This window comes from Temnothorax nylanderi, unplaced genomic scaffold, assembly GCF_030848795.1.
Source record: "Temnothorax nylanderi isolate EJ_2023f unplaced genomic scaffold, tnyl_v1.0 TNYL_tig0156_pilon, whole genome shotgun sequence".
NCBI classification, from domain to species: domain Eukaryota; kingdom Metazoa; phylum Arthropoda; class Insecta; order Hymenoptera; family Formicidae; genus Temnothorax; species Temnothorax nylanderi.
The window spans coordinates 2,545-74,633 of record NW_027249218.1 but is presented as its reverse complement, the minus strand read 5'-3'; the positions used below and the strand labels follow the sequence as shown (position 1 = coordinate 74,633).

Below are 72,089 nucleotides of genomic sequence, written 5' to 3'. Positions count from 1 at the left end.
CAACACATATTACTAAAACAATCTGAAACAATAAATCAAAATATAAGACATAAAAGAATTGTTCTCCTTTCTAAATCGGATATTATTAGGCTTTACCACTTTTTACAAGAAAAACGTCAAATAGCTTATAACGTTTTGAGAGAAGAATTTTCTTACGAAGTATGGCTTACACTCGCAAAAGTAACATTGACATCAGTACAAGTATTCAACCGTCGTAGAGCTGGAGAGATACAAAGAACACTCATCGAAGATTACAAGGCTTATGAAGAAATTAATTATGAAACAAATGAAACGTATAAAGCACTTTCAACATGTGCCGAAGAGATAGCTAATAAATATGTACGTTTTACATTAAGAGGTAAACTTGGACAAACAGTACCAGTTCTATTGACGGGAGAATTGAGAGATTACTTTGATATGATGTTAAAGCATAGAATCGCTGCAAAAGTTTTAATAAAAAATCCGTATTTGTTTGGTCTTCCTTCAAATAACAATGACGCTAATAATAGTGATAACGTATCTGAAACGCATAATGACAATACTAATAATGAAGGCAATCAAATAATTCAGGATTTACAACAAAACACTTCAAGAGGTTGTATATCTGTTATATATTCATATACCCTGCATAAAACGTCTTATTCAAAAATATTGTTTCGCATTCACGAGATTTTGTCATGAATTCTGCTTTGCAACAATTTCGGATTGGATTACGGGTCAATACTTTTCAGTGCGATACTGGGAATAGAACGTAAAAATCTTGTATGTTTCTGAATCCAAAAACAAGTAGCAGAAGAAGTGAATCTTTTTCAATGCGAGGGTTCGCATTCGTTTAAATGTTATCTATTGCGATTGAATGCGAGGGGTGTTTTGAGCCAAGTGAATTCTTTTTAATGAGAGAGTTAGCATTCGATAGAATTCTATTGAATGCGATTGAATGAGAGGAATATTTGAAATGAATTGAATCCTTTTTAATGAGAGAATTCGCATTCGTTTGAAGGTTATCAATTGCGATTGAATGCGAGGAATATTTTAAGCTAAGTGAATTCTTTTTAATGCGTAAGCTCGTATTTGTTAAAATATTGCCACTCCGAAAGGAGATTCGAATACTTTTCAATGCGTAAGAGAGAGAGGGCGAAATAAAATATATACTTGACTGTTTGACAATAAAATTTTGTAGACAAATGTTTTTTAGTTTAATTAATAGATAATTAGAAAGAAGAAATAATTTCTTGTAATAAGGTGAAAATTTATTAGCATTTTCAATTCTTCTCATTTTTTCAATTTGTAGAACAAAATATTGTTTTGTCGTCAAAACGTTGTTAGAAAAGATATATACATATATATATTCAATATTTATTGGTTTTCAAAAAGTTAAAGACGTTTTTATAAACTTTATAGATTGGAGTATGGTAAAAGATTGAGATATATTTTTATTATAATTAATCAGTTAACAGTAAACTTTGAGGAAATTTGGAAAACATTTTTGTGTATTAATGTGCTCATTTGAAGTGGAATGTTAATTAACGTTCAATAAATCCTTCAAATGTATAATATTCTGAGGAGATTGTTAAAAGAAAAAGAATTCAAGTTTGAAAGGCAGACATATATCTTTACTTATTAGACAACTGTTTAGTAGTTTCGAAAAAGTGAAGAAGGAAATTAATAATTAATAAAAAAGAACAGTAGTTTTAGAAATTGATAATGAACCTTTATTAATAATATGAAGAGATTTACATGCAGACGGTATAACATTTTTTACTGTAATTCAATAAGGTTTGGTATATTACAAACGTATATTTTCCCTGATAAATCCAACTTTACCATTTTTGATCGAACATCAGAAATAGGAACCATAGCACTCTCTGATGTCCTTAATTTTATTTCCCAAATATGAGAAATCTTCTCGGTACCAATAGTAATTTGTTCAGTAATAAATTTTTCAATTTCAAACCAACAAATACTGTCATTCAGCAGACATATATCTTTTATTTGGGCAATTTCTCCTGTTTTTAATTCAACCATTGTATCATCAAGTTTTTTCGAGCGAGTATATTTGACGCTACTGTAAATTTGATTGCGGTGAGAGCATCTGTAGAAAAATTTGTTTTCTAACGCTTTATCAGCAGCAACTTTCCGCTCACCAAAAAAAGTAACATTATTAATGATTTTTGCATTAGCAGTAAAGCGCTTTGTATAAAATATACTCTCGCAGAATTCATTAACTATATTAGGAACAGAAAAAGGACGAGGCTCATGCTTGTATGACAATCGTTGCAGAGTTTTTTTAGTCATTTGTTGCGCAGCACCCTTTGGACCATTCAATGCGCGTTTTAGAAGAAAAATATTTCTCTCAAAAGCAACAGCGGAAGTTGCCCAGAGAGGCCCTGAACATCGTACACTTTCAACTAAATGCAATAAATTATGGACGTTAAAAGTCATAGCTTCCATACCATAAAGTTGTTCAAATTTGGCAACGAATACCATTAGGTCTTCTTCGCATTTATCAAGTTCAGCCTCAGTTATAAATTCCTTTGATAACGCATACATGGAATTTACAAATAACGCATAATGTTCCATTATCTCATTTGATAATATATCGCGAAGAATAGGAATGCTGTAATAAAACAACCACGCTTTCCATTGCGCAGCTTTCCAATTACTTCTATTGGATAATTTTCCCGGTAATCGATAAAGATCTCGAGGAGGTTTCACGAGGAGCAAAAGGTGATCAATTTGCCTTCGTAGTGATGGTGTCAATAACTTCAACCATAAATCCCACAATTGTACAGTCACTCCTAAAATTCCATTATGCATTGAATCGAGGACAAAACTCCAGACCATGTCTAAAGTAGTCAGTTTACAAAACGCTGATCGACCCTTTACTCCTCTTACAAAACTTATTTTTTCTTCCGCAAGTAACACATCCTTCATGTGTGACACGTGAGTTCTTAATTCAGGATCCCTTTCTAAGAATGGATACTTAACAGAATTACAATGAGTTCCATATTGATAACAGTAGCTGCAGCCGTAATAGCCGTTATACTGCACTCGGTTTTGCAAGACAGGCCGAGCTACAGAATCTGCAGTAACAATTAAAGGTGTTAATGTAAAGTGATATTCTTTATGAACTTCGTTTTCTAATACGGCAAAAGTAATACCTTCTGTGTGAAGGAGTAGAGCTTGCTCATTCAATGCCTCGATAAAAAGATTCATTAAATCTGGTTTCGGCTCGTGATCAATTATCATAATACCTACTAATAATACGATTTTATATCGGATTTTACCGTCAAGATCTATTAGAACAATTTGAAGAGGCCAGAAACCTTTTTTCAAACCAGAAGGAAGAGGAGCACCGTCTGTACTGATAATATACATAATTGTTTTGGGATGCAATTTGTCTACTGCTTTATATAATTGGCCGTCGTGGATATCTCTTATTGAACTGTCACATTCCGTTACGGTTTCAGATTCTAATTTGTTTATTATACAATCACGTACTTTTTTATCATGCAATAATATTTCCATCTGATACTTAAAATCAACAGATAAAAAAAATGTTTTGCTGCTAAGACTAACAGTGGTTTCCTCTTCATAATTACTGCATTTTTTTTTTCATTTCTAATGCCTTGTTTAGTTGACGAGTGGACGACTTTTTTTTCACATTTTCCGCAATAAAAATAGTATTTTATTTTATCCGAAGGCGGATCAAAATGTTTATTAAGTACATAATCTGATAGCTGCAAATATTGGAATTCGGGTCCTGCACAAATTTTAAGCATCTCAATAAGATAACTTTGTCCTTCCAAGGTGAGCCCAAAAGCAATACTAAATGCCATTACCATCTCAATAACGTCATTTAAAAGTAAGCCCGATTGAGGAAACATGATTTTATTGTTAAATTCCATAAAGGAAGAAAAAGAAAAGTCATCTTTTTTTTGGGACTTAACATTATCGGGATTTACGTTGTCTTCGTTCATGGTATTGTTTTGACGTAAATCTTTGTTGTGTGAGAACAGTGATTCATCGGCAGATAAATCATAGCTTCGTCTATTCGTAGCACTTGAAAAAATCAATTTCTTGGTCAAGTCTGGAGTTTTTACTTCTTCGGGATTCTGTTGTATTTCAGTCTCGATTTCAGTCAAGAATGGTTTAGGCTCGTGCTCTTCTGCAGGTGCTGGTGGTTCTGGTGTTAGGTCACTTGATGACGCTCCGTAATCTAGTCTACCTGCAATGGCATTGAATTATTATTAGTAAAATACTATAAGATTCTCTCAATTCTGGTACTACGGGAATTGTATGAATTTAGTGGATGTAGGATGGGGTGTGAATGTGTTTTAGTAGATGTACGTTGGTGGTTTTGTGTGCCTGTGTGTTACTGACATGTCAGTAAAAAAAAATACTTTTAAGTAATAAATTTAAAAGAACTGTATAAGTAAAGTACTGATGAGTATCACTTACGCAATTTCATTTTTTTAGTAGTTTGTTCCATTCTTCTCTTCCAAAGATTACGAGTCCTTTCTGACAAGTTGAGTGGATCATAATTGGGATCCAAAACTTGTTTTTTAAATTTTTTCTTTGCTCTTTCACTCATTATACCTGATGAAGACACAAATAAATAATAAATAATGAATATAAAATTAAATGTTGTTTCTTATTAATTATTTACTCATGTAATTTTTTTAAATTATTCACAATAATTTTAGTTTCAGAAAAAAACATTTTCTTTAAATGCTTTCTAAAAAATAATTTATCAAAATTATCATTGGAGAGTAAAATATGCCTTTTTTATTTCAGGGTAAAAATCATATAAAACAATAAAACCGTTAAATAAGAGACATTACATATGGCCACATGCATGAAATACTTTCAGGAATATAACTTACAAATTTACTGAAAAATAAAACAGGCATTATTATCATTACTTTCTTATATTAATTATGTATGAATGAAGTAAATAATAATTAAAAGAACGTATTCATATGCAAGTTTTATAAAGTAATAAATAAACAAAGCGCAAAACATAGTTTTCAACTGAAATATGGCCAGTCTACAATGAGTCGTAAAGCTCATTCTACAATAGCCGTAAAAGTATGCGTTAAGACGTAAGCAGTAAAAATTGACCAACTATAATACAGTCGATCATTCTTGGATTGTAAAAATCCCATTAGTCAATAGCTTACTGCTTACGTCTTAACGCATACTTTTACGGCTATTGTAGAATGGGCTTTAGTCGTTAGTCAGATGTCGGAAGAGAGTCGGAAAAAGTCATAAACGTGTCATAAGGCGATCGAAAGTCTGTAATCGGCAATCATAAGCGATTGGCCAAATGCCATCTCTTACGATCACGGTCGTATGTAAGACCGTGCTTACGATCACCGATTACAGGCCTCCGATTGCCTTACGATACGCTTATAACTATTTCTTTCGACATCTGACTAACGACTAAGGACTCATTGTAGACTGGCCATTACGGGTATTACGTTATCGCTGTAAAAATTTGAGGTTATACACGTTTAGGGAATGCAATCAACTTACCTGCAGTATTAGTTATACGTTGCTTGCAATAACACAAATATAAAATTTTGTAGCTTCACAAGTAATTAAGACAAAGGGAAAAGCTGCATGCTTTCCATCTTTGGACAGCCGACAACGATGTGCACTGCGCGTGCGAGTGCGAGCGAGTGACGTAGCGACGACGAGTTCAAGCCGGTCGAGCCCGCCGCTCATGCGCGGCGATTATTTGTCAGCTATTGGTCTGTTGGTCACGTGACAGCGCTGATAGCACTGCGAAGCTTTAGTACCGACTATTCGCGCAACCTGATTGGTTGAGAGCGGCGCGAGCGTCAGCGTCAAGCACGGTCGTCGGGTGGCGGTCGTTGTTCGCCAGATTCCGTCGAGAAGTTTTAGAGACTGGACGTGTTATAAGTGTTATAACCGACCGTCCAAGTTCAAACAGCTTACAGTGTATTATTTCCTCGTGAATATGTTTCTATACATATTTATTCGTTCCACTAAGGAATTTGTAACAGTGCCAGCTTCCAAAGTCCCACTTTTCAAGCAGGACAAGTACGATATGAAAAACAAGTATTTCGTTCAGAAGGGAAACAATGGTGCCGGTGAAGTTTGCAATGTCCTACTTTTTGCAAGTACGTATAAATCTCCGTTAAATTCTTGATCAAATTATTCTTATTCTTATACTTTTTAGACTCATGATAGAAATATTTCGTCAGCGAATATGGCCGGTATTCATAGACGTTGCTCAAGATCAGTCGAAATCTTAAGATCATGGCACGTATTTCGTACACGCTTACCGACACTTTCGGTATCGTTGCGCAGCTTTTTTGCCATTATAAAATACCTGCGCAACGATACCGAAAGTGTCGGTAAGCGTGTATGGAATACGCGTCTGTTTTTGGGTACTTTCCGATTCACGCATCATGCGCATGATGCGTGAATCGGAAAGTACCCTTCGTCTCGTGTATGGCAAAACATAGTAGGCGAGACAAAAACAGACTGATCTTGAGCAACGTCTATGAATACCGACCTTAGGCCGGTATATCCACAAAATTAATCGTGTACCCATTTCTTATTTAAAAATAAAAATATATACCAGTGCAAGAAGTACATGGAACACATTAATGAATTATCAATTTTAATAAATTGCCAATAAATTAATTTTCATTCCACTTTTAAGGCCGGTATTCATAGTCGGATCTTATATTTAAGACCGTCGATGTTATGAACCAATCACAGAACCGTACTAGCATCTTAAGACATTACTTAAGACAGTCTTGAAATAAGATCCGACTATGAATACGGGCCTTAGAAGTGAAATGAAAATACATTTTATTGGCAATTTATTAAAATTGATAATTCATTAATGTGTTCCATGTACTTCTTGCACTGGTATATATTTTTATTTTTAAATAAGAAATGGGTACACGATTAATTTTGTGGATATACTGCTTTTTATATTGTTGTACTACTTACAGTATAATATTTTTCAGAGACCAAGAAAGAATTGAACAATAAAGTGCATAACAGGAGGCCAAGAATCCCTGCGGAAAAGACTTTGCACTCAGTTACTGAGAATTCTACGGACGATGATAATTCTACAGACGATGAGAATTCTACGAACGAACAACTTCAAACAGTTGTACCCGCATCATCGAAGGTTAACATTTAGAACATATTTTTTTTATCATTACGTATTATTTATTTGTAATATATTCTTTATTTGCAATCTTTCAAAGTAAAGAACGTGCAATAAAAAGGTTGGTACAAGCATTAAGATTCACCCGATATATCTTTTGTAGGCATCAAATTCTGAAAAGATCCAGCTAAATCTCCAGAAAAGACTTGAAAGTATAAAACAAGAAAGACATCAGAAACGTAGTACTCAACAAACTTCAAGTCATTTCAACGTTGATGAAGATAACTGTCAGGTATTGTTGAATTTTAAACCAAATCTGATGTTATAAAATTCTAATGGACGAAAAGTGTAAATACGGTGAAAAAAACAAACTTTTTTCGCTAGTTTTAAAGTGAAAAAAATGTAACCAAATAACATTTCTGATAATGCTATTTCCCTTAATTCTCCTAAAAACCGCTCAGAGTATAATTAAGAAATTGAGTTCACCCTCTTCGTAATTGAAAATAAAGTACTTTAATAACATTTCTGATAATGCTACACCCTCTTTGTAATTGAAAATGAATAAAATCGCTCAGCATATAATTAAGAAATTGAGTTTACCTTCTTCGTAATTAAAAATGAATATTCATTTTCTAATTATCAATTTCTAATTATCAATTTTTTATTATAATATATAACTTATTTTCTAAATATTTCATTATTATAAACTTACTAATTTTTACTATATTATCTTTAAGATTTTTTTATTTAATCATAATTTGATTCTTTATAGAAATTACTAATGTTTTATTTATTTGTTTAATACACAAATTTAAAAAATAAAAAATAAATTTTTTTCTATTTTATTATTCTAATCTTAGCTTCTTTTTCCATCACTATGTGCATTCGGATATGCATTATTCTAAACAATATTTTCATATATAACAATTATATTAATGTTTTAATAACTCTTGCATTATTTATAAAATTAAGCATCCCTCCTTTTCACCTATGACTTCCTATTATTTCTAAATACTTATCTTAAAATATTTTATTTATTTTATTAACTCTTCAAAAAATTATACCTTTTTACATAATTTTTCTCATAAAAATCCATAACCTATTAATTTATTTAATTTTAATTTTATGTTCAATCATCTCCACATATATAATATTTAATTTATATAATTTTAAAATACTTTTAAGATATGCATCAATTAATTAAACTAGATGAATAATTATATTAATTTATATAAAATCTTTAATTTGATTAAAATATTTTTTTATTTTACTCAATCATTCTATTTATTCTATTTATTTTTATCTCCTTTTATAAAATCTTATTTAATTTTAAATATTCATTATTAAATCTTAATAAATGTTACAACTTAATAATAGTTATTATTATATTAAATATAGCCGGTATACCCCCGCTTTTCATTCTCTTATATAAAATGATATAAGAATTTTTATCTTTTTACAAAATTCCAATTTATTCTTTATTATTATTATTATATTAAGTTTACTAATTATATTATTTCTTTATGTAAATATAGTACTTAATTCTATATTTTTTTATCAATTTAAATCTAAACTTCAAATCTTAAAATTTAATTTTAAAAATAATTTAAATTTTTTATTCCAAACTAGTTTATTAATATCCTTAATTATCCTGATAATTTAATGAAAGATTTTAAGTTCATAATCTAAACTTTAAATCTTTAAAGTTTAAAAAATAATTTCCTTATAAATCTTAATTCCTATAAATTTATATTTAATTTTCATCTCAATTTATTATTAAAATTATCTATATATAGCGCCAGACTCGTAATCTGAGGAACCAGGTTTGAGTCCACTAGAGCCATGAAGCATGGAATGTTTTAACTTACTTAATATTCATTATAATTTTAATCTTTGGATTATTTTTAGAATATACTCAACAATCCATTAATTGAAAAATTTAAAATTAAAAAAAATTAACCTAAGGATATTAGTTTAAAATAACAACATTTAAATTGCATTTAAAAATTATAAATTTTCATATATCTTACCTCTTAAAGTTAAAGTAAAGAATTACAATTTAATTTTGACTTAAATACTTGATTTTAATATAAATCTAAGAGAATCCTAAATCTTAACTAAAACCAAAATAGAGGTAAATTATTTATTGTTAATAATTCCAATAAAACTTTTTTAACTTTCTAGTTGAAGTAAATTAAAATGAACTTCTAATTCATTACCTATGATAAATCTTTAAATCATATTACTTTAATTTTCTATAATTATAAATAAAATTAATCATAATTAAATCAAATATTATTTTTTAAAACCTCTCCATCCTCTTACCTATCGCCCTTCTTTATTTCTTATCTTTAAAATAAATAACTAATAATTTAAATATAGTTTAAAAAAACATTATATTATTATTATAAAAATAATATTCCATATATATTTATTTAAAAATTCACTAATTTTCTTAATATCTTTAATATTATGCTTTACCTATTATAAGCTATTTAAATTTTTAAAATAAATAAACATCCTAAAATATTAATAAATAAATATACAAATATATATATTTTATATATGAATTTAACCTGAAAATATTGAATTATATGTATTAGTGAATTTTTTCCTAAATATTCAAATCAAGATATATCTACCTCTATCACTTTAACCTCCACAATATTAAAAGGATTATATAATCACAAATATAAATAATTTAAATACTAAAAATATTCCAATAATTAACCCACATATACATCTTTTTAATGTTAATAATTTTAATTATACTCATCTGAGTGGTTTTTCGAAAAATTAAGGGAATAACATTATCACAAATGTTATTGCAGTACTTTATTTTTAATTACGAAGAAGGTAAACTCAATTTCTTAATTATACTCTGAGCGATTTTTCGAAGAATTAAGGGAATAGCGTTATCAGAAATGTTATTCGGTTAGTTTTTTACTTTAAAACTAGCAAAAAAAAGTTTGCTTCATGATAAAAATAAGTTCTTAACTTTTACTTTAATTAGCAGAACATTTTTGCTAAATTTTCTCTTCATTTTAATTATTTTTGTTTTTACTTCTTTTTTTGAAACAGCTGGACACGTCGCCTAAGAAAGCAAATATTTCAGCATCAGAGGAAGCTAGTCAGAAGTGTGGCCGTGCTAAGGAAAATTTTGCAAACCCGGAAACCAAAGGGATTAATATAGAGTCTCGATCTTCTCGGCTACAAATTGTATCGCAGGAAATATTTAGGCCTGGTAACCTAAAAGAAGCTCAGAATGATGAGATTTACTCAAAAGTACCCGTGCGAGATATAACAAACAAATTTTCACGTGGTACACATGAAAACTTACGAGACAAACAAATTTATATCCCAAAAAAAATTCAAAATGAGAAGGTCAAACCGCTGGAGAAGGAAAACAATGAAAATTTAAAAATAGAGGATTTACAAAAGTACAGAAATCAACAAAGGAAACGTTCTGTTGTTGAGGAAAATGCAACACACGAAATACAAGAGAATACAATTGTACGGATTCCTGAATGTACCAATTTTGGTACTTCTATTCAGCAATTAAAGGATATCGTAAATGCAAGATCATTGAATAATTATTCAAAAAAGATCAAGACATTTGAGAAACAAATTATTAACATAAATGAAGACTTAACCAAAGAGTGTGAGCGTCTGCAGAAGATAGTGTCACAAAAGGACAAAGAAATACAGCGAATCAGAGAGCTGAACGAAAATTTGCAAAAGTACTGCATAAATTCAGCTGATGAAATGAAAGGTAAGAAAAAAAATTCCCAAAATGTACTACTATCTCTTTCTATCATTTTACAACACTTTTGTTTTACAGTCCTTTTAGAACAGAGTAATAAGTCACTAAACAGTGTGCAAAACGACGGGTATTTGCCATCAGGATACATTAAAGTGGACGAGTCGAAAGTAAGTTATATATATATATATATATATATTTTTTTTTTATTCTTCATAACATTATCTATACATTTTTGAATTATAATCCTTGTAGATACACTTGGGACGAGATGTTTGGATTTCTACAGATTGCTACTATCTAACTATGAGTAACATCAGATCGAACGCTGTATTCGTTAAAAACTTAGCGGTTGCTGTATTTGGTGAGAAACTGTTAACGAAATGTACTTTGAGCGGGCGCGGTAGCAACAGGAACAAGCAGACAAAAAAACCAGAAGGCGGAAAGCTTGATCAAAGAAAGGTGTTAGCTATCAAAGGTACGTATTGTTTGAATGAAGGGATGTACAAAGGTGACCACGTGGCCATTTATGTTCTGTGATCGAGGCACATCTGCCTTCTCTTTAAAATTAAGTAGAGTTATAAGTTTCAGGGAAAAATATGTACAATATAAAAGTGGTAACGTGGTCACTAAGACACGCCCTTCAGTAAATCATACAATATATTCCATGAGCAGAAAGTGTTGTAAAATCATGTACCATTTCAGACTTCTATCGGTATTGGTTAATGACAGAAAGAGGTATGGATAACATTCAAGCAGATATGGAAGCACTAAACACGTTTCACTACATCCGGAAAAAAATTTCTGATATGAAAACTGTCCCACGAGGCAAGTTACTGCTACATTATTTTCAATACAGTGACCCATATTTCTTTTATATTATTTTACATTATAATTGTGTTTGTAGGTGATAAAGAGACTCGAGGAGAAACACAGGAGGAGGAACGTGAATCCGATGACGAAAATGAAATGCCCGAAGAAGTGCAAAGATTTGCTCAATCCCTGAATGAAGATCAGATTGAAGACGATAAATTTCCAGATGAAGCAGAACCTACTAACGAAGATCAGGAAGGCCTTTCCGAAGAAGAACGACAGAAAGGAATAGAAGAATGGAAGGAAATTTGCAGCAACCCACCGGTCCCATCAAATAATTCCCATCGAAAGATTCCATCCACACTTTCCATTCTTCCAAATGATGTAACATTTAACGAAGTAATGTCATTATAAGCGATTGTGACCATTGGTATGTCATGGAATTCTTTTAGACAATTCCGTGACATCTCCATCGTCAGGCTATGAAAATTATTTCATATGAAATCGGGCAATGTCACGGAATTGTTTGAAAGAATTCCGTGACGTACCAATGTAATTTACTTAGATTATAAACCAAAGAAACTTATTCTATTCATTGTTTATTGTGATATTTCAAAGTACAACATATAGTAGAGCTGAGAGTACAACATATAGTAGAGCTTTAAGCAAGTTTCATTTTCTCACCTGCTGTATTAATTAAACGATTGTAATAAAAAAAATTATAATTATAAAATTTGTCTATTTCTACTTTGTCATAGAAAGGAATATGAACCTCCATTTGCTAATACTTCCGAATCCTTTTCAATACGAAGCATTGATGCCAAAAGTTGCGTTCGGTGCGGATGAATTTAATGCGATCCAATACTTTTCAATGCGAAGCATCAACCACTGCTGTCTCACATTCAGCGCGGTAAAGTTTTATGCGAACCAATACTTTTCAATCCCTTTCTTCGCATCAGAAAGCAGAATTCAGAAGTATTCAAAAATTTAATACTTTTTAATTCTTTTCAATCCGACATTTTATGCAGGGTACATATTTATGAAACAAAAATTAATATCCAAATTAATTTATAAATTAATATGTAAATATAAATAAATATTACTTTTATCAGTAAACTATATATATAACATCTTTTCAAAATTAATTTATTTTATTCTATTTAATATCATTTTTTGTGAATACTTTTAAATATAACATTCGCGGTTATATAATGTTTGACAATAAAATTTTAAAACTAAAATTAAAATTAAAATTTGGTATTAAGAAAAATTAAATAAATAAATAATTTTTTATAATAACTTATAAATAAATAAGTAAAGAAAAAAATATTTTTTGTGCTCCTTTTTTTTCTAAAGTAATAGCAAATATATCAAATATAAAATGTATGTTTTAATCTTATCTCCTATTTTTATCATATATGCATATTTCTATTATAGATTTAGATGATTTAGAACTTCAACTAAGAGAGAGGTTAGTTATTCAGATAATAATGCAGAAATGAACAAAATATAATAAATATGGATACAAATAAAAAAAAGGAAAGATAGAAATTTTGTAAGTATGATTGTAATATATATGTTTATACGTTACACTATTCAAAAGTTTGGAAGCACTACTTTTTTCAGAAAAACAAAACAGTAGTGCTTATATTTCCAAAGAAAAATGTTACATGAGAATATTTACTGTCTGATTTAACTGATTCAACACAGTATTATTTGTTTCTAATTATCTTCCAAGGAAGTATTTCATTTAAAGAATTTTACTGAGTCAACATGCTACTATTCTGTTTTGAAGAAAGAACAAGTTTTCATGGTTTCATTAAAATATGTATAAAAATTGTTGTTGTGTAAATTATAATATAATTTCATATTTATTGTATATTACTCCATGAAAACTTGTTCTTTCTTCATAATAGAACAATGGCATAGCATGATAACACCATAAAGGCCATTGCACGTAAAATGTTTTGGTTGTAATCGTAAGGCCGTAAGAAAATAGACCAATCACAGTCGATTATTCTCTTCGCGCTTGAAGAATAATCAAGTGTGATTGGTCTATTTTCCTGTGGCCTTATGATTACAACTAAAATTTTGTTACGTGCAATGGCCTTTAATTTCTTTAAATAAAATACTCCCTCGGAAAATGATTAGAAACAAATAATACTGTGTTGTGTAGTTAAAACAAACAGTATTGTTTCTCATATGACATTTTTTTATAGAAATATCACTATTTTTTTTAAAGTCCATCAGATGAGCTGACTAAATTTTAGGTTCCACTTGGCATCCACTTTGGACCCAATAAGACCCAACTTGATTTTCTTTAATAAAAACCCCAATTTTTTATTGTACCATCTTTTTCTACTAATTAATTTGAATAATTTTTGTCTGAAACATTTTTCTATTTGCGTATTTGTGTAAACTTTTTGAGATTTTCAAAGAAAACTTGGTAACTTGTCCAATATTTAGCTTACGATATCTCGATAATTGGTTGTAGGAGGGAAAAGTAGTACAAAACTTTTTTAATTAATTTCGTCTCAAGAATGTGCTATTGCAATAGTTGTCTAAATTTTTTAAATATTTGTGTATACATGAAAGCTTCAAGGAGATGCATACACAAATATTTAAAAAAAAATTGTACTATTGCAATATCATATTCTTGAGACGAAATCAGGCGAAAAAGTCCTGTACCACTTTTTCCTCCGATAAACAATTATCGAGAATCGTAGGCTAAATATTGAAAAAGTTACCAAATTTTTCTTGAATATCTCAAAAATTAATATTACGCAAATAGAAAAATGTTTCAGACAAGTTATTCAAACTAATTAGTAGAGAAAGATGATACAAAAAGGGGTGTCTATTTAAAAAATTTGACTTCGGCTCTATTGGGCTTAACACTGGCACTGGATCTAAAATTTAATAAGATCGCCTATTGGCCCCCTTTAAATCCTCCAACTTTTATCTGAAAACTTTATCAATAAACCAATACTTTCTGAGATAATTGGCGGAAATAATTGGTACATGAAGTGAAAAAAAAACACCATATATAATTTTACTGACGCATACAATTCTAAGGTTAAAATACTTCATATATGTACATATAAAAGTTGACGATAAAATTATGTTATAGTACAATAGAAAGTTAATTGTATTGAAAGTAGATTGTACATAAACTAAGCACTACTGATTTATACTGTGATTTCTACATATTATTATCTGAAATATATGCTATATTACACATGCTATACAAAAAATTATTTTATGCATGTAATTGTTTATATATTCCACATACATTAAAACATTATATTAATGTTAAAATTATCCTTTTTTATATTTTCAGTGTCTCATACTAATCGTACACGATAGACTGTAAATGAAAAACGAGTCGTTCTTGATGCCTTTGGATATTATTTAGAAAAAAATGATGCAAAGTTACCTACCTACACATAGTTTTCAGAATATTTTGTGCTTATAGATACGTTTATGTATGCTATGTAAGATATATGTATTATAAAATAATAAATATAAAATTTATAACTGTTTTAATTATACTTACAATTTATAGTAAACCTGTTTTTAATTCTCTTACTGTAATCATATGCTAATATGTATTATATTACGTACTTCCTAGAGATTTTCTAAACATGCCTAATATTGGTTTGCAAAGCATCAAAGTAAAGCACAATATAATTAAAGTATAGGGTAAAGTGCATATTTTGGATCAGATCCTAATTCGGATCAACGTCTCTCTAGCCGACTGTACCTATCATATATGGATTTTTTTTCACTATCGTCTATAGCTATCCCTTATAGCTGTAAACAATAGTAAAAAAAATCCACATATATGATGGGTACAGTCGGCTAGAGAGGCATTTCAAATTTGTTGATCCGAATTAAGATCTGATCTGAAAAATGCACTTTACCCTAACAGTATATAAATAAGGTATAATATAAATATAAAATGCAATATTTTAATCTAATTACACTTTTTTTAATATAAAACATGATATCTCACTATCTATTACAATTTAATTAAAAATGCATTTTATTGTTTTATTAATATAATCAAAAATAATGTTTATGTTAACCTTGTATGTCATATGTATCTTACATTTTTATTTTTAATTTAAAATATCTGTTTACTACAATTGTTAAAACATGTAGAAATAGACACTATTTTTAAATAACTTAGAAAAATACGAAAGTCTTTTCAAAAGTGATGTACAGTCGTTGCTCCAACATACAGGTCAGAATGACTGGTTGCCCATTCATGCAGAGGCCCATGATTGTTCACAGCTGCGTAGGCTTTGGCACATTATAATCACTCACATATAATGCGTCAAAGTGAATGCAGCTGTGAATAATCTTGCGCGCCTGCACGAATGGATAACCCATCATACTGACCTGTATGTCGCTGCAACCCTGTACATGAATTCATATGTAAACTTCATTATATGTATATAAAAAAAATACAACTAACTATTCTTATATCTTGACAACCGCTAATGATAGATTTTATCTCCATCTCATACGGTTACCGAGATATTTGTTTATAAACGATACGGAAGACTTTCTAGTGCCAACAGACGTGGCCTTGACCTTTGCGGCGAGACTGTTTTGTTTCACCAGCTGTGCTCTGACTGAGATTATGATCGGGGAGAGGGGGAATTGCGGTGTGCACGGAATTGACTTTTGTAAATATTTCGGTTTTTTCACTATCGCCTGATTCTTAAGAGTTAATTGTAATTAGCAATTGGCCAGCTTCCAAAGAATCGTCGTTTACGCCGTCATTGTCATTTCGCTAATACGAGATGTATAATTGGTGATGCTGTAAAACATGTAACTCCAATCACACATTACAGTATTTCTCGTCGTTCTTTGATGATGTCTATACCTATGGTGATCTGTGATATAAGAAATGAATAAAAATGAAGAAACGCTTGACGTCCGTTTCGTTAAAATTTCCTACGCTTTTTTGCCTTAATAAACGGAACTGCATAATTGCCAGCAATATGATCGAGTAATTCCAATAACAAAGATTACTAGATCTCATTACTAACAATTACACAGTTCCGTTTATTAAGATGATAAAGCGCGTGAATTCGTACCAAACCTGGCGGCGAGCGATTTATCAATTTCCATTAAACGCTTTATATCTCATTGACCAACATAGGTATCAACATCATCCAAGAACAGCGGGAAATTGTAATTAGTGTGACTAGAGTTGTGTTAGACTAGAGTCATTTTTTCATTATTATCAAAAATACATCTCGGTCAGGGCACAGAGCACTATTAGCAACGTGACAATGACGGCGTAAACAACGATGCTTGGGAATCTAGTCAGTCGCTAAAATTATGATAAACTTTTAAAAATCGGGCGATAGTAAAAATTCTGAAATATTTACAAACGTCGATGCCGTGGATGCTACGATACTCGATCTCCGTGATAATACTCTCGGACAGAAAACAGCTAGTGATAAAAAAGTCTCACCGCAAGGTCAAAGCCGTGTGTCTTAGCGCCAAAAAGTCTTCCGCATGATTTAACGCTATATCTCGGAAACCGCAAGAGGTAGAAATATGATTCAAAAAGCACTCGTTAGTTCGTAATCTGCACTTTTGGAATTACTCGATCTCATTACTAGCAATCGTACAGTTCCGTTTATTTAGATGATAAGGCGCGCAAATTCGTCCCGAAACGGGCGCCGAGTAATCATTAATTTTCATTAAATGCTTATATCTCGGCAACCGTAAAGGATATAAATATGATTCAAATATTTCTATCAATTACGGTTGTCGATATACGAACTTGTTTAATGGAAACGAATAATCGCTTGGCGTCCGTTTCGCTAAAATTTCCCGCGCTTTTCCGTCTTAATAAATAGAACTGCATAATTGCCAGCAATGAGATCAATAAGTCCAATAAAACAGAATACGATCTAAAAAGTGCTTTCGGAGACATATGTCTATCTCATACGGTTGCCGAGATATTTGTTTATAAATGATATGGAAGACTGGCGCCCCAACAGACGTGGTCTTGATCTTGCGACGGGACTTTTTTGTCTCACCCCAGCTGTGCTCTAACCGAGATTATTATCGGGGAGAGGGGGAATCGCGGTGTGCACGGCACTGGCTTATGTAAATGTTTCAGTTTTTTTTACTATCGCCTGATTCTTAAAAGTTAATTGTAATTAGCGATTAGCCAGTTTCCAAAGCATTGTCGTTTACGCCATCATTGTTACCTCGCTAAAGGGCCTCGCACACAAAATTGCATAGGCTGCATATGCATAGCATAAGACCGCTAAACCAATGAGCATCTAGCATAAAGTCGCCATATTAATTTACATAAGATGCTCATTGGTCCAGCGGTCTTATGCTATGCTTATGCAGCCTATGCAATTTTGTGTGCGATGGCCTTAATAATACGAGATGTATAATTGATGATGTTGTAAAACCATAGACGTATATAATAGACTGAACATTCCCATTGGAGATCTTCCGGCAAGATCTGAAGGACAGAAAATATGCTTGCAGTGACAATTTCCTTTTCTAATTGTATCCTAACCTAAATGTTAGAAAAAGAAATCGTCACTGCAAGCATATCTTCTATCCTTCAGATCTAGCAGAGAAGATCTCTAGTGGGAATGCTCAGTATATTATACATATACGTCTATGTGTAAAACACATATAACTCCAATCACGCTAATTACAATATTTATCGTCGTTCTTTGATGTTATTTATACCTATGGTGGTTTGTAAGATATAAAAATTGAAGGAAAATGAGAAAACGCTACGTCAATTTCGTTAAAATTTCCTACGCTTTTTCGCCTTAATAAACGGAACTGCATAATTGCCAGCAGTAAGATGGCGTAATTCCAATAGCGTAAATTACTCGATCTCATTACTAGCAATTATACAGTTCTATTTATTAAGATGATAAAGCGCGTGAATTCGTACCGAAACGATTTTTCAGTTTCCATTAAACGCTTATATCTCATTGGACGCGTTCAGCCGAACAAACCGCTCAGTAGCGATCGAACGTGATTGGCTTTTACTTTTAGACCGAGCAAATCAGCGTAGCGTGTTGATAAGATGACACTCAACAGTTGTGTCTGCTGAACGCGGCCATTAACCAACATAGGTATCAACATCATCCAAGAACAGCGGGAAATTGTAATTAGTGTGACTAGAGTTATGTGATTTTTACATCATTATCAAAAATACATCTTGTATTAGCAACGTGGCAATGACGGCGTGAACAACGATGCTTAGGAAGCTAGTCAGTCGCTAAAATTACGACAAACTTTTAAAAATCAGGCGATAGTAAAATTCTGAAATATTTACAATCTCCGTGATAAAAATCTCGGACAGAGAACAGCTGGTGATGAGTCCCGCCGCAAGGTCAAGGCCATGTGTCTTGGCGCCAAAAAGTCTTCCATTACGGTCACCTCACTAATACGAGATGCATATACCGTCTGTTTCTTTTAGCTGCACTGGCTGAACTGGTGCACATAGTGCAATAAGTTAGAATAAAACAAATATATTTTCTTTCATTTTAACTTATTACACTAGTTCAGATGTGCAGCGAAAACGAACAGGCCTATATAGTTGATGTTGTAAATTACATAACTCCAATCACTATATTTTCCGTCGCTCTTATATGTTGTAGATACCTTTTTATTATTTATTTACGTGGGGAAAATCTTTCGATACCTATGATCCCTCCTATGTCGGAAGCCGAAGGTAGTTTGGGATTCTATGCATGTTCATCAGATACCGCATGCATAGCCTACCCACTAAAACCCCCATGATGGCCACCATCAGGCGTTTTTGGAGGATTTTCTGAACACTTAAAAACTTTATTACTTCCGGAGAATAATATTGATATCTATAGTGGTTAATGAGATATAAAGATTGAGTGAAAATGAGAAAACGGGCACGTCCCCTGTTTCGCTAAACTTGCGCGCGCTGTCTCACTAATAATCGAAAAAGTATAGTTACCAGTTGTAAAATGCCAATGCAGCTTACGAAATAAAAAGTGCTTCTGGAATCTTTATATTTTTTCCGGTTGTCGAGATATAAGCGTTTAATATAAATGAAACATCGCTCGTCGCCGGTTTTGTTATAGGATTCATATTTATATTATTTTTTGTTATCGAGATTTAAGTGTTTTATGAAATGGAAAAGTAGGTTGGCGTGCTTTCTTAGTTTTTTGCGTTTTATCAGCTTAGAAGACAAAAATACACAATTGACTTTAATAAAATCAGGTAATTCCAATAGAGTAGAGTACCAGCTAGAAAGTGCTTTTCGAATAATCTTTTCTATCATATACGGTGTATGTTAATGGAACTGTTTCTCAATATCTTAGATATTGTTAAGTATAATCAGATAATAATATTAGTATCGAAATATGTAATTTAAATAATAATATTACTAGCAAATATAAATATTGTGTGTAAATTTAAATACCTGGTAGAAAAATGTCTCAGAATCTTTCATATTAATAATCACAGTTTCTATAAAAAATTTCTGAGTTTTACAGAATCTAAAAAATTTTTAGAATTTTTATACAAATTGGAACATATTTTTTTTTAGAAAATCTCACAAAATAATAATATATTTCATATTTTTTTCGCTAACGCATCTTTATAGGAATTTATTGTAGGAGTAAATATTAGAAAATCTGTGCAATTTTTCGGAAATTTTTATACATACAAATACTGAAATATTTAAAAAGTTCTTATCTAATTATTTTCGAATATGTCTGAGAAATTTTGTATATTTTTCAGAATTTTTCACGAGTCTCAATTTTTACAAAATTTCTGAAATAATATGAGAAATTTTTTTACAAGGGTAATAATAATAAAAAAATAAAATAACTAAAAATAGCAAAACCTTTATATTTATAATAATTATACTGTAATGTTTATATTTATTAAAGTTTTATTTGTTTAATTTATATCTATATTTAAATGCAAAAGTATACTGCAGTTTATTATGAAGCTAAATTAATAGTTAGATGCACCGGTTCTGATAAAATACTTCACAATTAAAAAATGAAAGTGATATCATCCATCGTATATTAGAGGGACTTAAAATTTGAAAAGGTACCAATAAAATACGTTTTATTCGGATAGGTTTTATCGGGACGGACCTAATAAAATACGATGCATGAAAAAAATTACCGAGACGGACCTCCTAAGAGCCAAATGTCCCGTTAAAATACGTATTATGTGAAAAATGGTCCTCCTAAACTACAATTTACAAACATATATACCGGGTGAATCTTAATGGATGCACCAACTTTTTACCATAGGAGATGAGTTACCGACCGCAACTGTAATGAACCGAACGATCCATAGGTGACATCTGCTTGAATCGACCGCTTCGATCGACGAGTCCGAGGTGATGTACAGGCAAGTTAAAAACTGTGAATCAAATAACGTATATTGTATGTACATACTTTTCTAATATATCCAACTGTCTTACGCATTTTTCTTTTTACATATAATTTTATTTAATAACACGATTTCTTATTATTCTCCATCTATGCGCAACGTATTTACCGCATGTACTACGTTTACGCGAGCGTTACTTTTGTAGTAACTTACGATAATTCACTCGTTTACGCAGAGTAAATTATCGTAAGTTACCCTGGTAAAAATTACCGTTAGAAACAGTTAGAAACAGATAGAATTTCTGATGGTATGTAACGGAATCCTATCCGCTGTAACTGCAAGCTTGTCTAGCTCTATCCGTTTCTGTAAGCAGCACTATTGTATCTGCAAATACAGACAGAAAATGTAACGACGTATAACTGTATCTAATGGAAATCTATCGGCATACAGCATCTATAAGCTTTTACAATAGAAAAACTTGTCTGTTTCAGTCCGCATTCTGTACGCATCAGATGCTGACGGTATCTATCCGTAATTGCGGATACCGCATCCATCTGCATCTGTACGCAATGTCGACCTACAAGAATTTGTCTGCAGCTACGAATACGAATCCTGTCTGTTTCTGTCCGCATTCTGTACGCATCAGATGCTGACGGTATCTATCCGTAATTGCGGATACCGCATCCATCTGCATCTGTACGCAATGTCGACCTACAGGAATTTATCTGCAACTACGGATACGAATCCTGTCTGTTTCTATCCGCAGTCTGTACGCATCAGATGCTGACGGTATCTATCCGTAATTGCGGATACCGCATTCATCTGCATCTGTACGCAATGTCGACCTATAGGAATTTGTCTGCAACTACAGATACGAATCCTGTATGTTTCTGTCCGCATTCTGTACGCATCAAATGCTGACGGTATCTATCCGTAATTGCGGATACCGCATCCATCTGCATCTTCGCGACAACGCCGCTAGGCGGCGCATGATGGAAAGCGTTTCTCACTTTTAAAATACAACCAGCCATAATATATAAGCAGGCGTTCTGTCAGGCGACAACCAGAAAAATTACAGTGTCGTAACTAAAGGAATCCCTTCTGGCGTTTAAAGGTAGAATCTACCTGATAACTACAAACCTCCCACAATGTACATGTATTTGCAGTAATAAGAAATGAATAAAATGCATTTGCAGTTAGAAACGGATAGAGCGGGCAAATCATAATTGCATGCAAATGCAGATAGATATCCTGCCTGGTTTTGCAATCAGATGCGGATAGACATTCAAAATTGGCTACGTATAAAAACGGATAGGATTCATAATTCGTCTGCGCATAGGTTCAGATAGGAGTTCCGTTCCGTTAGGAATCAGTTAGATGCAGTTAGCCTTCCTCACCGTATTTGCGTACACAGTCTTATAGAATCTGCAACACTTTTCATCTGCTTCTATCCGTAATTGCAGGGAAAGAAACGCATAGTAAAACAGTCAGAAACGGATAGAATGCACGTTCTATCCGTTTCTAACGGTAATTTTTACCAGGGTACTACAAAATTTCCTTTACGCGAAGGAATTATCGAAAGTTACTACAGAAGTAACGCTCGCGTAAACGTAGTAATATAGTACGGGATCCGGCCGCGTGATTTATACGTTTATCTGTTATTTTATCGAAATGCGATTTTAATGGAAGATTACATATCAGGTCATACATCGCGGCCGGTGTGCCTAGTAAAATCTTGCCGCAAGTACCCTCAATTAGAGCTGTTTTAATTAAATTTTTTAAGACAACTTTGTTCATTTGTTTGCGAAGTAAATGAAGCGTTATCTGAAAGAGAGTGATCTAAAAAACTTGAAAAAAATAGGTTCCCACCTCTCAGTCTGCCGCAACCTCCTGGCAGCCAGATGCAAAAAGGTTCTTTTTTGTTAATTATCAACGTTCATCGTGTATCGAGACAATTTTTACACAAATTGAAGCTAAATTTTTCCTCTACACGATGGAATATGGTTGCCTGCGTAAAAGCTGCCGCAACTAGTGGTTGCCAGCATTTGAATGACTCGCTTTCGCCTGCGCGAGCTCTTCAATCTTACAATGTGTTACAATGGAATAATCACAGCAATTTCCTTGCATTTCTTTAATATTACAATAGTTCCTAAACAAGTTTTCAAAAATTCCTTTTATAAATAAATTCCGCCGCTCATTCGTCTTCCGACTCGTCTGAACTCGCAACATCATACTCCAAATCATCAGAATTATCATTCGCGTTTTCAGATCTTTCATTCATCGACACGCGCAATTTTTGTAAATTCGATGTGGCAAAATGCTACAGATCCGTGTTGTATTAAATTACGCGCTGAAGAGTGCGGTTGGTTATTAGATGGTTTTTTGAAACCAACGTGGTTCTTTGGGTACCCAACGCCGTTGAAAGTCGAAGATGTATTGCGCGTGTCGATGAATGAAAGTTCTGAAAATGCGAATGATAATTCTGATGATTTGGAGTATGATGTTGCGAGTTCAGACGAGTCGGAAGACGAATGAGCGGCGGAATTTATTTATAAAAGGAATTTTTGAAAACTTGTTTAGGAACTATTGTAATATTAAAGAAATGCAAGGAAATTGCTGTGATTATTCCATTGTAACACATTGTAAGATTGAAGAGCTCGCGCAGGCGAGAGCGAGTCATTCAAATGCTGGCAACCACTAGTTGCGGCAGCTTTTACGCAGGCAACCATATTCCATCGTGTAGAGGAAAAATTTAGCTTCAATTTGTGTAAAAATTGTCTCGATACACGATGAACGTTGATAATTAACAAAAAAGAACCTTTTTGCATCTGGCTGCCAGGAGGTTGCGGCAGACTGAGAGGTGGGAACCTATTTTTTTCAAGTTTTTTAGATCACTCTCTTTCAGATGACGCTTCATTTACTTCGCAAACAAATGAACGAAGTTGTCTTAAAAAATTTAATTAAAACAGCTCTAATTGAGGGTACTTGCGGCAAGATTTTGCTAGGCACACCGGCCGCGATGTATGACCTGATATGTAATCTTCCATTAAAATCGCATTTCGATAAAATAACAGATAAACGTATAAATCACGCGGCCGGATCCCGTACTATATTACTACGTTTACGCGAGCGTTACTTCTGTAGTAACTTTCGATAATTCCTTCGCGTAAAGGAAATTTTGTAGTAACTTACGATAATTTACTCTGCGTAAACGAGTGAATTATCGTAAGTTACTACAAAAGTAACGCTCGCGTAAACGTAGTACATGCGGTAAATACGTTGCGCATAGATGGAGAATAATAAGAAATCGTGTTATTAAATAAAATTATATGTACTAGATGCGCAACTAAGTTTCCGGGTTTTTTTGATCAATAAAAAATGGAAAATTTCAAGAGAAATACAAAAAATGGTTTATTCAAAGTATCGTCCCTCGCTAGCTATACATTTTCGCCATCTCTCTGGCAATACATGAATACCGCGACAATAAAACGACGCGTCTTTGGACTGAAACCATTCATCCAACCAATTTTGCACTTCTTCGAAATTGGTCAAGTGTAGCCCATCCAAGCCATGCGCCATCGACCGGAACAAGTGATAATCGGAAGGCGCCAGGTCTGGCGAATACAGCGGGTGCGGTAGCAGATCCCATTTCAGCGTTTTGATGGTGTCCTGGACGATGGAACTGCGATGGCACGGAGCGTTGTCGTGCTGCAATATCACTCGATCGTGTCTCGTGTCCCATTCTGGCCGTTTTTCGAGCAATGTATGGTTTAAATTGATCAGTTTTTGTCGGTAGCGATGTCCATTTCTTCTTTCCAAAACGATTTGGCCGTGCCGTCGTTGTTGATTCTTCACCAGGTGAAAGCCACGATTTTTTGCGTTTGGGATTCTCTAAATATATCCACTTCTCATCGCCAGTAACAATTCGATGAGGAAAATTCTTTCTTTCATGCCGCAAAAGCAAAATTTCGGAAGTGGCTCTTCGATTTTCCATCTGTCTCTCAGTCAACTCATGCGGCACCCATTTTCCTTCCTTTTGAATTTTTCCCATGGCATGTAAACGTTTGGAAATACCTTGGTGAGTCATGTTTAATGCCTCCGCAAGTTGATCTTGTGTTTGCGTATTATCTTCATCCAATAACGCTTGCAGATCGGCGTCCTCAATTGTTTTTGGTCTTCCGGAGCGCTCCTTGTCCTCAGTGTCGAAATCGCCACTTCTGAAGCGTTTAAACCACCCAGGTAGCAAGCACTCGTCATTTTGACGTCAAATGACGTCAAAAGACGTCAAAATGCCAGACTTTTGACGTCAATTGACGTCAAAATGACGAGTCTTGCTACCTGGGCAATCTTCACAGGTAGTTTTCGATGGTGCATGTTCGCCGTAGGCCTCCTCAAGCAAACGACGTGCTTCAGCTGCATTTTTTTTCAAGTTAAAGCAGAAAAGCAAAACTTCCCGCAAATGCTGTTTATTTGGCACAAAACTCGACATCTCCGTTGTTAGAAAAAATATTTTTGCGTTGCGATATGTGTTTATATAACGACTGGTTATTGTTAACAGATGTCCAAGCTATAACGTCAGACAACTTCAGACATGTAAGTCGAGTACATGTGTTATTGGTGCCATCTATGTGTGAAACCCGGAAACTTAGTTGCGCACCTAGTAAAAAGAAAAATGCGTAAGACAGTTGGATATATTAGAAAAGTATGTACATACGATATACGTTATTTGATTCACAGTTTTTAACTTGCCTGTACATCACCTCGGACTCGTCGATCGAAGCGGTCGATTCAAGCTGGTGTCACCTATGGATCGTTCGGTTCATTACAGTTGCGGTCGGTAACTCATCTTCTATGGTAAAAAGTTGGTGCATCTATTAAGATTCACCCGGTATATATATATATATATTTACTTTATTACTCACTTGCTTTTGTAGGCAAGGGTATAGCTGCTCTGACCTTCGACAAAGATTACCAGCGAAAGAGGCAAGAACAGCTTAACAAACAGCCCGCTAACTTTCTTAGAAAGTCTCGCACGAAGCGGAAAGGGTTTAGTCATGGTAAGATCGCGGGTTAATTATTTTATTGATTAATTTATTTGATACATCTAGGAATTATTTATCTCACTTGACAGGGTGTATTCGATGGTGTAACGGGTGTAGTAATGAAACCCATATCAGGTGCAAAGGAGGAAGGAGTAGAAGGATTTTTCAAAGGGTTTGGAAAAGGTGTTGTTGGACTCGTTACTAGGCCTACGGCTGGTGTTATCGACTTTGCAAGTGGTTCCTTTGGAGCTATCAAACGGTGTGGCTCGTTAAGTATGCAAAAGTAGTCTTAATAACTTAATTATTAAGACAATTGAAATTTGGAATTGTTTATAAATTAGCCTAATTAATCTATACATGTAATATGGAGATTACATTGTAACATTCGTTTTAGAGCCACCGAGCTGGGTGAGGAAGCAAAGAGAGTACGATCGCCTAGATTTCTGCAACCGGACAGTCTTGTTAGACCGTACATAAAGGATGAAGCCGAAGGCAATAAGATATTGAAGGTAAGAATTTTATTCTTCTAAGTATCCTTGATACTTTTATCTTTAAATTTTAGATGTTTCGTTTTTAGTAGGCCTATTCTATTATAATGGTACATTTCTATAGAGGATATATTATTAATTTATATAGAATTATTATAAATATTATGTATGTGTAAATGAATAGAGAAAGAGAAGAATTATATATATATATGCTCTTTAGGAAATATTATTTCATACAGTATAATATTCTCTATAAAAAATTATACGGAATTAAATTTTACAAGAAAGTTTTTCTATATGAAATAAATATGAGATTTCTTTTTCATAGGAATTGGAAAAGGGGAAATATGTGCACACAGACGTTTACGTCTACCATGTGTTCATCAACAAAGACGTACTATTACTCACCGACAAAAGATTATCGTATCTTGAACACAGTGATTTGTTTGGTAGTTGGCGGGTTAGTAAATTTATTAACACTTATTACAGTTAGTAGTATTTATTACATTGATCAATTATCATCTTCTCTTCTCAAAATAAAAGAAATGGCTATATATCTATGCTTTTGTCATTTTTTTTCCAGATTGATTGGAGTCATACTTGGAACGAATTTAGCGAACCGGCAAGAGTCATAGAGAAAGGTGTACAAATTTTTACCGCACATTTGTACTAAATTACAATAAAAAATCTCCCGTGTAATAAGTATCAATATATTTTCTATTAAGTTATAGAATTATATGCAGTCGATTCGAAAGCGCGATAAATTCGTACATGTGTCACTGGTTCCTATTACAGAATCTGGAAAAATGTGTGTTGAGAGACTGTCAAGTATTTTTGGGTGCGTTCGAGGAGACGCTATCAGCGCTATCGTGTCATCCTTGTATTACGTCTATCCTTGTTTTACGTCTAATGAACGATAAAGATAGAATACAGCCTGTAGCGCTAAATAGCGCTAATAGCGTCTCCCCGAACGCACCCATTGCGATTGCGTAAACTGTATGCAAACACACACACACATGCACACCTGAATATACCCTATTTTAAATACATGCAAACGAGAGCATTATATCCTATGTATTACAAAGCTCAAGGCTGGGCCCAAGAAATTAATCCATATAAAAAAAGGTATATATTGTACAAAAATATATTATTTTATTATTTGTTATCTTTATATATAGTATACAACATAGTATACATAGTATATACAACATTCAGAAGAGATATTATTGTTAGATAATAGATAGTTGATGTTGTAATGAGAAAATGATGAGTCAACATAAAATATTTTAAATGTTTGCAGTTACAAATTTGCCTCTTTTTCTTCGTACAGCCTTCTTGTCCTTTTTCCTGAACTACCAGTCAAATTGTATATTGTTTTTAATCCGCTGATTTTTTTCATTAATTTGTTCTACTTTTCAAAAATGATCCTTATTTATTAACCTGATTATAAAATTTCCAATTAGACATCTAGTTGACAAAATTATTAATATTTACAAATATGCAGTTTTTATTCTTAATTAACAGTCCTTACAATATATTTTATTCAGAATATGTTTCCCCTTCCCAATCAGCAGACAATATTTTTTAAATGTTTTTTAAATATTTTTTTTCAGTATTTATACATTGTTACAGTTTATTGTACAAATAATATTTATTTAATGTTTATTAAACGTTTATTTTACATTAATTATTAATTTAAAATATTGATTTAGAAAAAATATTTATTTAACGTTTATTTAATATTTAGGTCACATTAATTATTTGTTTGCAATAATATTTTTTAAAAACATTTATTTCACATTTATTCAACATTTATTTAATATTTATTTTACATTAATTATTCATTTAAAATAATGATTTCGAAAAAATATTTATTTAACGTTTATTGATTAATATTTATGTCACATTAATTATTCGTTTGCAATAATAATTTTTAAAAACATTTATTTCACATTTATTCAACATTAATTTAATATTTATTTTACATTATTTATTCATTTAAAATAATGATTTAGAAAAAATATTTATTTAACGTTTATTGATTAATATTTATGTCACATTAATTATTCGTTTGCAATAATCATTTTAAAAAACATTTATTTCACATTTATTCAACATTATTTTAATATTTATTTTACATTATTTAATCATTTAAAATAATAATTTAGAAAAAATATTTATTTAACGTTTATTTAATATTTATGTCACATTAATTATTCGTTTGCAATAATAATTTTTAAAAACATTAATATCACATTTATTCAACATTAATTTAATATTTATTTTGCATTAATTATTCATTTAAAATAATGGCTTAAAAATAAAAATACCATTATTATATACGTTATAACATGCGCTAATAAATTCTAACACGGTTATTATTTGTACGATTAATTGTGTGATTATTTGTGAGAAATTTTATATGCAAATTTCTTGCGAATGCTTGAGCGAGTTAGACGGAGTCTACAAATTAAATGCGCAAGTCTCAGAGTCGCAGGAACGGTCTTAAGACAGAAATTGACCAGTCACAGTCGAACGCTTTTAACTGTTATATTAATTGGTCAATTTCTTTCTTACGACCGTTTCTGCGACTCTGAGACTTGCATCAAACCGCTCAGTAGCAATCGAATGTGATTGGTTCTTACTTTTAGAACCAACAAATCAACGTAGTGTGTGTTGATAAGACGACAACTCAGCAGTCGTTCTGCTGAATTATTGTAGACCCCGCATTTAATTACGGCTCCTATTATACTGCACACAGGACTACACGATAACACAATAAAGTGACAAAGCGGTGACCAATCACCGTTTTCATTTTTCCAAATCGAAGTATTAGGCTGCTTTCGAAAACGTCACCCGAGTGCACACGAGTATACTCTCTTCTCTTTCTAACTCACTGAGTTAGAAGGAAAAGGAAGTATACCCGTCTGTACCCGGGTAATATTTTCGAACGCAGCCTTAATAGCGTACGTCGGTTCGGCGCGCTTGATTGGTCGCTTGAGTTGCGACAACGTGCGACGTGCTTATGTTCTGTGGACGTGACGTGTTTGCGCGTGTCGGGTAGTCGGTGACTTATGGCGGAGCGTGCGGATGTGTAGCAACCATAGCAACTTCGTTCTTCGTTCCCATTATTTGTGTGCCGGTAGGTTTGTGATATAATAAAGTTCTAAAGTTTAATTCTAACATCATTATTGCCCTCCCACAAAGACTTCCTGCATAACTATTAAATTTCTTACAGCAACGTATGTACCGTTGAATGCACATGGTGAGCCGCGGAATACCGCGGAATTAAACGACGACTCGATCGCCGACCCACGTTATTTGACAATCAATTTAATGTGTGATATTACTTTTCTGATTCAATTTAAGAGCTGTGTTGAGACTGATAGTAACCGCGTACAGTTAGAAGAATTAGAAAATATATTTAAAAATCACACATGAAACATTATTTCAGCGTAAAGGTCTTGCTATGACCGTCTATGGACCTTGCTCGATTTTCAATTGCGTTATACAAACAGCGGTTTTGTCAATACTTTAAAATACAAGTAAATTTTTTTTCTTTCTTATATTTATTTTATTTTATACTGCAAATGTTTATTTTGTTATACATTATGTATACAATGTGTACAATATGTACAAAAAATAATATTTAGTAATAAAAAATCAAATATAACACAAATTTTTAAAATTATTAAAAAACCTTTCAATGTAAAAGTTTCCCAAATATTAAAAAAACATTTTTTCAAATGTTAAAACAAACGTTTATTAAACGTTAAAATAATATTTTTCTAAACGTTAAAATAATATTTTTTAAACGTTAAAATAATATTATTTTAAACGTTAAAATAAATGTTTTTTTTAATGAAAAAAAGGAAACTTATTCCATTATTTTTAACGTTTTTAAAAATGTTTGAAAAATGTTTTTTAAATGTTTTTTAAAAACATTTTTTAAATTTTATTTTGCTGATTGGGTTAAGGTAGTTGTATCACATCAGTTATATCACAAAAACCCTTTACCGACAAATCTTCGTGAAAATTTAGGAGTTTATAGAGAAATGTCTAATTTAATTGCTGTTAAAATTTTAATTCGATAGACCACATTATATTTGAGATATTAATTTTTAAATTATTAAAAATGTTTTATTAATTTATGGTGGTATTATTAAGTAGATTATAAAGTACTGAAAAAGTGATGACGTATGTAACATTATAAATTTTCAGTACTTACAGTCTAGGCTGCGTTCCGATATTCACTGCAAGTACTGTAAGCATCATTCTGTCTTCGTTGCACATCGTATATCAAACAAAAATGGAGCGATGTTTACAGTACTTGCAGTGAATATCGGAACGCAGCCAGTGACTGCATTCCGATCGATATTCACTGTCAGTACTGCAAATCTATATTTTACGTATACTATAGATTTTCAGTACTGAAAGTTGCTGACAGTGAATATTGGAATGCAGCCAATATCGAAACACAGCTTCTACCAATAAAACATATAAGAATGTGCACTTTATTGCACTATAGTGCAGACTTTAGTGCAGACATTAAAACGAAATATTAATCTTTAATTAATTTTCATTAGAATAATTGTTTTCCAAATAATAAAAATTATATCGACGCTTTTTCCAAATGATTCTGGAGCGATTGGATTAAAAAAAAATATTTTTTAGACACTTTCTGCTAATTATACGCTTAATTGATTTTATTTAATTGTGATTATTGTATGGTTTTCCAAACTCTGAAAAGTTTTTTCCAAATATTTCCAAATGATTTCCAAACGATTGGATAAGATAATTTTCAATAATTTTTAATTTGTTTGCCAACTATACGTCGGTTGGGAACGCAGCATATAAGACCGCTAAACCAATGAGCATCCAATATAAAGTCGTCATATTAATTTACATAAGATGCTCATTGGTCCAGCTGTCTTATGCTATGCTTATGCAACCTATGCAATTTTGGCTGCGTTTCGCTATTCACTCGCAGTACTGGCAGCACTGTAAATCCGTTCCAATATACGCGGCAGTAAGCTGTCAAAGCGTTTTCGTGTTCATGTGACGTCATAGATTTTGTCGTCACTTCCTACTTTCATTACTGCGGCTCGCGAGGTGAGGCATTCGCAGTAAGAACATGGCGGCTATGGCGGCATCTTTGGAAGAATTGGTCCTTGTGGACCTGGAAGGCAACAACGAGAAATATACAGTAATCGTTAGTCACGAACAGTGATCGGCAAAAATTCTGTTTTTAGTAATGATATCGGCGGTTATTTTTAATTAATCAAAAATAAAAAATTTGAATGTTTTTAATTTTAATTAACAAAAAATTGGTAATTAATAAAATACTAAGCTTTAAATTTAAAATAATTATTAATTGATTAAAAATATAATACTCTATCTGAAAAATTAATAAATAATCAGAAATATATTGCTCATAATTTAAAAATTAGCCATTATATAAAATAAATTGTCAATTTTTAAAAAAATTACTCATTTAGAAAAAAATATTTATAATTTTTTAAAAAATTAGTAGTTTTTAAAAAGTAAATTATTTGAAAAATTAGTAGATAATTATTAGAAAATATATTACTAATTTTTTAAGAAAATTAGCATTTATTAATTTTGTAAAGTTTTTAGGAGTATATTAGTTGCAGTAGAAAAGAAACGATGACGTTAACCATACTGAATAATTTTTTCATACTAAAAATTCGTGTTTTTTGGGAAAATTTGCAATTACTAGATAAACGTGCTTTGCATGCTTCCCCCCCTCAAACCCTTCCCCCCAATATAACAATTATAATTTAATTATAATAATAATTATAAACAAATAATTGTGAATTTTATGTGTTCATATACGTATTTTTCTTATTTATTCAGATATTTCTTGATATAAATAATTTTTAACGTTTCTAACTTGACGTTGGTTACCTAGAAAAACTTAATAACTGAATCAAATGATCTCACTCTAGATAAAGCAACATATATAATTTTCGTTGATTAAACACATCTTTTCTTCAATCACACCAACTTTATCAAACATTTAAGTTTGAGAATTATTGTTTTTTTTTCACAAAATTATATTTTTTAATATAAATAAAGTTTAATTTTTTATTATCGACTTTCTTTGAATGTTTTTTCTGTTTTTTTATTGCTTCTTTTAAAAACCTTATATGTACAAAAAAGGTTAAAATATAAAGTTTTAAAAATTCGCAAATATTTGAGTCCGCCATATTGGATTTATTTTTTGGAATTTTTAAAATTTGTTACAATATGCAAAATCTACATCAACAATACCACATATATACAAAAAGGTCTAAAAAAATATTGATAATAAAGTACTTTTGAATCGGGGGATCACTTTTCGGGGGATCACATTGGATTTTTTAAATAAGGGATTACATAAGAGATTTTCAATTTTCCACCGAGATGACTGGGAAGTACAAGTAGCGCTAGTAATACGCTTATGCTAAGCTATGCATTTCGTGTGCGATGGCTCTAATGCTAGCCACACACACTTTTCATAAAACGTTAATACGTTAACAGGTTTTGACAGTCGCGTATATCCGTCTTCTTCGTCTTGCCCAGTATCTCTGATTGTAATATTGTCAGTTACCTCATGTTCATACTTGTTTTTGCCAAGACAACTTGTTTCAGAGTCAAGGATAAAAAATTATTTTTATTTAATTGTTAATTTTCTGAAAAATTAAAAAATATTTTTTTTAATTACTAATTTTTTGGAAAATTAAAAAATATTTGTTTTTTATTATTATTTTTTAGAAAATTAAAAATTATTTTTATTCAATTATTTATTTTTAAAAAATTAGTTATAATTTTTGATTTATTATTAAATTTTCTAAGAATTAAAAAATAATGTTAAACATTAATAATTTTTGTAGAAATAATCTTTTTTTGAAAGTATTTACAAATTGTTAGGTAAATAAAAATAAGTTAAAAAATTTTTTTATTTTTTTGGCACTTAATATATTGTATTTTGGCTTGTTAATGATTGCTTTGACATTTAAAAAATAAATAATAAAAATTTTTTTTGCCGATCACTGGTCACGAAGATGCGGAAAAAGCCCGAAAAGGTTACTAAATTAATATAATTAATATAATAATAATTAATTTCGATATTTTCATAAATCTGAAAACTGATTCTTTTTTATATATTTAGAATAAGTGCTCCTATCGTCGTGTTACGTCGTGTCTAAGATAGGTTATATTTCTTTCTTATACGTAACAACAGTCGCAGTACTGCGGATATCGTTCCGTTATTGCAGCGTTATATGCGGTAAAAGCAACAGAAGTAATTACGGAACGATCTTGCAGCTGTGCTCAGTGACGTCACATCGTCAGTACTTACAGTGAATACAGAAACGCAGCCTTTGTGTGCGATGGCCTTAACACTCGATGACGGCGATGACATTCCGCATTGAAATTGAAATATTTGTATGGGTAAATCTGAAGAATAGTGGCCTCCTCACCGATTTCGTTGAACTTTCCTTACGAAAAAGTAGTACTAGCAATCAGTACTCAGTACTGAGTGATCAGTACTCGTAGTATTGAGAGATTAGTATGTTAATACTCATGAATACTGCAGAATGGTCAGTACTGTGTCTGTCAGTGCTTACAGTACTGGCAGTACTACAAGCAATAATACTCATTAGTACTTCAAAGTATTGAAGTGGTCAGTACTTTATCAGATTAATATTCGGAGTACTATTATGATAGTACTGCCAGTACTGTAAGAAACTAATAGGCACAGTACTGACCATTCTGTAATATTCATGAGTATTAACATACTAATACTGTCAATATTACGAGTACTGATCACTCAGTACTGAGTACTGATTGCTAGTACTACTTTTTCGTAACGTATCTTGGAAATACTAAATTAATAAAATACTAAATTACTAAACTATCAATATGACGTTATTTTGATATCATCTTGACTTTTTGTTCTACTTGGATACCCTTATGAAAAAATAGTACTGGTTTTAATACTGGAAAAAGTATTAGTGAAAGTACTAGAGACATAAGTACTCAAAGTACTACTAAATTCGACTATACTGACTTCGTCAGCACTCCTTCCCAGTACTCATCCAATACTCATTCAGTACTCCCTTCAGTATTTCTTCTAGTACTCCCTCCAGTACTCCCTCCAGTACTTTCTCCAGTATTCCCCCCAGTACTTCCCCCAGCACTCCCCCCAGTACTCCCTCCAGTACTCCCACCAGTACTCCCTCCAGTACTCCCTCCAGTACTCTTTTAGTACTTATCGAATAATCGTGGGATACTAACGTGTGGTACAGGCGCAGTAGGGGAGAGTGGGCACCCTTGAACCACGTTTTTTTAAATCACATTAAAAATGTAAATTTAAAAATTTTAATAACTTCATTATAATATAAATGAGACTATTCGATGTTTAATATAATAAACTTTGTTTGTAAATGATTTAAGAAGTAAATTTTCAGAAATATTTTGCAAAAATAATGATATTTCGAAATGCTGCGTTTGTCACAGTGGACCCCACGCGTGGGGTCGATTGAGCCATAGCGTAGGGTACACTGTGACATGTAATGTGAAAGGTAGGGTATACCCTGTGACAGTAGAAGAGATCTGTTTGAATCCTGTTTATTACAAATCTTTGGTCAATTGAAAAACCAAGACTGTGCTAGAGGACCAATTTATCAATAATCGTGTCATATTTGTTTCATCAGATGACCTAAGAAATTGAAAACTGGAAACAAAGTCCTATAACCTCACTTTTTGTCGTAACCTAGCAGAGATCAACGAATATTGCCTCACAGCGACTCGATTACATGTGATCTGTAACTAAAGGGTGAAAAAAAGAGAAAATGAAAGTGTGGATATGATTATCGATGGAAATTATTTTATTTTATAGGAAAATTTAGGCACTAACATTTACTATTCCGCGATCGAAACACACTACGGAAACTCGCGCTGTCACGTAGGTAGGTTAGATAGTTCTGTAAGCGTGGCACAGAGGACCCCATCAACCTGCGTCACATTGGACCCCACTGAACATCGATATTATTTATCGTAAATATTTCAGATACAGAACAATTAAACGTTTTTGTGCGCACGTTGGTATTGAACCTACCCAAGCAACACATTTAGTCAAGTTGACGTCAAAATGACATCAAATTGACACCAAATCCGTCATTGACCAAAATGACCAGACCTTGACTCTATTTTGACCTCATGCTTTTTTATTTATTTTTATTATACTTGGTATGTGGGTGCATCATCTGCATGATTTCATGTGCGGAAAGTGATATCTGTAAATAAACGTGCGATGTTGTAGATTTGACATCAAATGGACATCATTTTGTGTGTGTGTGTGTGACTTGATTAGTTTGATTCCTAACTACTATATATATATATATATATATATATATATATATATATATATATATATATATATATATATATAGTGGAGGCTGAATAACATAAATTCGTCTCTTTATAAATTATTACAAGCTTTACTTTAATAATTTGATGTTTGATTATCCTTTTCCATGTATTATTGTTGTAAATTCTTCACTTTATTATTCAAAATAGTCACAATATATACTATAATCATTAATATTATAAAATTATTATTAAAATCATAATTATTTATGATATTAATATCAAATGTACATTTAATAAAATATATTTTACATTAAAATTCGCGGGCTAAAGCCGCAGCGCGCAATACTACTAGCGCCACATAATGGTTATTAGCGACACTAAGAGGGGCAACAGCGCCAACAGCTGAGATTTTAAACTGAGTGGCACTTGAGTGCCAGGGGTCTGGCTCTGTGTTTGCTTCCATATCACGAAGTATAGGCTGATAGAAGCTTACAGCTTAAAGTTTCTAAAAGTGTCTGTTCTATTTACTCGTGCATTCTCGTCGCCTACCACGCTTTTTAACATGGGAGACAAACCGGTAAGTACTTAAAATTACGTCACGTATGTAACAAAAATAATGCGTAAGAAGTTGATTGTCAGGGCCGGTATTCTGTACACAACTACCGACATTTGTCGGTTCGATATATAAGTGTCGTTGCGCATGTTTTTTGACATATCAAAAAACATCCGCAACGACACATCGACACTTTATCGAACCGACAAATGTCGGTTACCTGGTCGTCGTGTATATGTCCTTTTTTGATAAATTAATAAAAATTAACGATGGCAACCTTCATTTTGTTAGACCAGATTTTTTTACTCATATAATCAAATAAAAATAATATTACATATTTTTTATCGAAAAAGTCAATGTCCTCACAGGGGTTCCCACCTACTTCGGCATTTTCGTTCGAAAGATAAAAGGACTCATTAAAATTTATTTTGCCAACAGTGGCAAAGCGTGCTCTGAATTCATAAGCGTGCTTAAGTAATGTTTCTTTCAGAGCGCTCTTTTACTCGCTCAATGTTGCACGATGGGAATGAAAAAAATTGCGAGTGACTTTTGTTCTGTTTTTGAATTTAGCCTTCGAATCTTCTATGTCGATGACTCATTATTCTTTTTAGATTTATCTTCCCCTGCAATAATGAAAATGAAATAGAAATAGCAATCGTTGTCCAGAGGTAAAAATGCGTAATGTAACAAAATTCTACAAAATTATCTAGAAAGAATTGTATCTAATTATACGTCCTTAAAAAATTACAGATTCATAATTTTGTATTAAAAAAATATATTGAAAAATTTACTACATAGCATACTAAGATAAATTTATCATGTTTTGTAATCTTGGTATGCTATGTAGTGAAATTTTCATATTTCTTTTAATTAAAAAATTGTATAAATATGTAATTTTTTGAGGACGTATAATTAGACACAATTCTTAAAATTGTGTCAAATTAAAAATAGATTTAATTTTTTAATACATGTAGTATATTAATGTGTGCGGGTGCGGGTGCGCGTGCGGGTGCGAGTGCGGGTGCGGGTGCGGGTGCGGGTGCGGTTGCGGGTGCGGTTGCGGGTGCGGGTGCGGGTGCGGGTGAGGGTGCGTGTGCGGGTACGGGTGTGTGCGCGCGTGCGCGTGTGTGCGGGTGTGTGCACACACCCGCACACACGCGCACACACACGCGCACACCCGCACACACCCGTAACCGCACACGCACCCGCACCCGCGCACGCATACATGCACACACACACGCACGCACACACACACACACACACACACACACACACACACACACACACACACACACACAAAACACTCTTTCTTCCCCCTTTTCCCTCTCCCCAACAAATCTTTCACCAGTACATTTTATGATATATAGCATATATCTCATCCAAATTTCTGTAAATACACCACGTTTATGCTCAATTTTCAAGGTGTTCCCCAAGCACCACGAACTTTTTATTAGCTTTATCGTATTCAGGAGATCAAAATCTACAAAAAACACTATTTCTTTTACTTACACCTTTTTGGGCGAACATCGGCCCTTTTTTAACATCCTCCTTTTTTGCACTTTATTTAACTTACCAAAATATATTTAAATCAGTTCTGCGACCGCATTTTGATGTTATACTTTTTCTCTTTCTTTGATGTTATACTTTTGCTCTTTCTTTAAATGTTTATTTCAATTTTCACAGATTTTCCGCTATTTTTCTCGATTATCTAAAAATCTAGACGTGATGGAGCAAACCGGTTTACGAATTCGGATTCAGTAACCCAAAATCTATAAGAAACACCTACTCTGATCCCAGTTGTTTTTCAAAAAATTTTTTTTGTGGTCCTGTGTAATTTTTAAAAGTAAAAGGTTTTAATTAATCAGCCTCGAATACATTAGGCATTGAACAAACATACATTTGTTCTCCAATGTCTACTAGAACCATCTTTGAAGCAACCTCGACTATCGACACTAAAAATTGATTACTTGTTGTTAGCGATCTTATCTTCCACATATGTGGTATCTCACACGGAGAAAATTGCTACGGTTGTTACAACAACATTCTCTATGATTGAAAAAGAAATGTATGTGAACTCAAGTTAAATTGATATTACATTGAATGTAGCTGTTAAGATATGCTCATTTATACAGTTTTCATAACCGTAGTTCTTACGATACGTGACATTCGGTTACAATACCCTCGTATATGGTTGCCTCAACCAAAGAATTATTGCTATCTCTCTTATGTGGTCTGCAGCACAAATATTATGGTTGAGAGATCCATAAGATATAGCTGCACGGTACAGCACTGAATCACTGCATGATTGAGAGGTTAGTTCCATTGCGCGCGCAAAAGAATTTCTGCATAGAATAAAGTGGATTTGATAAGGATGTTTTAACTTTATAAATATACTTTTTTCATAAATATATTTACGAACACAAAATTTCGTAATGAGCCGACACTGGTTTCTGACATTCACCCGACATTAAGAAATATTATATTATATATCCAATTCAAAATTTTATTACTCTTTTTAAACTGAATTTGTTTCTTAAGATGATTTTTGAAAAATTATATATTTGCGCTGGTTATCCCATATGTAGACTATATATAACACTTACATTAAATTAAGGAGTAGTCCACCACGTAAGGCAGTTGGCTCACGATCCAGAGGTCCCGAGTTCGAATCTCACCAAGGTAAGTGTTTTTTTCAAATACGAGAAAATATTTATAATCATAGACTGCATCTTAAGAAACAAATTTAGTTAAAAAATAGTAATAAAATTTCGAAATAAATAATTTTTTTTATTTCTCCAAGAATTTTGGATTCCATGGGATTGGACCATCTCATTTCGAATCCCATCTAATTTTATCTAATTCCGCCAAAAAAGGGATTCAAAGGTATTAAAAAATTTTAATATCTTTTAATCCTTTTGCGTTTGCTGGGAAATGTCCACAAGAGAGATTGAGTCGAAACATACTTGATACAGATTTTTTACGAAAATGCAGATTTTTTTTTAAATACTGTATTTACATTTGTGTCACTCACAATCACTTTCTTGTTTTATTTTTTTTATCAGCAACACAGGCGTACTTGGCGTCATATTGCTCGTGTTGAAGCTAACAGGAGATTGAATCTTCAAGGTATCCAAGAAAGGGTTGCACAAATGATAGTTGCTCATAATAATAACATGATCTCTGGCAGTGACACGGAGTACAGTAATAACAATTTTGGTGATGTCAATGATAGTAGTGATGTCAGTTCTGAAGAATATTTCGGCCTACACGATGCATTGGTAAACCATGATTTAGACGAACGCAATGAGATATGTAATGATGATAGTACAGACTATGAAGATGTAAATATTATAGTAGAAGATGAGGAAAACATGGAGATCAATCATGTTAATATCGAGAATGATCTTGTCGTAAATGATGCACAAATTAACGCATATGTGTTGAGGAGTCTTAAGGAATGGGGGAGGAGGGGTGTAACTGGACAGAAAATAAATGGACTACTACGAATTCTAAGAGTTGTCTTCCCACAGTTTCCAAAGGACTACAGATCTCTCCTAAGTACTCCTCGAAACACACCTGTGAAGGATATTGGAAATGGACATCTCTGGTATAAAGGCATCAGATCTAATATTCAGTCTAAATTATCAGAGGAATATTTTACTGCTAATCAAGAAATTATGATGGATGTCAATATAGATGGGATGAAACCTTTCCCTCAGAGTTGTTCTCAAAAAGACTTTTGGCCAATTTTGGGGAGTTTTGCCAATCAGGATGAACCATTCATTATAGCAGTATTTTATGGTGACGAAAAGCCCAATGACTTAAATGCATTTCTGGAAGACTATGTTGCAGAAGTGGCTGCTCTTCAGGAATCTGGTTTTGAAATCAATGGAACTGTTTATCCTTTTAGAGTAAGAAATTATATCCTGGATGCCCCTACTCGAGCATTTATCAAGTGCTGTGTTGGACATGGTGGAACTTTTGCACGTGAAAAGTGCTGTGTCACAGGTTGTAGATATCGGGCTCGGGAAATTTTCATTGACATGGATGCTGATCTCAGGACTGATGAATCTTTTAATACCAGAAAAAATCCTCAGCACCACACTAATAATGTGTCACCATTAGAAACTATTGGAACTGGAATGGTCTCCCAGTTTAGACTGGATAGCATGCATCTAAAAGATCAGGGTGCTTTCAAGAGATGGTTGAAATTCTTATTGGTTGTTCCGGGTAATTTTACTTTGACCGATGCAACTCTGAGAGCTGTATCAAATGCTCTTGTGGAATTGGCTCCTCACACTCCCAGAGAATTTAATCGCAAACCGAGACAACTTAAGCGATCAGGTAATAGACTAAAAGCCCAAGAATTGAGGAGGTTAGCACTTTATGATGGGGTAAAAATTTTCAAGAATTACCTTACACCTATTCTTTATCAGAATTTCCTTTTGTTCCATACTTCTATATACATACTATCTAGTCCCCACTTGCTTGATCGGTGTATTGATGTTGCGGAAGAGTTGATGAGAGAATTTGTTACTCATTCTATACAAATATTTGGCCGAGAATTTGCTGTTTACAACATACACAGTCTGATCCATTTGGCTGAAGAGTGCCGGCAGCATGGTGTGCTTGACAATTTCAGTGCATACAAATTTGAGAATCATCTAGGTCTAATCAAGCGCTCTCTTCGGTGTCCCTATCAACCTTTGCAACAGATTGCTAATCGAGATTCAGAGGGTTATGGGGACTTGAGAAAAACTACCAACAAAATACTAGATCGTCAGGAAATCCGCTTAAGTAAGAGGCGAGAGGGTCAAGCTGAGATTCCAGGAGATCATTATAGTAAAATAAAAACTCGTAACATGACCCTTGCTGTAAACGAAGCTGACTGCTGCTTTGTAACTAATCAAAATGATGTGGTAGTCCTGACTAACATTATCCCTACTCCTCAGGGAGAAATTAGATTGGCCAGTCATAGGTTCACACGAATGACAAGTTATTACGACTTTCCCATAGACTTTACTGACATAGGAATTCTTAGCGTGTCTGAATTGAGTGAGCGAGAACAGTTTTTTCGTCTCTCAGATGTTGCTCGCAAATGTTATCTTATTCCAGATGGAAATATTTATCTTTGCATCCCATTAGCTCACACCTTGTTTTGATATTATGAGGCATGGTTTAATTGACTTATTTTATTTGTTAAAAATAATCTGCTTTTATAAGTTAATTTAAAATTAATTTTTATATTCTATTTCTTGTAGTACTCCGTAGTTATATATTCACTGAGGAGGATACAGTCGACGTAGTAGCTACCAAATGGATCGTAGACAATGGTACGGCAGCATATTGGCCACCAACTAAGCAATCAATAGCGAGGCTTGTGATGGGACTTGCCGATCCGAGTAATGACTGGAAAAAGTGTCCGGTGATAGTGGAACATAGTTATAGTGCGTATGATTTAATTTCCACCTTTTACATGCAGTGTTGTACCAGATAATAACTTTCTTTTTATCTGAGATAAAGATAAAGATCGGTTTTTTTTAAGTTTTATCTGACAAAAAGGTAAACTGGTTTTAAAATATTATTAGATAAAGATAACAGCAAAAATTATGTGGATAATTTATCTAAATTATCAAATTATAAGTAAAAAGTAGAAATTATCAAATTACAAGTAAAAATAAGTAGAAATTCATTACTTTTGGCTTTAGAATAAAACATTTTTCTTTCGGGAATGTCTATCTACTACTATTGTAAGAAACAAAGTGTAAAATTGCATCCGCGGTTCAAAACAACCGCCATAAAAATTATCTAACATTTTAGATCGATAACATTTATAGATAAAAAAATCTTACCTCAGATAAAGATAAGCGACACGAACTATCTCAGATAAAGATAGAGGAAAAAGTTTTCTATATAAATTATTTAGATGATTTATATACATAGTTTTATGTAGACAATACCTTACACTGTTCAACTCTTATTATAATTATAAATCGAAGCTTTGTCTATCTTTTCTCAGGTACGTACAATGTAGCCCATAAGGCAGCTATGAAGAAGGCTGACGCGTTACGAAAGAAGGCGCGTTACGAAAAAGAAACATTTTGATGATAGTGACAGTAGTAAAGAGGACATGGACAATATGAGCCCTGTGCTGAATCCTAATAAAAAGAAGAAGACAATCATTGTGCAGGAGTCTAGTGATTCTGAGGATGACAGAACGTTACTACTACCTTCTCCACAAATAAGTGGCGTCAGAGAGAGATTAAAAGCGTTTCAGCAAAGAAATGCGTCAACCTCAAAGGATGTTTCTGGTACCTTGTATACACAGAAGAGTACTTCTGTATTTGGTACATCAACGAAGGCAAATGTTGCCACATCCAGTGAACCACAAAAGGAGAAGCAAATTACATCATCTATGAAATGTGACAAGAGACTCAGTTCAATGAAAACCCCTGATAAAACATTTTCAAACAGAACTTTTATAGATGACGAAGGATGCACTGAAGCTTCACATACAACTGCATCAAACAGGAGTTCTTCTTCCTGTGTGAGTGTGTCAAAGAAGAAAATTTCCAGGAATCTTTTCCCATTATCACGGAACAGTGAGTTTATACTGATGTTTTTATTGCTGAAGTGCATGCATGGTGTAGATCTTTGAAATCAAGAGACTCGACAGTGTCTTGACACCAAGTAATTAAAAACGAATTTTAAAGTGTCAAGACGACGCACAGTGGGAAATTCCGTGCTGTTTTTGAACAAAATTCTTGTGACAGCACAATTTTTAAGATATCCCGTTGATTTTTTTTTTAAATGCTCAGGAAGACTTGTGCATTAATGCAATACTGCGGAAATATATTTGTCGCACAACGAAAATGGTTAAACATATAGTGCAATCCAGTAAATATGAAATTCATATGCAAAAAACGGTAATCCCTTCATAGACACAAGCTTCTAGGGTATAGTTTAACCGAGATGGATATCATTTTAATTTTGTTTCAAGTCGTTGATAACAAATTTAAGCTTTAAATTTCAAAATTAATTTGTTTAAACAAATCTCAAAGTAAGATGTTTTATAAATTTTTATTTCAAAATCTGTGGATAGAATTTTATAGAAAAAACATAGTAGGCCTTCAAAGTAATATCTTTTAGATCCAAATTGTTAATAATAATTTACGATAATTTTTTTAACTTAAAGTATAATATCTCCTATATCTTTATTTAAAGGAATTAACGGAAGATCATCAAGCGAAATGAATATAATTTTTATGATTTTTGATAGCTGATTACGAATTTAACCTCAGAATTGCAAAATTAATTTGTTTAAACAAATTTATTTAAACAAATTATCTGAAAATAATATTTTTTATGAATATTCATTTCAAAATCATTCTGCAGATGGAATTACATAGAAAAAATAGAAAAAGCCTTTGAAGTAACACCTTGTAGATCTAAATTGTTAATAATAAAGGTTGATTATTTTTTTTTAATATTTTTTATTTAGTATTACATAATAAATATATATTTGTATAATTTTCTCTGAATTTTCACTGAGTTTTGTTTAATGATAATAGTAATTTTCTTTTATGATTAACTGTCTTTGGTTATTGTTTTTAATATTAAAAGATGCTTATATCTTTTCTCGACGCTGTGAGCACTCGCATCCGCATTCTCGACGACCTGTGGGCCAAATTTGAGTCAAACCACGATCTCATTCGGGCATGCTACGGAGATCGCTACACCGAGAGTGAGTACAATAAAACCGACTTTTTTGACACCGTCGAGAATGCGTACGTGCATCAGCACAGCTTGCTCACCTCCGTCGCAAACTCCTTGAAATCCGCGTCGCCCAGAGTGCCAACCGGGCCGGAGCAAAGTGGCGAACACGCTCCCAAGACATCGCTGCCGCGTATTACGTTACCTCACTTCTCGGGCGCGTACGAGGAATGGCCTTCGTTTCGGGATCTCTTCCTGTCGGTCATCGGCGAGAATTCGTCGATCTCGAACACTGAGCGGTTCCATTACCTCCGATCGTGTCTGCAAGGGCCCGCTGAAAAGTTAATGCGTTCATTGCGTTCATTGCGTTTGTCAACGGTGACCGGAGACAATTACGCCCGCGCATGGGCAATGTTAAGCAAGCATTTTGAGAATAAAAAGGAGTTAATACGCTCCAACTTCGCCACGTTTACCGCCGTGGCGAAGATGAAAGCCGCCACCGCCGAAGAGTTGAGCCGCATCCACAACGCCGTCACAACCGCAGTCAATGCTCAGGAAAGCATCGGGAGGCCCATCGAGTCTCATGGCATGGACCTCTTCAACCATTTAGTGGTTGAGCTCTTCGATCCGCGAACGCGACTTGAGTGGGAGTCTTCCACCTGCGACTCCGTCGATCCGCCGGATCACGCGAAACTCACAGACTTTATTTCAAAGCGGATTCTCACTTTAAACGCCGCGTACCCGAAGAACACTGTGAAAACCGCGAGTGAGCCATCACGTTTCGCAAAAACGCACGCCGCGCAGCGCACAGAGTCTTCCCAGTGTCCACTCTGCACCGAAAGGCACTCACTCATGGGGTGCCCCGAATTCAAGGCCAAGTCAGCCAGTGAACGACTATCAGTGGCCGAGACCAACAAGCTGTGCTTTAATTGTCTCGGCAACCATTTGGTGGCACGGTGTCAGTCCACCAGGAACTGCATGACGTGCAACTCGCGTCACCACACGATGCTCCACGACGCGTACGCTTCCGAGCCGAAACCCGCCGCTGAAGTCAGCGCGCTTTCCGCCGTCGGAAGGGCCGACGACCGCAAAGCGATCCTCCTCGCGACCGCGCGCGTGATCGTTCCCGACCGCCGCGGAGAGCCACACGAAGTTCGAGCTCTCATCGACCAAGGCTCCGAAGTGTCGATCGTGTCGGAGTCCCTGGTGCAGCGGCTGCGCCTGCCGCGATCGCGCACCCGAATGTCGATATTCGGTATCGGCGGCTCACAATCTGGATCCACACGGGGTAAGGTGTCGATGAGCCTCACGTCGACGACCACAGGAGCCACGCTCACCGCCGTCGCGCTCGTGCTTCCGCGTCTCTCCCTGTACCGGGGCTCTGCAATCAGGTGCAACACCACGTGGCCTCATCTTCAGGGGCTCCCACTCGCCGATCCTCGTTTCGCCGCCAACGACCCAGTCGAGCTGCTTCTGGGCGCTGAGGTGTGCTCGGCCATCCTGGAGGATGGTCTCCGCCGAGGAAAACCGCAAACGCCGATCGCGCAGAAAACCACCCTGGGATGGATTCTGTCAGGGGGCTGCGGCGCGACCTCTCTTCTTGGTCACCGCAGCTCACTCCACGCTCACTCCTCTGTCGTCAGGCTCACCCCCGAGGAAAGGGAGTGCGAGCGACACTCCGTGCGCACCCACGAGCGCACATCCGCTGGCTAGTACGTCGTCCGACTGCCGGTCTCATCGCCGCTCAAGGAGTACGAGCAACGCTCCGTGCGCACCCACGAGCGCACATCCGCTGGCCGGTACGTCGTCCGACGGCCGGTCTCATCACCGCCGAAGAACCTCGCCGTAACTCGCAAGCCCGTCGACGACGCGACCTCCGTGCACACCGAACCGCGCGAACCCTGCACGGCGGGCGGGATCCCGTTGCGTAAACGGGCCGCGAATTCTGAGGACATTCCCGTCGGGATCCCTCAGAAACACCGTCGTTATCGCGCACTTACGATCCACGGCCTCGCCGACGCATTCGAGCGAGGCTACGCCGCTGCCGTCGACCTCCGCGTCACGAGGCACGGCTCCACCACACTTCACAATGCTCACCAAGTTCACGCGACACGCTCGCGACACCTTAAGTTTGTCCACAGATCCAATCTCCCTCGGGTCAGACGCCCGCGTCGTGACCCTTCACTGGGTCAAAGGCCACGCATCCCGATGGAGGACGTCGTTCGTGCCCAGGGAATCGCTCCCCGCGAGCTGATCGGCCCTCCCCGGAGGTGGACGGGCTCAACGTGGCTGCAGGAGAACCGACCCTGATGGCCGGACGAGAGCAACGAGATTCCCGACGCCGAGCTGCCTGAGCGGAAGGTCGTCGTGCAATCCGCCGTCGGGAGGATCGAAACGGAGCCTTACACCCTCCGTCGATTCTCCTCGCTGCACCGTTGTATTTCAGCCCGGCTTCTTGCGTACATTTCTGTTCGTCTTCTTCCGCCAATTTACGTCCGCTTCACTTAATTATAGGCCTTCCGCCTGCATTTTCTCTCGTTCACTTCGCGTAATCGTCCTTGTCGGCCTTCTGCCAATGTTGAAGATCAATTCAACCACTTATTTCGGCCCTCCGCCTCAACTTTACTTTCTGTGCGACACACAAATGCACTTTCACGTATCACTTCACTGCTCACGTGTCACCGAATTCACGTTGCGTATATCGCGAATGTTTATGTGTCTCGCTCGAGATCACCGCGCGTTGTGACACTGCGCAGCCGCGCCGCGCCGCCATTGCTCGCCAGCACCACGCGCCGGAATCGCGATCACGGTGAATCGATCGAAAAATCGATATTCCACCGCGACTTCCGTCGCACGATCGAGTGCACCGTTTTGTTTCGTCACGCCTGACGAGGCGGGCGGGAATGTTTGAGATCGCGATCAGTCGCGATCATTCGTATCTCGAAAACCGCGTTCGGTTGTTTGTTAGCGCATGCACGCCTGCGATAATTAATATTCGCTTAAATTATCGCATGAGATTTGTCACGGGAATATTCAGTATAGCATGGATCTTTCGTGATTAACATTCTGGCAACTTTGACTTTGTCATCAATAATAAGGTCAGGCCTTGTTCGACGGCCCGAACGACTTATTTGTGCTCACGCAAAGGGAAGGATCCATGCTATAAACAAAGCAGTCGAAAACAAGTAACGATCGCTTCGGATCGATGCTTGAAAACCGTAACTTAAGCACGGTGACGTGGGCCGCCGGTGGCCAATCACCCTCGCGAAATCATCGGTAACGAGCTTGGAGGGAGCCTCATCTCGGAGGTAATAAAAGACCGCCGCTGCGCCGCGGAAGGTCTTGTCCGCCCTTTCGGCACTTCGCTCGCAGATCACCCGCCAAGTATATTCACACGCTCTTCTTTGTCGAAGTTCACCCGCTCAGAATCACCGCTCGTGCAAATCGCTTGAACGCTACTTGCAAACCGCTTAAACGCTACTCGCAATCCGCTCTCGACCCCGAATTAGCTCGTGCAGCTAAATTCTCTGCTTTTCGCTGTGATAGATTCAGTGCGCGCTATCACTCACGGCTCTGAACTCTGTAAATAATTGTACACATTAGACTTTGAATATACTTTGTTTTATTTTCGTGTATTTCTGGACTTGCTGTTTTATTTGTGGTCGTCTTCCACCTCGCGCTATCTCGCGCTACCGCGTGCTCTCGAACAATTACTGTATTACTTTATTGGAGAGTTTTGTTATCTTTTTTACATTAGAGAAAAATTATTGCAATTTTATGTCTTATTTTACGTGTACGATTTTTCTGTATGGATTCTAGATATTAAAGCTCAGTATTTACAAAATCATACTTCTTTCAGGTTCACTTCTCAAGTTATACCCTGGGAGTAAGCTCTTAGATGCTGAAGCTGCTATTAAAAGGTGGCTAAACACGAGTGCACAGCGCTTGGTATAACAAATACCGTTGTTAATTTCTCGCCTGAGCTATAAATACAGGAGCAGACCTGCAAGTACCTCCACATAAAAGACGTTATTTTGATTATTTTTGTGTTATATTATTTAAACATACATGGAGAAGCATATGGACAATAATAAACCAAATAGTCCATAAAGACATGTATTATATTTTACACCTTGTTCCCTATGCTCCTTATCGTAGCCGCAACGCATCGAAGCGTGCTCGCACGTCCTACGCCTTTATAAAAAGGTCAAAATGATGTCATTTTGATATCCAAATGACGTCAAAAATTTGTCAATATGGAGGTACTGATTGATGTCAAAATGACCTTGACTTACTTGACCTCAGGTTGACGTCTACATGACGTCAACTTGACTAACACGTGTTGCTTGGGCTAGATCCCGACAAACGTCTTATGAATTTTTTTTAACTGTAGAATCCCTAGAAATCCATACATATCAAAAAGTTATGACAAGTAAAAATTTACTTTGCAAGGCTCCAATTACATATCTGCCTTTAACTAAAGTATATATGCTTATTTCAGCATAATTTTTTGATGGAAGTTATATGTTTTGAAAACGAAAGTTTTCATACCCACCGTCACTATTTTGCAGAACGTTAATACAGAAAACTCGCACTGTCACATTGGACCCCGTGGCTCAAGGGAGCCCACTCTCCCCTACTTACGCAGTACTGTCCATGTAGAACAAAAAGTCAAGATGATATCAAAATAACGTCATATTGATAGTTTAGTGTGTTAATTTAGTATTTTATTAATTTAGTATTTCCAAGATACGTTACGAAAAAGTAGTACTAGCAATCAGTACTCAGTACTGAGTGATCAGTACTCGTAGTATTGACAGTATTAGTATGTTAATACTCATGAATATTGCATAATGGTCAGTACTGTGCCTATTAGTTTTTTACAGTACTGGCAGTACTATCATGATAGTACTCCGAATATTAATCTGATAAAGTACTGACCACTTCAATACTTTGAAGTACTAATGAGTATTATTGCTTGTAGTACTGCCAGTACTGTAAGCACTGACAGACACAGTACTGACCATTCTGCAGTATTCATGAGTATTAACATACTAATACTCTCAATACTACGAGTACTGATCACTAACAATACTGAGTACTGATTGCTAGTACTACTTTTTCGTAAGGGTGTGTACATAGACAAATAGGCGGGGGAGGAGCTCCGCCGTAGGCATATCACTTAGCTTTCAATGATGTGAATATATCTTATATAATATATCAAAGTACATGCGTGGGCGGAGGGGGCGAAGCTTCCCTGCACCCCCCATGCATGTGCTTTATAAGTTATAAAGCGAGGTTCACATGGGGCGTGCATGGGGCATTTGGTAACTTTTGCATATAGAAAACGACGAGCTGGACAAAATAGAAAATTTTTCTCTCACTTTGTGGGCCTGTCACGTGCACAAAAAAAATCTGCGACAATTTCCGATTTCCTAATGTGAAAGCTTAAAGTTTTCCTTGCAAAATCTTTTTTTAAAAATGTTTCTACGATTTTTTGTTACTGAATTATCGTGGATTAAATAAGAAATGAGGATTTTGATTTTAATTGCTCATAACTCTCTTAAAAAAATCATCGTATCGCAATTCAAAAAACAGATTCTTAAAGCTGAAACTTTGGTCTATTGAACGGTATAATTGCCAAATTTTTTTAAATAACATGTAGACATGATACAAATGGATGAAAATAATGTAAAAATTAGTGATTTTTTCTTTTTTCATTTTGACCCAGAAAACAATTGTGCAGGACAATAAAACAAATTTATTCTTTATGTTTTTTTGTACTTTTAAGTACCCTGCATTAAAAAACGTAAAAAAATTACGTCTGGGAGTTTAAACGATTTTATGTTTCTCCGCATTTTCCTTTGTTTTTCATGTTTTCTCCACTATAGACATAATTTTTATGGCTATTTTCAGATTCTACAACTCAAAATATGTAAGAATATGTAAGATTTATTCGTTTCCCTAACTGTTTCCAAAACTCAATTTTGTGTACTCTCCTTAAGCAATTTTACAATCTTTTGTACGTTTTGCTCTATAAAACCATAGTGGCCACCATGAAAAAAATCTCATAGCTATTTGGCAAATTTTTTTAAATGCAGGATACTTAAAAGTACAAAGAACATAAAGAATAAATTTGAGTTGTTGTTCTGCACAATTGTTTTCTGGGTCAAAATAAAAAAGAGAAAAATCGCTAATTTTTACATTATTTTCATCCATTTGTATCATATCTACATGTTATTTAAAAAAATTTGGCAATTATACCGTTCAATAGATAATGATTTCTAAGGGAGTTATGAGCAATCAAATCAAAATGCTCATTTCTTATTCAATCCGCGATAAATCAGTAACAAAAAATCGTAGAAACATTTTTAAAAAAAGATTTTGCAAGGAAAACTTCCAATTTTCACGTTAAAAAGTCGAAAATTTTCGCAGATTTTTTTTTGTGCACATGACAAGCCCACAAAATAAGAGGAAAATTTTCTATTTTTTCCAGCTTGCAGTTTTCTATATGTAAAAATTACCAAACTCACAGAAACTAAAAAATAATAGTAACCTTTCGAAAGTAGAAATTTCAAGCTTTAAAATCCTTTTTTAAATTTAAATTTCGTTCATTTTTAACAAAGTTACAGCTGCTTGAATTTTGCATATTTTTAAAGATAAATTTAGTGTTCCTTTAATTTTTGTGAGAAGTGTAGATTACTTAAAGAATTGGTAATTTGTCAGAGAAAAATTTCTAGTTTGTGAAAGTTAGTATTTAGGCGAAAATGAATTAATTTCTTTTGTAAACTGGTAATTAGTAGAAATAAATTCTTTATTATTAATATAATTAATAGATAGTTTATCAAAAATAAATTACTATTTATTTGAAAATTAATAATTAGTGGAAAATAATTATTAATTTTTTCAATAATAAATAAATAGTCTCAGATAAATTACTTATATTTTAAAAATTATTAATTGGTTAAATATAAATAATTTAATTATTGCAGTTAAATGTGGTTTAAAAAAGGTAATTATGAAAAAGAGGGGCTTCCTCACCGATTTGGTTAAAATTTTAATTTTGTGTATTTTGGTGCATAAAACATGAATCTATAAGTTAAAATTGTCACTCTTAATTAGGAAAAAAGTTATTAAGTACTAAAATTGATAGTTGCGTGGTTAGAATGTCTGTTATACCGATATGATGTAGACGCACATGATAATGCGTAGTGACGTAAAAGTATGAAATTACAGTAATAATACAGTATAACGGCAACCTGTCCTATAATAGTCTGGCGCCTTACTTTAATTATGTGGTATTATTTGACTTTGTATTTATTATACTTTGTATTTATATAGACTTTTCAATATACCAATTATTTTCTGCTTTAAAAAAAGCATAAATTCTATTTCTATTATCTTTTTTAACTATATGGTTAAGAAAGATAATAGAAATAGAGTTAATGCTTTTTTTAAAGCAGAAAATAATTAGTATATTGAAAAGTCTATATAAATACAAAGTCAAATAATAGCACACAATTAAAGGCGTCAGACTATTATGAGAGGTTGTTATACTGCACTAGTGCTGTAATTCCATGTAGGGGAGACCGGGGCTAAAAAGTCTACGGGGTAAATACGTCTAATCAAATATCTCGGAACCTGTATATTGTGCGAACTCGCTATTAACATTGTAAACGCTGCTTATGGTACCCATGTGACCAACGGAGTTTCGGCAGGTTACCTGCCGTGTTATTATTTTTACGAGGGCAAACGTGTTTTCGGAAGGTGAAAGTGAAATTTTCTGCGCGTGGAAATTTTGTAATATCTGCAATAATATTTGCTCTCCAAATCTCGAGGTACGTGATTATAAAGAGTAATGCATGCTGAACACGAATCCAGTGTAGTTTTTTCATTATCGTTGATGTCTAATATTTCATGGGCGATCAAACCTGAAACTTGTGTTTGGGGCTAATCAGTCTGCAAGCACCCGGGGCTAATCGGGCTAATCTCATCACTGTGGCGCGTCGGGCGCACGACTTCAGCTCACGGCGATTTCAGGTTAGGTTTCCCTCGAGCGTGGTTCTGTCTTCCCTTGCACGTGCGTCAGTTTGTGTAAGAGGGAAATGGTACGCACGTATCGTCGCAAAACGGGTGTTTTGGCCGACCGAAAAGATGGCGGACCGTTGTTTTCGAGATCGCTCGCGCTCACGGCACGTCGGCGAGGTACGGCGAGGCACGGCACGGCTCTGAGATCCCGCAATTTCCGTGCGAGAGTTGACATGCCGCGCGCGCGGTAGATCGTCCCGACTCCCGAACGCGGTAAATTGTCGTTGTTGGTCGTTGTGTCAGTGACAGTCGCGCGTGCGACCGCATCGTCCAGCGTTCGCCGCATCGTCTCGGCGTCATTGTCGCCGCCGTTGTAGTGGTGGTGGTGTCGGTGGTGGTCATCGTCGTCGTCGTCGTCGTCGTGGTCGTGGCCGTTGTCGTCGTGGTGGTCGTGGCCGTCGTCGTCGTGGTGGTCGTGGCCGTCGTCGTCGTCGTCGTCGTCGGCGCGTCGAGGAATCGGCGCGAGGACGCCGTCGAGTTGGTAAAATGGTCGCGCTCCACCGCGAGCTTTTCTAATCCCCCTGTCGCTATTTATCGCTCCCCCGCGAGAAACGCGGCTTGGTTAGGTTGCTCGAGGGTCCGCGCTGATCCTATGGCACCGGAACGCCGTCACGCGTGTTCCCCGTGGTTGCCCGCGTTGACAATGTGACGTGCCGTTGGGGAGTTTACGATTTGGTTAACCTCTGTATTCACGTGCCTAAATTGTTTTATGGAATAGGTAAAACAATTATTTTTTAATAATGTTTCGCATAAAAATTTTAAATAAATTTTTATATTTTTCTCTTAAAAAACAATTATTAAAATGTATCCTATTATTTTTCAGGATTAGATGTACGTATATGTATTGAAAATGCAGTGTTACCGATTAGCCCCGGGGGGGACCGATTAGCCCCGGCATTTTTGAGATTTCAATTTTTCCACCGTTGTCGTTTTTGCTCTATACCGGTTAAACAAAGCGACGTAGATAAAAATTTCCTTAATAAATTTTGTAGCTAAAGGTTCACTCTTTACAGTGGTATACCACATTTAACTAAAATTATTTATTTTGTTGATAAAAATCGGCACCGAAAAAAACCAGACTGTTTAGCCCCGGTCTCCCCTACTTTTACGTCACTACGCATGATCATATGCGTCTACATCATATTGGTATAACAGACATCCTAACCACGCAACAATTTAGTACTTTAACATCTTTCCTAAAATTAAGAGCGACAGTTTTAACTCTCTCTCTCTCTCTCTCTCTCTCTCTCTCTCTCTCTCTCTCCTCTCTCTCTCTCTCTCTCTCTCTCTCTCTCTCTCTCTCTCTCTCTCTCTCTCTCTCTCTCTCTCTCTCTCTCTCTCTCTCTCTCTCTCTCCCTCCCTCTCTCTCTCTCCCTCTCTCTCCCTTTTTCTCCCTCTCTCTTCCTCTCTCTTCCTCTCTCTTCCTCTCTCTCCCTCTCTCTCCCTCTCTCTCCCTCTCTCTTCCTCTCTCTCCCTCTCTTTCCTCCCTCCCTCTCTCTCCCTCCCTCTCTCTCTCCCCCTCTCTCCCCCTCTCTCCCCCTCTCTCCCCCCCTCTCTCCCCCTCTCTCCCCCTCTTTCCCCCTCTCTTTCTCCCTCTCCCTCCCTCTCCCTCTCTCTCTCTCTCTCTCTCTCTCTCTCTCTCTCTCTCTCTCTCTCTCTCTCTCTCTCTCTCTCTCTCTCTCTCTCTCTCTCTCTTCTCTCTCTCTCTCTCTCTCTCTCTCTCTCTCTCTCTCTCTCCTCTCTCTCTCCTCTCTTCTCCCTCTCTCTTCCTCTCTCTCCCTCTCTCTCCCTCTCTCTCCCTCTCTCTCCCTCTCTCTCCCTCTCTTTCCCTCTCTCCCCTCTCCCCCTCTCTCCCCCTCTCTCCCCTCTCTCCCCCTCCTCTCCCCCTCTCTCCCCCTCTCTCCCCCCTCTCTCCCCCTCTTTCCCCCTCTCTTTCTCCCTCTCCCTCCCTCTCTCTCTCTCTCTCTCTCTCTCTCTCTCTCTCTCTCTCTCTCTCTCTCTCTCTCTCTTTCTCTCTCTCTCTTTTCTTCCTCTCTCTCTCTCTCTCTGCTCTTCCTCTCTCTCTCCTCTCTCTCTCTCTCTCTCTCTCTCTCTCTCTCTCTCTCTCTCTCTCTCTCTCTCTCTCTCTCTTACAAATTTATGTTGTACGCACCAAAATATACAAAATTGTGAAGTTTCAGCCAAATCGGTAAGAAAGCCCCTCTCCTTCATAATTACCTTCAAAAATAATTATGTTAATGTTATGTATAATATTCCCAAACAATAATTTAATTATAATTATATTGCATAATCTTAAGTCTTACCTTGTTAAGAACTTCATTACCAAAGAGTTCTCCATACTCCAAAGTAAAGTCTTAGTGTAAGAATTCAAAAAGTTAGTATCTAAATAGAGAGAATTGTGTATGTTCTCAATCACGAGAAAATCCATTATCCACCAGTCTTCAAATATCTGCAGAAAAAATCTTCTGATGACTGGCAACGAATATAAAAATTCGAGGTAAAGTTTGCAACTTTTACAAGCCACAATTTACAAGACATTTACAAGACAGCATATGCATACATGTGTGATTTTGGATATGTACCTTCTAATATATAATATTATATTATACATTAATGATCACACACACATACATACACATACACTATCTGTCACGTACTACGTTTACACGAGCGTTACTTCTGTAGTAACTTATACGATAATTCCTCCACGTAAGGGCCAAAGCACATATGACAGTCGTAGTCGTGGACGTAAAGTAACGCACAAGCTTTGGCGTATCCTGATTTGTCAGGTCGAGGACTACGACCATCGTATATCGCTACGCCATGTTATGTGCTTTGGCTCTAAATGAGTGAATTAATAGTTGCTTTCCATTTACATCAAAACTCAGATAATTCTCACTTGTGACATCATATCTCAGTTAAATGCACGTTCTTTTTGCATGCTGGCAAGTGAGATTCAACTGAGTTTTTATCCACAATCGAGACCATGTGCTTTAATGAATCTAATAAACTCACATTAAAAGTGAAGCTATGGTTCTGTATTATTATGCGATAGCTTTGTCATCAAAATAAGCAGGTAAATACAAAATGACATATCTTACCTGAGTATAAAATACTCACATATTTGAGTGACTCAGATCACTTAATTGGTGTAAATGGAAAGCAACTATTGTAAGTTACTACAGAAGTAATGCTCCCCTAAACATAGTAAACGGTCACGACTATCACTATATATCTGCGACCCGCTGATATTTTGCCTCTTGTGACACCCACATCCTAATTTCGTGGCACTTCGATCCTTGCGCGACGCGACCGAAATTCGGAATTAAACGATCGTACTTACAAGGGAACGGTCGGAAGTGTCCCTACCCGATTTGGATGCGCTTTGGATATGTTGTTGAGCATCAAAAAACATTAGACACGTATTTTTTTTTTGCGGCGTATCTCGACGTTTATTGGTTGAAAAAACCCGATTTGGAACCTACCCGATTTGGATGCGCTTTGGATATGTTGTTGAGCATCAAAAAACATTAGACACGTATTTTTTTTTTTTGCGGCGCACAGTGGGGTCGATTCCCGAAAAGCTGGCCAAAAGTCGGAAAATTAAGATATTTACTTGAAACTTGGTATATAGGGGTTTTTGGGGTCGCTGATAACGAATTTCAAGTCAAAATAAAAAAACAAAAACAAAATGGCGGCTACGAAATACTAAAAAGCATATCTATAAACCGTTATTTTTATTTAATTTATGTGAAATGTGGAATTATAGGTTTTCGGGGTCGCAAATAACGAATCTGGAAACAAAATGAATGGCAGATGTAAAATGACGAATACAAAATTTCTAAAATCCATAATTTTTATTTATTTTATAAAAAAACTTGTGACAAATAAATTAAGAAGTACAATACAAAGCCGAATGTAAAAAATAAATTTGTGTTTACAAAAATATTAATCTAATATTTCCATACAAATAGTTACATACAAGTACCTAATATTTACATAAAATTTACATACAAATTAGTTTTCATCATCAGTTGAATTATCTGTATCTAAACCTGAAGAATCTGATGATATCGAAAAAGAAGAGATAGAATCAGCACTGGACGCATAAAGTGATGGTGAAGTAAGCAATTTAACTGTTTCCGGATATAAGGATTTTAATTTCTTTTGTGGCAATTTCCTTAAACTTGATATATACGGATCTGATGACGCTAGCAAGCGCAAGAAAAGATCTTCCATCGTTTTTGTTCTACTGCATTTTCGTGCAAAATCTTCACAGTATCTTTTAATATATTTATTACAAGACTCCTGTGCATCTTCAGACATTTGTCCGATTGGCAGTAAAGCAGATTGTATTATTTCAGAGCCGTGAATTAATAGTTTGTGTATAGAAGTAGGCATGTAGAACCAGGGATATAAATCGACAAATTTTTGAGCTGTCTGTATTATGTATTCTTGGAAATCTGGTATGTTAATTTCATGACCACTTGTAATAGCTTGTAAAATAATATGAAATCTTTTAATAAGATCTTCGTCAACGCCCGTTATAGCAGCGGAAATGGATTCATTTTCAAAAAATCGTCGAGCAGTATTCCCATCATTCGTATTGCCAAATCCAGATTTTGGTTTATCCACAATAAGGCCTAACTGTTGGCGAAAACCTTTTTGAATTGTTTTTTTTCTATCTTCTATTAATTTCTTTTCTTCACTTCCTCGCGCTTGCCATTTTTTAATTTCGATTTTATACGAAATATGCAAACAACATTCAAAGAATCGAATCCACATATGTAATGTAGATAACCCGAAACATAAACTATCTCTATTAATTTCTTTTTTTTAAATTAAATCTATATTATTAAAATCTTTAGAAGTAGCATTACATAAATAACAACGTTGAGTAGACGCAGTGCCAGTAATTGCGTTGCAAACTTTACCATCGATCATCGTCAAAGCGAGTTCATAATTAACTGTGATGTCTTTTCCATCTAATACAGTGTTAAAAGGTATAAGTTTGCTCGCTTGTTCTTTTATATTCTCTGTTTGCTTGACAGTGGCCTCAGTAGTTTCATGCAAAAATTGAATTTTTATTGGCCTACAAAAGCGTGGTGATGATGGTCTCGAATTTTTTCATACAATGATTTTTTCAGATGTATTTTTATCAATCGATATAAGTTGCAGTGGAACAAGTGAAGTAAAAAAAATATTAGCATCTGATTTACTTTCATCATCATCATCACTAAATTTTTGCTTATACATACTAAGGCCAGAACTACCATCACAGCCCCATTTACAAATTAAATTTAAATTTGAAAGCTGTTCACGAGTCAAAGTTTTTATGACATTGAGACAGGATTTTTTTTCGACAAACCCTTTCACCCGACGCGGCTTGGGTCAGAGCTGTCGGGGCTCAAAGTATGATTAATTGATATGTTGGGCGCCAGTTAATTTTCACGAAATTAACAAAGTTCTAAATTTTATAATAAAATGGTTCGATTGGGTGACCCAGGAAACAGGAGATACCAAGGAATATTGCAAAGTCAAGAGAAAAGAGAGAAAGCAAGCGATATATAAGTGTATTAACTTGGTTAGACTTACATTACAGGTTATGCTTCTGTTGCCGCAGAACGGCCACACGGTCTTTTCACCCTGATTATAACGCCGTCGATATTACGTTGACAAATATTCGTCGAGGATGTTCGATACAACGTCGTTCAATACTGCGCAGACAATCTCGGAGTACTCGTATTATAACGCTTAACTGGCAGACAGCTGATCGCGAGTTTGGACTAATCACGCCGAAGACCGACGGACGAGTCCTCGAGATCTCTCGGTCGTTCCGCTACCACGCGCTTTTTTGATCCTAATCGTTGCGGTTCGATATGTTCCGTCACATGCAGCCACGCTATTGGCTCTCCGTCTCGGCGGTTTACAGGGCCGGCGCTCGCGCGGCGCGGGTAGCAAACGTGCGGTCGGTAAATGTATATACAGTCGGTAGCCCCGTTGGGTCGACTATTACGTCGAGTATCGATGTCGAGGGGACGGATTCTAATTTTCCTGTCACAACATTCATTTGAATCTTCAAAATTCGATTGATTGTATGGTTCAGTAGAGATTGTAGTTTAACTTCTGCACTGGTTTCACATATGCTAATACTATTTTTTTCCGGGTAACAGTCACGCTTGGCTTTTAGTACCAATTTATAAGATGGATATAATCTACATTTCTTTTTTACACTTAAATTCCTTAGCTCCTGATATTGACTTCGCGATAGTTTTTGTTCCATTATAAGTGAAACAACTTCATCAGCAGAAAGAGTGACTTCAGGAATTAATTCCAAAGAACTTCTGTATTTTTGAGCCTTAGATGGACTACTCGAAGATATATCTTTAACAATTTTAGCAGCTTCCACTTTCCCTTCAGCTCGTAACTTCATGTGTGTTGCATAGGAGAGTTCTTCGATACTTGATTGCGATCGAATGTTTTCGGTTCTTCTTCGCTTCGTTCTTTCACTGCATTGTGCAAATTCCGGTTTTGGGCGGCCCATATGTCCTTTATCTGACGATGACGTAGTTTGAGATTCATCATCTTTATTTTCATCGAGATAAACAATTACATTTTGCCACTGCTGATTTTTTTTCAGAAATTTTTGTTCTATTCGCTTAACTTCCTGCCACTTTGTTTTCAACTTATATAATAGTTTAAGAATGACAGATTTCGCATTGCCTGATAATATAAAAGCCCGCTCCAACTTTTTCGACAAATGATCTTCAATTTTTTCATAAGCTACAGCAGCATTGTCATTTAAATTGCCTTTCAGTAATGTAAAAATTTCTTCCCTCGACAAACCAGAAATTTGTTGGGTACTATCAGAACCTGAAGAAACAAAGTTTTAAATTAATGTATGTATGTAAAAAATATATATATTTATATATATGTAGATATATGTATATATACATGTGTAAATATATATACAGTGGCGTGCAAAAGTTTCCAGCCAGTAACATTTCGTACTCACAACAGTTAAAATAATAAATATATTCACAAACATAAATAATATTTTTTTACTATATTATTTTGTTTCCTAGATCTCATACTTACATCTCATAATAATAAAAAATCATTAGTCTTTTTAAAATATATTAGAGTACAAAAATTCACTGGCCGGAAACTTTTGCACGCCACTGTATATATATATATATATATATATATATATATATATACATATATATATGGCTGTGTGTATTTATAATGCACTTACTTGTACTTGGAACATCTATTCTGCAAAACGATTCTTCACGATGTGTGAGAAATTGTTTAATATTGTATTCGTTTATTCTTCGTCTAGAACTCAGAAACGCACAGAAACACTCTAAAACGCTCAGAAACGACTAACCTTTTCCGTTGCGCGACCGTTATTCATCCCCTCGGTTTGCTGCTCATCCCCTCCCCGTTACCATAAACCAATCAGGACATCTTAGAAACTTTCTCTTTTTCTACGTCATCATTTCGGAATTTTTCTAGAACATTCCACGGTCACCGTGCTCGGTCTGGACTACATCGTTTAACATTCTTTTTGAATTTATATATTGTATTCAACACAACAGCTACTACTTCAACGAACGCGCGCGCGCGCGCGCGCGCACACACACACACACACACACACACACACACACACACACACACACACACACACACACACACACACACACACACACACACACACTTTCTTTAACATTCTATTATTTTTCCCGTTGAATCTATTGCCGCTGTCAGATTTATAAAAAATTTATTTTGCAGTAATTTGTTTAAACAATTATTGTTTAAACAATTATTGTATTCCAATTTACATAGTTAAAGGTCATGTTCTATTTTCAATTATTAGTTTTACTATGTTGTTAGTGGTTTAAGCATAGGCGTTAATAAGTTTATGCGAATTTGGAAGGTTTTAAATACAAATGTACATTAAAAACAAAGTAGCAGTTAGTAGCAGCTAATTTTTAAAAATTTTGTTACATAATAATATAAACTTTAATTTAAAATTTGTTTCACTGCGGGAATCCGTGGGACTTTTAACTTTTCTCTATTTTTTTAAAACGATTGCACACAAATTTTCATTATTTTACACTTCAAACATTGCGTTACTGTTAATTTATATTTATTTGTTATAATTTTTGACAAATACGATAATAAACTACATTTTTCCATTTAAAACATCCATTTTGTAGAATTAAAAAAGATCAACTTTACGATTTTCTACGAATTTTTGAATATGACGCTTGAACATGAGCTCGGACGCTCGAGCTGTTACTCGTGCGAAGGTCCTTTTTGTACTGGCTTATACCTGCCATGTATACTTAATTAGCCCTTATAAAGGGCCGTTACATATTCTTTGAACATTACTCTATACATCTATGTACTTCAAATCCCATAAATTAAAACTTCATTTTTCGACTTTTGGCCAGCTTTTCGGGAATCGGCCCCACTGTGCGGCGTATCTCGACGTTTAGGGGTTGAAACAACCCCTCGAAAATAACGGATTTTATATTTTTTTGCGAATATCTTCGAAAATATAAGGCGTAACGACAAAAAATTTGTACGAAATGTTTATGGCTTTTTGTGCTCTTTACAATGGCGTAATCAGATTTTTCAAATTGGTCACATTTTTTAATTTAACCCCACCCCCACCTATTATTTTTGCCAAATATAACAATTTTTCCAACGCAAATTTAAGAGCGTCAAATGCCAAATACATCCATGTGTCTTTTTATTATGATACCATTATTAGATTTTTGGCAAGACGAGATGATATGTGGTATAGGCGTCGCGCTGTAGGTAGGTGTTGCGTTATTTCTGTTCAGTTGCGCCGTACGCTTAAAAATTTCTATTTCAACTCCGGGATGACCGAAAGCGCTGGCAAAGGCCAGCGCAAGGCACAGCGAGAGGTTAACGCTATTTCGAGATTCCTAGACTAGCAACGGAATGTCGACTCCGACAAATTGTAAGATCGGGCGGGCAGTCGCAAATCATAATCTGAACGAACACGTGCGTCACATTAATCGCTACAATAATATACTATTCCGGTTACGGCACAACAAAATCAACAACCAAATTCACGCATTTGAATATCATTTGCTCGTGTCATAATTCCGGAAAGCAAGCATTTCAGATCGTAAGTTTGAAGTGTAAAGAACTGTGTGTTGTACGCTGTCGTTTTGTAAACATGTAAGTGTATTTTTATTGTTAACTTTTATTGGTTTCTTACGCTTGTTACTTTTTCCTTTGATATTGAATATTTAATATAAATTTTTATTCAGCTCTTACTCAATTCTTTGCCAGTTTTGCCAGTGACTATATAATCTTTTGGGAGAGATGCACTTGGACACGGTACATTTGGACACGGTCATTTGAACACGATCAATCGGACACCGTTTATTTGGCCACGGTTTATTTAGACACCGTTCATTTGGACACGGTTCATTTGGACACGGTTTATTTGGACACGGTTCATTTGGACACCGTTCATTTAAACACGGTCATTTGGACACGATCAATTGGACACCGTTTATTTGGACACGGTTCATTTGGACACGGTTCATTTGGACACCGTTCATTTGGACACGGGGCATTCGGACACCGTTCATTTAGACACGGTTCATTTGGACACGGTTCAATTGGACACGGTTCGTTTGGACACGGTTCGTTTGGACACGGTTCGTTTGGACACCGTGTATTTGGACACGGATTATCTGGACACCGTAAAAAATACGGCCTGTGCAGTTGGACACCGTAAAAAATGCGGCCTGTGCAGTTGGACACCGAAATGCGCGACCTGTGCAGTTGGACACCAGAATGCGCGGCCTGTGCAGTTGGACACCGAAATACGCGACCTGTGCAGTTGGACACCAGAATGCGCGGCCTGTGCAGTTGGACACCAAAATGCGCGACCTGTGCAGATGGACACAAAAATGCGCGGCCTGTGCAGTTGGACACCGAAATGCGCGTGCATGGGGGGTGCAGGGGGAACGAGGCCCCCCCCCGCTCACGCATGTACTTTGATATATTATATAGGATATATTGACGAGTAAGGATGCAACAATATTAACATAATTTATGATTAACATGTCTATCATTTTCGTGTCCATCTGCACAGGTTGCGCATTTCGGTGTCCAACTGCACAAGTCGCGCATTTTCGTGTCCATCTGCACAGATCGCGCATTTTGGTGTCCAACTGCACAGGCCGCATTTTTTACGGTGTCCAACTGCACAGGTCGTATTTTTTACGATGTCCAGATGATTCGTGTCCAAATAAACCGTGTCCAAACACACGGTGTTCAAACGAACCGCGTCCAATTGAACCGTGTCCAATTGAACCGTGTCCAAATAAACCGTGTCCAACTGATCGTGTCCGAATGATCGTGTCCAAATAAACGGTGTCCAAATGCACCGTGTCCAAATGAACGGTGTCCTAATGAACCGTGTCCAAATAAACGGTGTCTAATTGATTGTGTCCAAATGATCGTGTCCAAATGAACGGTGTCCAAATGCACCGTGTCCAAATAAACATTGTCCAAATGCACCGTGTCCAAATGAACGGTGTCCAAATGAACCGTGTCCAAATAAACGGTGTCCAATTGATCGTGTCCAAATGACCGTGTTTATATGAACGGTGTCCAAATGGACCGTGTCCAAATGAACCGTGTCCAAATGAACGGTGTCCAAATGAACCGTGGCCAAATAAACGGTGTCCGATTGATCGTGTTCAAATGACCGTGTCCAAATGTACCGTGTCCAAGCGCATCTCTCCCAAAAGATTATATAGTCACTGGCAAAACTGGCAAAGAATTGAGTAAGAGCTGAATAAAAAATTATATTAAATATTCAATATCAAAGGAAAAAGTAACAAGCGTAAGAAACCAATAAAAGTTAACAATAAAAATACACTTACATGTTCACAAAACGACAGCGTACAACACACAGTTCTTTACACTTCAAACTTACGATCTGAAATGCTTGCTTTCCGGAATTATGACACGAGCAAATGATATTCAAATGCGTGAATTTGGTTGTTGATTTTGTTGTGCCGTAACCGGGATAGTATATTATTGTAGCGGTTAATGTGACGCACGTGTTCGTTCAGATTATGATTTGCGACTCCCCGCCCGATCTTACAATTTGTCGGAGTCGACATTCCGTTGCTAGTCTAGGACTCTCGAAATAGCGTTAATCTCTCGCTGTCAGTGCCTTGCGCTGGCCTTTGCATCAGCGCTTTCGGTCATCCCGGAGTTGAAATGGAAATTTTTAAGCGTACGGCGCAACTGAACAGAAATAACGCAACACCTACCTACAGCGCGACGCCTATACCACATATCATCTCGTCTTGCCAAAAATCTAATAATGGTATCATAATAAAAAGACACATGGATGTATTTGGCATTTGACGCTCTTAAATTTGCGTTGGAAAAATTGTTATATTTGGCAAAAATAATAGGTGGGGGTGGGGTTAAATTAAAAAATGTGACCAATTTGAAAAATCTGATTACGCCATTGTAAAGAGCACAAAAAGCCATAAACATTTCGTACAAATTTTTTGTCGTTACGCCTTATATTTTCGAAGATATTCGCAAAAAAATATAAAATCCGTTATTTTCGAGGGGTTGTTTCAACCCCTAAACGTCGAGATACGCCGCAAAAAATACGTGTTTATTGTTTTTTGATGCTCAACAACATATCCAAAGCGCATCCAAATCGGGTAGGTTCCAAATCGGGTTTTTTCAACCAATAAACGTCGAGATACGCCGCAAAAAAATACGTGTCTAATGTTTTTTGATGCTCAACAACATATCCAAAGCGCATCCAAATCGGGTAGGGACATTTCCGACCGTTCCCTTGTTAGTAGAATTACTAGATCTCAGCTCCAGGCGCGAGTGGGAGAATAGTATAAGCAACTCTACTGACCCTCCAGCTTATGCCGAGCTGAAGTCGTTCATGGAATGTCGCTTACGAGCCTTGGAGGCTCTTCATCCGAGCGGTCGTGAATCGAGCACGACCGGCAAGGCGAATGGTGTCAATCCGCAAACGAAGCGGACACACTTCGCGCAGAAATCAACCGCGTCGGGTACAACCGCGCCGGGTACGACCGCGTCGGGCACGACCGCGTCGGGCACGACCGCGGGGGCAACCCGCAAGCGAGGCGGGCCCAGCCAGCACGGATGCAACCCGGAAGCGGAAGGTGCTCCTTGTGCAAGAAGGAGCATTACATCACGGGCTGCGGCATGTTCCAGGAGAAGTCACCTACGCAGAAGAAAGAGTTTGTAGAAAGTAAAGGACTTTAATACAACTGCCTCGGGGAGCACTTCGCTTCTTCATGCCCGTCAAAGAAGACGTGTGGAGTGTGCGATGAGCGGCATCACACTACAATCCACGACGTTTGTCAGCGCAGGAACGATGCCACAGGGGCATCTACCTCCTCGCTACATGCGAGCAAGCTCGGTGGAGATCGAGCGGTCATTCTCCTCGCGACGGCTCGCGTTTCCATAATGGACAGGTATGGAAATCAAGTTTCTGCACGTGCTCTGATTGACTCAGGTTCCGAGGTCTCACTGGCCGCTGAGTCGCTCGTGCAGCGTCTACATCTTCCTCGCTCTCCCGCCTCTATCATCATCTTTGGAGTGGGTGGCAGCAAGACGGGGTCATCAAAGGGCAAGGTCGATCTCAAGGTTACATCGCAGGCCACCGAGGCGGCGATTCGGGTAACCGCATTGGTGTTACCTCGCATAACAATTTATGGAGAACGCATCAATTGGGGGAAGGCGGCATGGCCTCACCTCGATGATCTGCAGCTGGCAGATCCTGACTTCCGGGCCAGGGATCCTGTGGAGATTCTATTGGGCGCGGACATCTACGCAGCAATTCTGGAGGACGGAGTGCGGAAAGGGGAGCCGTACACACCCGTGGCGCAGCGGACCGCTCTAGGATGGATCCTCTCGGGTGCCGTCAAGGATACTGGCTTGCGAGGTCCAGCTATTTCTCTCCACTGGTCAATCGGTGAGGATTTAAGCGCTCTCGTGAGACAGTTCTGGGAACAAGAGGAGCCGACGCGAGCTCCATTACCTCTCACGGAGACCGAACAACAATGTGACGACCTTTTCAAGAAGACACACAGCCGGACAGAAGATGGGCGATATATGGTGCGCCTGCCAGTCGCACCGACTCTACCTCGTCTCGACGAGACGAAGCGAATAGCGGAGAGAACACTCAAAGGCATGGAGCGGAAATTCGAGTCTGACCGAAGGCTCTATGTATTATATGCTAATTTTCTAAAAGATTATGATGTGTTGCAGGATATGACCCCCGTGCCGCAAAGCTGCGAGCTGAAACAGACACGTACCTGTTACCTGCCACACCATGGAGTCCTGAAGGCTGCCGGAGACGAGGTCAAGATACGAGTCGTCTTCAATGGATCGGCGCAGCTTACCTCAGGCGACTCCCTGAACCGGCACCTATACACGGGGCCCAATCTATTGCCGACTCTGGGCACCATTCTGACGCGATGGCGACAGCATCAGTTTGTCATGGTGACGGATATCGCCAAGATGTATCGACAAATCTTGGTACATCCCGACGATCGGGATCTTCAGCGGATTCTTTGGAGGAAAGACCGCGCCGAGGCGGTTCAGGAATATCGCCTCAACACCGTGACGTACGGCCTCTCAGGTGCACCGTACCTTGCAATCCGGACGCTTCATCAGCTTGCAGCGGACGAGGGACACCGCTTTCCTCTCGGGGCGGCTGTTTTGAAACATGACACATACGTCGATGACATCTTCGCCGGAGATGATTCCAAGAAAGGCGCACGAGACTTAAGAAATCAGCTGATCGAGATCTGCACGGCGGGCGGCTTTCCACTGAGCAAATGGGCCGCTAATGACGAGGAACTGTTACATGACATTCCGGAGGATCGTCGACAATCTCGCAGCCTGCGGGAGTGGGAATCCGATGTCGGCCACTCCACCTTAGGCATCCAATGGCGCCCTTGCCTCGATGCCTTTGCATTCAAGGTACGTCCTTGCGGAGAAGGAAACATTACTAAACGAATTGTGCTTTCAGAGACGGCGTGTCTCGTCGATCCGCTAGGATGGCTTGCACCAGTGGTGGTACGAGCCAAGATCTTGATACAATCGTTGTGGCTACAACGAATTGAATGGGACCAGCCTTTGTGCCCTGAGGATCACCGAGCGTGGCAATTGTTCCGCAGGGAGCTTCCTCTACTCGAGAAATTGCGGGTGCCGCGCTGGCTCAACACCGGTGGAGAGAATCTCAGGATGGAGATTCACGGTTTTGCAGACGCATCAGAACGGGCAATTGCAGCAGTGGCCTATCTCAAGGTCACTAACGACTGCGAGAGTAAGATTTCTCTGTTGCAGGCGAAGACGCGGGTGGCCCTGCTTCGCCAAGTATCGCTCCCGCGCCTGGAACTATGCGCTGCCGCATTGTTGGTTAAGATCATCGAGGATGTGGAGATAACATTGGACCTATCAGGCGCAGAAAAACATCTCTGGTCTGACTCTAAGGTGGCTCTAGTTTGGATACAGGGCCACCCGTCAAAATGGAAAACGTACGTGGCAAACCGAGTTGCTGAAATTCAGCGAGCTCTTCCGGACGCAATTTGGCATCACATTTCGAGCAAGGAGAATCCAGCCGACTGTGCATCACGAGGACTATCGCCCAGCGAGTTACTTCAGCATCATCTGTGGTGGCAAAGACCGATCTGGCTTCAATCTAGAGACAAACTCTACAGCCAGATCTTACCAGAGGAAATCGGGGACTTGCCTGAGCAGCGGACGCACGTGCACCTTGCATCAAAGGACTCGGAGGAAGATTCGAATCTTCTCCGATTCTCTGGATTCCAGCGCTTGCTGCGCGTTACAGCATGGGGCCTACGATGGCTTAATGTTTTGCAATCTCGTCATAAACAGTTTGTTACAGGAATATTGACGCCTCAGGAACTCGAGGATGCAGAGCAGAGGTGGATCCGAATCGTACAGGAGGCCTGGTTTGCAGATGAGCTGCAAGCGCTGGCACGCGGTCAGGCGTTGTCGAGGCGGAGCAGCATCTTGAAGATGCACCCGATCATAGACGAGAAGGGCATACTTCGTGTCGGTGGGCGGCTGAAGCACGCCATTCTGAGCAGAGACGAGAGGCACCCAGTGATTCTACCACGACACTCTCATCTGACGAACCTCATCGTGGACGCCTACCACCGGCGAGCTCTACACGGTAGCGTACAGCTTACGCTCGGTCTATTAAGACAACGCTTCTGGATTCCAGGCGGACGGATGAAAGTGAGGCAGCACATCCACCGTTGTGTGCGGTGTGTGCGATGGCGGGCGGCTTCCCCACACCCACTGATGGGGGACCTTCCGCGCCCGCGGGTACGGGCTTCACGACCATTCACTCATACGGGAGTGGATTATGCAGGACCGATCTTGTTAAGGACAACTAAAGGACGGGTCAGAAAGCACACAAGGGATTCCTGGTCATCTTCGTGTGTCTCAGCACACGAGCGGTGCACCTGGAGGTGGCATCAGATTACACCGCAGAAGCATTCATAGCAGCCTACAAGCGCTTCGTATCCAGGCGAGGTCTATGTACGGCGCTGTACAGCGACCAGGGGACCAATTTCATCGGAGCGGACGCTCAACTACGAGCTCTATTTCTTGACGCCATCAGGGATTACAGCATTGCAAACACCCTTGCAAATGACGGCGTACAATGGCGATTCAACCCACCTTCGGCACCGCACTTCGGAGGCATATGGGAGGCAGCGGTAAAGTCAACAAAACATCATCTGCGAAGAGTGATTGGAGACGCCACCCTGACCTACGAGGAGCTCTCCACCTTCCTGGCACAAGTGGAGGCGTGTCTCAATTCGAGACCTTTATCACCTCTCTCTGACGATTCAGAGGATCTAGCAGCCCTTACACCGGGACATTTTTTGATAGGCGCAGCCATCAGCGCTGTCCCTGAGCCGTCACTAGCAGAGGAGCCAACCGGCCGTCTATCTAGATGGCAACTTCTTCAACAGCTGAGGGACCATTTCTGGAAAAGATGGTCTTCCGAATACCTCCAAGCTCTCAATTCAAGGCAGAAATGGTGGACCAAGGACGACAACCCACGAGTTGGTGATCTGTGCTTGGTGCGGAGCGAGCAGACTGCACCTACCAAGTGGCCCTTGGCACGGGTGACTGCCATCCACCCAGGAGAGGATGAGCAAGTCCGAGTGGTCACCATACGGACCGCAGCTACCACTCTGAAGCGGCCCACGACGAAGATTATTCTATTGCCACGGGTCGGTGACCCGGAAGATATCTAAGACTTTGAGCGAGAGTGCTGCTTGTAGTAACTTACGTAGAGTTGGTTCACAGATTGTATTAGTCTCGCCATTAAATTATATTTCGTCAGATAACCTGACGAGGCGGGCGGAATATTCGAGATCGCGAATGCTCGAGATCGCGAATGCTCGAGATCACGAATGCTCTTGAATATTCTTATTCTCATTTAGACGACTGTGTCATGAGTCACAGCGGCAGTGTAACACGATATTTATCCAGCGGACCACCCCTGTTGCTTCGCGCTCACGTCATAAGATTTATTCTCCGTACGAAGCCGAGTCACTCTCGACGATCGATACTCTAATCTCAAAGACAATGGCTATATGCACCTTCGGTATTTCAGTTCGAGAAGCTTCTATTCCATGACATTTTGACCTTAGCTAAACATTCGCATCCCTGGCGCGTTCATTGTCTCGCGTGGGTATAAAAACCCGTAGAACTTACGGCGCGTCGCCAGTCATCAACAGTGCGTTAGTAGGTCACGATCTGTCATCGAGCGATATTGTAATGGTCAGTTTCTCATTCACGCGCGGGTTATTCAACACTACAAGCGAGAAAGTGTTGATAGAGAATTCGCGTAAAAACGCCCGCGTTTCCGAGTTCACTTAAATTTAAATACATTTATAAGTTATGTCACTCTTTAATTTCGGCATTATTTTTGGTTGTTAAATAAACTATTGTGTTACTTCAAGCTTCCGGTGTTAGTGGTCTCTCAAGCACTATCCCTTCCTCACTCACACGCGCGCGAACAACCAATGAAGGTTGGATTGTTCCCCACATTAGTCAGACGCAGCTCACATTGCGCGACCCAGGCCTCCAGTAAATCACTTTTGAAGTCTGGGTGATCATCACCCCACAGGCGCGCATGTGCGTTAAAGTCGCCGCAGACAATTATGTTGTCAAGAACGCCGGAGCATAAGGCTGTTAGCTCATCCAAAAAATCGAAATATCCGGCGTAATCCGTGTTAGGTGACACGTAGCATGAAGCAATGTAGAAATTTCCATATTTAATGATCACTGCGTGTGTGCCCCGTGCAAACAGTGTCGCAGGGTAATCCGCAGAACGGCTATTTATATATACAGAGGCCAGTTGATTCCGTGAACTAAACCATAACCGAGAGCCGGGCATGCGGGCGGGCTCTGATACCACGCATACCGCGGCCCTCAGTTCATCGGTGTGATGGAGCAGCAAGTCTTGGGCTTCCCTGCTCTTATTCAAGTTGACCTGAATAATAGAGGCCATTATTTACCGATATTAGGGCTGACTCGGGGCCTCGGTAGGGGCACATCCTTCTCATAGCACGCAGGAGTCGAGCTCAAACGATGTCCACACGTTCTGCCGGCTCCCTCACAGATAACGCAGCGAAGGTTGAATCTGTGAAGTTGGCACGACATTCTACGAATTTCAAAAAAATACTAAGAGTTCTGGTAGCACTTTTCATAGTTCTACAGTTCCTGATAAAAATTAAAAAGAGTTCCGCATTCCTTATATTAAAAAATCGAAATTGAAATAATGTCGTGCTAACTTCACGAATCTAGCACGACACTTCCTCCTCTAAAGTACCAAAATGCGTTGAATATTATAATATTTCACAAGAGTTCCCGATAGTTCTAATCGAATTCCACACATATATACAATTTTAGATCGATATTCCACCAATTAACATTTTTAAACAATTATGATGTCCGCGCCCAGCGTGACGCTTAATGACAAGTGTCGTGATGAAGATTTTCCGCGATTTAACGATTATTTTCGACAGTTCTAAAAGAGTTCTGTGCTTTAGAATTAGTTGTAAAGAAAGTTCAGGTGATTAACAATTTTTTAAACAATTTTAACAGTTACGTCCAGCACGACACTTAGTGAAAATGTGTCGTGCTGATGATTTTCTGCGGTTCTGAAGGTAGTTCTCGGTAATTCTAGCAGAGTTCTATGCTTTAGAATTATTTTTACAAACAGTTCCGATTGTTTACTATTTTTTAAACAATTTTAGCAGTTACGTCCAGCACGACGCTTAGTGAAAATGTGTCGTGCTGATGATTTTCTGCGGTTCTGAAGGGAGTTCTCGGTAGTTTTAGCAGAGTTCTACGCTTCAAAATTATTTTTACAAACAGTTCCGACTGTTTACTATTTTTAAACAATTTTAGCAGTTACGTCCAGCACGACATTTAGTGAAAATGGGTCGTGCTGATGATTTTCTGCGTTTCTGAAGGTAGTTCTCGGTAGTTCTAGCAGAGTTCTATGCTTTAGAATTATTTTTACAAACAGTTCCGACTGTTTACTATTTTTAAACAATTTTAGCAGTTACGTCCAGCACGACATTTAGTGAAAATGGGTCGTGCTGATGATTTTCTGCGTTTCTGAAGGTAGTTCTCGGTAGTTCTAGCAGAGTTCTATGCTTTAGAATTATTTTTACAAACAGTTCCGACTGTTTACTATTTTTAAACAATTTTTGCAGTTACGTCCAGCACGACGTTTAGTGAAAATGTGTCATGCTGAAGATTTTTTGCGGTTCTAAAGATAGTTCTCGGTAGTTGTAGCAGAGTTCTATGCTTTAGAATTAGTTCTAAAAAGAGTTCCGGTGATTAGCTATTTTTTAAACAATTTTTTATATCCACGCCCAGCACGACGCTTAATGACAAGTGTCGTGTTGAAGATTTACGCGGTTTAACGATTATTTTTGACAGTTCTAAAAGAGTTCTGTGATTTAGAATTAGTTGTAAAAAGAGTTTTCGTGGTTAACTATTTTTTAAACAACTTTAGCAGTTACGTCCAGCACGACATTTAGTGAAATGTGTCGTGCTGATGATTTTTCTGCGGTTCTAAAGATAGTTCTCGGTAGTTCTAGCAGAATTCTATGCTTTAGAATTAGTTCTAAAAGAGTTCCGGTGATTAGCTATTTTTTAAACAATTATTGATATCCACGCCCAGCACGACGCTTAATGACAAGTGTCGTGTTGAAGATTTTACGCGGTTTAACGATTATTTTTGACAGTTCTAAAAGGGTTCTGTGATTTAGAATTAGTTGTAAAAGAGTTTTGGTGGTTAACTATTTTTTAAACAATTTTAGCAGCTACGTCCAGCACGACACTTAGTGAAATTTGTCGTGCTGATGATTTTTTGCGGTTTTGAAGGAAGTTATCGGTAGTTGTAGCAGGGTTATATTCTCTCGAATCATTTTCAGAGTTCCGGCGGCTGTATATTTTTAAATAATTTTTCAATCTTTGAAGCCTTAATTTATCAATTTTTTTCTGACGCCCGTAATCTGACGGGTTATACATATAGATTCAGAAAATTTGAAGTGAGTTTATGGGA

General features: G+C 36.7%; 4 protein-coding genes and 2 long non-coding RNA genes across 6 annotated transcripts; 5 read left to right on the top strand and 1 right to left on the bottom strand.

The window, feature by feature from the left end:
- Positions 1-25,991: 25,991 nt before the first annotated feature.
- On the top strand, positions 25,992-28,044 carry LOC139777632 (intermembrane lipid transfer protein Vps13-like). Its single transcript, XM_071715184.1, has 5 exons — positions 25,992-26,179; positions 26,254-26,423; positions 26,559-26,673; positions 26,981-27,112; positions 27,236-28,044. Exons 1-5 carry the CDS (start codon positions 26,177-26,179, stop codon positions 27,323-27,325), a joined length of 510 nt encoding a protein of 169 aa, XP_071571285.1. The 5' UTR covers positions 25,992-26,176; the 3' UTR covers positions 27,326-28,044.
- A 1,636-nt stretch (positions 28,045-29,680) lies between these two features.
- On the top strand, positions 29,681-30,331 carry LOC139777638 (uncharacterized). Its single transcript, XR_011719400.1, has 2 exons — positions 29,681-29,794; positions 29,891-30,331. It is a non-coding gene; the product is annotated as an uncharacterized lncRNA (long non-coding RNA).
- An 8,178-nt stretch (positions 30,332-38,509) lies between these two features.
- On the top strand, positions 38,510-38,991 carry LOC139777631 (uncharacterized). The gene is made up of 2 exons (XR_011719399.1): positions 38,510-38,648; positions 38,731-38,991. It is a non-coding gene; the product is annotated as an uncharacterized lncRNA (long non-coding RNA).
- Positions 38,992-44,206: 5,215 nt separating this feature from the next.
- On the top strand, positions 44,207-46,009 carry LOC139777642 (uncharacterized). The gene has a single exon (XM_071715207.1). It carries the CDS (start codon positions 44,207-44,209, stop codon positions 46,007-46,009), a length of 1,803 nt encoding a protein of 600 aa, XP_071571308.1.
- A 10,213-nt stretch (positions 46,010-56,222) lies between these two features.
- LOC139777641 (uncharacterized) lies at positions 56,223-57,660 on the bottom strand. The gene is made up of 2 exons (XM_071715206.1): positions 57,604-57,660; positions 56,223-57,031 (listed from the first exon to the last, which is right to left on the bottom strand). The coding sequence occupies exons 1-2, from the start codon at positions 57,658-57,660 to the stop codon at positions 56,402-56,404; spliced, it is 687 nt and encodes a 228-aa protein (XP_071571307.1). The 3' UTR covers positions 56,223-56,401.
- Positions 57,661-64,594: 6,934 nt separating this feature from the next.
- On the top strand, positions 64,595-68,757 carry LOC139777634 (uncharacterized). The gene is made up of 3 exons (XM_071715189.1): positions 64,595-64,692; positions 64,825-67,755; positions 67,890-68,757. Exons 1-3 carry the CDS (start codon positions 64,595-64,597, stop codon positions 68,755-68,757), a joined length of 3,897 nt encoding a protein of 1,298 aa, XP_071571290.1.
- Positions 68,758-72,089: the final 3,332 nt, after the last annotated feature.

Coding starts and splice junctions, on each gene's coding strand:
- LOC139777632 (XM_071715184.1), top strand. Junction 26,424..26,558: donor TCCTTTGGAGCTATCAAACG/GTGTGGCTCGTT, acceptor CATTCGTTTTAG/AGCCACCGAGCTGGGTGAGG. Junction 26,674..26,980: donor AAGGCAATAAGATATTGAAG/GTAAGAATTTTA, acceptor TCTTTTTCATAG/GAATTGGAAAAGGGGAAATA.
- LOC139777642 (XM_071715207.1), top strand. CDS start 44,207: ATGCTTATATCTTTTCTCGACGCTGTGAGCACTCGCATCCGCATTCTC.
- LOC139777641 (XM_071715206.1), bottom strand. CDS start 57,660: ATGGTAGTTCTGGCCTTAGTATGTATAAGCAAAAATTTAGTGATGATG. Junction 57,032..57,603: donor TAGTGATGATGATGATGAAA/GTAAATCAGATG, acceptor TTTCGCCAACAG/TTAGGCCTTATTGTGGATAA.
- LOC139777634 (XM_071715189.1), top strand. CDS start 64,595: ATGCAACCCGGAAGCGGAAGGTGCTCCTTGTGCAAGAAGGAGCATTAC. Junction 64,693..64,824: donor TCACCTACGCAGAAGAAAGA/GTTTGTAGAAAG, acceptor TTGTCAGCGCAG/GAACGATGCCACAGGGGCAT. Junction 67,756..67,889: donor CACATCCACCGTTGTGTGCG/GTGTGTGCGATG, acceptor GGACAACTAAAG/GACGGGTCAGAAAGCACACA.